Genomic DNA, 72089 nt, shown 5'->3' on the forward strand with positions numbered 1-72089 from the left:
AATGCACAAGGGCTACTAATGATTGTTTGTAGGGCTGCCCAACGCATAAAAACCCAACTTTTCTTGTTCTTTACTTTTTACATGTGTGAAATATACTAGTTATTTGTTTTTAGGCACATTAAAACTTACGATTGAGATCTTTTGGTGATAGGACAGTATGCTCTTCACCCTTGTGGTGAATCAGAAATCTTGACTTACCATTTGGTTTTGAGAGAAAGATGCAACTGAATCTTCTTGGCATGTTTGGGAGAAAATGATTGGAATAGGAGAGTATGCTCTTCACCCTTGTGGTGAATCAGAAATCTTGACTTCCAAAAGTTGATCCACTCTTTGTGTAGTTTAGAATCTTTTAGAGGGCCTGCTCTCGGACAACCTGAGAGGAACGACCCAAGTGGGGACAAGTCGATTACTTAACTCTTCCAACCCACTATAAACTCAAGGCTATCAAGGTCACAAAACTTTTATAGACGTAGTGTTTGTCTTTGCCTAGTGTGATCACTTATGGGATTTCAACCATAGGGAGATCACTAGGCAAGAAAGCTTAAGGTACTCTTGTGGTTGCGAGATCGATTACTCATCGCAAAGTGAGGTGTCCCATAATTGGGAGCAAGAGGAACATTATGAACGCAAGTCCTATCTAAACACCTTAAGTTAGTAACTACCTTTTTTAGCTGCTCAACTTCCTGGTGCAAGGATCGGTCCTAGTGGACTACCCAGATCACCCCAAGATTTTACACTCACCATATGTGTTCCCTTGGTTGTGCTTATGGAACTTCCATGAAAAAGCCAATATCTCTTGTGGGCAACGTCTTAGTGTGAGGTGAAGGAGCATCAAGCGTGGGCCAAGTTGTTGAGTAATGAACCATGACTTCTACGTATATATTGCTTGATGTGTTCTCAAATGTGGTATACCTGTGAAAATATTTTGAACATACACATGATGATAATTCTAGGGATTTCTTTTGAGACCTCATATATGCTTGTATCATGCAAGGTTTCTTTGTCCCTTGCTTGATTTTTTGAAAACTACTCCATGTGTCACTATCTTGCTTGGAAAGAAATTGCTTTTGAACATCAAACTTGCTATGTTATCAATTATTGTCAAACTTTGTCAACCAAGTCAAAACATCAAATGCAAACATTTTCTTGTGTTGCTTGCTAAGGGGAGTCTCATCATTTCATTTTTATTTTCTATGTCTCTAGTTCTTGAACATGCTTAAAGTGACTCTTTGGTCTTGGTGCTCTTGGTCTTTCTATCTTCATGGTCTATGTCCACTTGCTAGTTATCTTTTTGCTGAAATGGTTGCCTTGATTTCTTGACTACACTCTTGGGTTGGAGAGTTGTTCACTTGTCACCCTGCTTGCTCTATCTATTTGGCTATTTGGTCATCTTGCATAGCTATTGACTTGAGTCATTCATGTCGTAATTTTCTTGGACATATTTTTTGACAATTCACTTTCATCTCTCTCTACTATCTTGGCAAGTGAACACTCTACCTCCTATAGTTTCAACATCAAGTTATCTTCTAGGCTCTTTTATGCTTGGCTTTGCATCTAAAACTATAGAATTAAAAGCTTGTGCTACCAAACCTCAACCAAATTTGGATGATTATGATATCCTCCATGTCACTAAAGAGTTTCAAGATCTATATGTGCAATACAAAGAACTCAAAGAGATAAATGATCTTTCTTACCTTCATCTTTCTAAGTGCATGACAAAAATGAAGTCTAAACTTGAGAAAAGGTTAGAGGAGAAGATTACATCATTACATGAATCTTCCTTAAGGTCTTTACATGCATGTGAGTCACCTTCTTTAAGGTTATCCTCTTCTTCTAGGTCTACATGCTCTACTTCAAGACATCAAATGTCTTCATCTTCTAGATCTAAAGACCTCTTTAGAGAACAAGCAAGTGATACCTCCTCTAAGCCTACGCCAAAATTTCATGATGGACCTATCTTTGACCAAGATAATGCTGAAGACATGGATGCATACCATTCACTTGAAAAACAAAAAAAGGACACTAGACACACTTCTAATAGAACTTTTGCTCCCTTGGAAGATTCTTATGATGACACTTTGCAAAAACTTCTTGGCAATAAGATCATGATGTTACCAAAGTCTAGCTCATATCAAAACCCATTCTTGGATATCTATTGTGCTTATCATCAACATAATGAGCATAGTACTTCAGATTTCATTGAGCTAAAACATAAAATCCAAGATCTTATTGATAATGGAATTATTGATGCCTCTAATGATTCAAGTGATGAGGATACTTTTCTTGAGCAATATTACATTAATGAACCCATGTCTAGTAGCAGCTCTATTACATCTTCCACTTCTTCCAACACTCGTGCATCTCCCAACACTTCAAATCTTTCCAACATGCCTCCATCAAATAAAGAACCGAATGCTTTCCACATTGACTATGTGTATTGTCAAGGGCCATCTCTAAAAGAAACTCAAGCTAACCTTCACTTGGCTGCAAACCTTTTTCATGCTACTAATCCTAAACATCCTCAACCTTCATGCACTACTATGCCTAATCCAAGCACTACTCCATTCACTCTTCATTCTCCCTTGTCCTTAGAAGTGGCTCCTTGTCAAGAGGACTCTCAAAAAGAAAAAGCTATAAATGTCAAGAAAGATCAAGATCAAGCACCCTTTCATCTCTTTCAAGATTTTTCCCCTCCATATCCTATATCTTGTCCACCTCCTAAGTATGATGAAGATAGCACTTCCGTTATCTCCCTTGAGCTTACTGAAAATTATGAGAAAAGTTCTCTTCCTATGCTATCCAAAGCTACTTGTCAAGATCAAAGCATCCCCTTGTGTTCTACTTCTCCATATCCACTTCAAAATTTTACTCAAGCTTCAAGTGCTGCTATTAAAAATGTTTCTCCTATCAAAGCTACTCATAAGTCTATTGATGGCTTTGACCACATTGCTCACTCTAAAGATGTTGATATCCCTTTTCACTATCCATTTGCATCTCCTAAGTCTATCTTTGGTCCTTATCCATCAAAGATAAAGCCTTCAAACCTTCCATCTATATTGGGACCTTATGTTCTGTCATCTCCTACATTTTCCACTCCTAGCTCTCTCGTCATACCTCAAGATCAAAAAAGACGCTCATCCTTGATGAATTATCACCCATCTATCCACCTAAACCATTCATATCAGCTTTATTCATCCAAAAATCCCAAGTCCTTTGGAAGTGAGAATAAACATAAGAATCCATTGAAAAATGAAGATCACTATGTCCCATCTAATAGACATGTGAAAGCTAAGGAAGGACAAAAATGCAAGAGACTCAAAAGGTCCACTACTCAAAGAGCTAAACCAAAGAAAATATGGGTTCCTAAATCCATCATTATACAAATGCACTCTCAACCACCCAAAGAACAAGGAAAATCTAAAGCTACATAGATTCCCAAGTCTCTTTTAAAAGACTTGAATATTGAAAATACTTCAAAGTTGACATTCAATCTTCCAAAAGCTTCTATTCCATCTTCTTCCAAAAATCTTTTTAAAAATATTCCAAATCCTTCCACTCCACTTTTTTCCAAATCTCTTCTACCACCTCATACATCTAAATCTCAAGCTATTTCATCCATGATTCCTCCATTGTTCCAATACCCTTCAAAGTGTGTGTCAATGTTGATCTTGTCCAATATTTCAACTACCCTCATGAAATCCTCTAAAGCTTACACTTACTTTCTATACATGAACTCTTATCCTCAATATATTCTTCCTACTACCATTTCTCTTTCATCACCCTATCAATATCTTTGAGCATGCCTTTCTATGGTCTTGGCTTATCATGACTTATCTTTTCTATAGGAGCACTATCTACATTCAAACAGCTTGAGCTCTTTCTAAAAATTCAAAAAAGAAAAAGAAAAAGAAAAAAAAGCGAAAAGAAAAAGAACAAAGAAAATGTGCCTTGGTGAAAACCACTTCTTGTGGCACCTTGGTAGCAAAAGTAAAGAGAAATAAATGCGTCCTATGGTGAAAACTAAATCTTGTGGTACCTTGGATAAATACAATGATAAAAACCTGGCAAACAAGCATCATGCATAATTATTCCATCATCTATCTATCCCCTCTTCTCTCTTTGATCTTCACAATGTTAAGCTATCTTTTCATATTGGCTATCTTATCCATGAGATTCTCTATTTGTGCTTTCTCATTCCCTCATAGCATCCATCTTGAGCTTTATTTTTATTGCTCTATCCCATCACTATCCTATCTAGTTGACCCCTTGGTCTTGATCATAATAAATGAAACATGGTTCTCATAGGTCTCTTGACATGGCTACTCTTTTGGACTACACACTTCATGCTATCTCACTTGTTGGCTTCACCACTAATCCTACATGCTATCTTTCTCATTACTTCCATTGCTTATCCAAAATATGCTTCATATGACGATTTCACCTCTTTCCCTAGCTTGGGTACTCTTGAGGAGTTAGTTCTTTAGGATCACTTTCACTTGCTTCAGATTCCTTTCTTATGCATCTTTTCTTATCCATTGGCTTGTTTCTCCATCGTATCCTCAACCTTCCTAGACATTAGGATAAAATGATGTGATCTTTCTTGAGAACTAGTGATCTCTAAATTATTCTAAAAGATCCAAAAAATCATATATGAGAGAACTTGTTCTTAGAGATAATCCAAAAAATTAGCAACATCGAGAGCAAAAAGGGAAATGTGAACCTAACTGGTTGGGTCCTTACATTATCACAGCAGCATTTGGGTCTAGTGCTTATCAATTGTCAGTACTCCTTAAGGGGAAGAGCTTGTAGAACCTATCAACATCCTACACTTGAAAAAGTTCTATGCTTAAAGGCTTGTTGCTCAGCTATCTTGTATATATCTATGATGCTGAAAAATCCTAAAAATCAAAAAATGTCCTGAAAAAATGATCATCTTAGTGAAAACCTAGCACAAAAAAAAAAAAAATGCAAAAATATAAAAAAATTGTCAAAAGTCCTAAAAAAATCTATCAAGTGGTGAAAATCTAGAAACAAGGCACTACTTGAAACCTTTGCACCTATGTCTATCAGTCTCAATCACCTACTTTGCTACACATTTCTTAGCTCAGAATTATTTCTTGTCCTCATCTTGGGGGCATAGCTACTTAGCCTATTGAGGTATTCTTGTGCATTAGGGTTTCTTTGACAACTCACAAAACAATGTTTCTCAACTTTTCTCCCAACTTGATATCAAGTGTTTTAAAACACTTTTCAGATAGTTTACCTATGGTCTTTGATGTTGCGATATTTCTCATTATCAGAATCAAGTCTTAAAGAAATGGCCAAGTGACTCACACACACACACCTAAACATTTAAATGACTAAGCTATGTTGATCTTTATCTACTTTGTGTGTTGTTTATGATGATTTATTTGCCACGTGTTCCCTCCCTAATAGTCTTTCGAGGATGTCATTGACTAGAAGATTGGGGGCATGGGACATATTTTCTTGATTTCTTCTTGTGGGTATACTTTGTTTGTCTATAGTGTTGTAAGCATTTATGCTTGTCCTATTCAACATTTTGACTTACAAATGTATCATCCTTGACTATTTTGCAAGACTGCACTTAGGGTTTATCCTAGCACTTTTGCCTTGATACAAGTGTAATCTTGCTAAATTAAACTTAGGGAATCTAATCACGTAGTTATCTTGACTTGCATGTCTCTGATGCTTAGATTGGATTTCCACATACCTATATGATATCGATCATATTCATATCCTCATAGTTATACTAGTGATGGTTGTATGATCTCATGATGTCCCTAACAGATGCTCAATGATGAAATTAAGAGTCTAAATGTTATGTGCTTCTTGTTGGTAAACCACTCTGCATATTAGCTTGCATTTTAGGTTCATTTTCTAGCTTAATCTTCTATTCTTGCATATGGGGAGAGCTCTCTCTTCATCTTTTTGTGGACATATCGGGTAACTCCTTTCATATATTTCTTTACTTTCTTCTTGTTCATGTCTTTTCACCTTCTTAATCTTTTGCTTCATCTCTTTTCTGTCCTGTCATCATATTATATAACATTTTGACCTCTTACATAATTTTGATGTCTTGGATTCATTTTCGGGATCAAAATCAAAATTTGAGTTCATCTTGGTAGTCAAAATCAGATTTTAAAATTCTACCTCTTTGGTCTAATCTCTGAATCATCACTAGGGCATCTTCATTTCTTCATGTCTTCATCATTTCTATGCTTTATATCTACTCAAATTCAACCTTTTCATGTCTAAAATCATCTTTCTACTAGATTTGACCTAATTTTTATGCTATATCCTTCAAGGTCAACTCTAGTCAAATTGGGGTATTTTATCAGTTTCTTATAGTCATTCTTGGGTTCTAATCATCTATCTGTCATCTTGGACATTGCTATATTCTAATTTTCTCATGTCTAGCCAGTTTCTGCATCCCCTTACCTCATTTCAATTTTGATCCCAAGGGGCCAGAAATACTCTATCACTGATTGCTACAACTATCTATTTCTTAGGAGCATTTGTTTGACCTTATCACTTGCTCTCGATCTATTCACTTTGCTAGGTGTTAGAATTCTTTTTGAATCCTAACATCATCTTCCTAGTGTTCAGTACTACCACTATCAGGATATGCATTTAGGACTTGTTATCTATTTTTGCATTTCATTCTTTGGAATTAGACATCTATATCTACCATTGCCTACTTGGCTTCAATTTTTTTTGACATAATGTGTTCCCAGATCGATCACGCATTAGTCAAAGAGGGGCAAATGTAATCACCTAAAAATGGTCATCTAGACTATTAGCCCCCTTCTCAGCATTTTGGCTAATTTAATTTAATCATTTACCTAGACCAAATTGCTAATAATCAATTTATTTTATTATAACCTATAGTTTGACCATGCCATCCTAACTTCATTATTTGATTAAAAGAACATGTCCCCTTTTAATTAAATAAAAGATCCCATTCTTATAACCCACTTAAAGTGTACACATAAAGTCCTTTTTCTATTTTGCAATTAAAAGAAAAGGCTTTGTGACTTTTGTCTTATATGACAAGTCAACTTATATTCTATTGGTTGACTTGTGTGTGCACATGGATCACTCCTCTTTTCAAATTCCACCGTTGATCATCCACCATCTTCATCTTGATCTCCACCATCTGTACAACTTTAAAAGAGAGAGAGCTTTCCCCCTCAAAGGATCCATCCATCATTTGAATATTGTTATGTTGCAGGTTTTCTAACAGGTTTCTTTGGAGCTTTGTGGAGAACTTCTCTTTCTTGTCTACATTCTCCCATCCATGGCATTCTAGCTTAGCTTACCATTCATTTTTACATGTAGCTTAAATCATATAGTCTAATAGTTGGATTGTAACACTCTCATCCATGCTTAGAATAGCTACATTTTGCATTATCATCTTAGCTTAGTTTCCATACTTGCATTGCATTCTTGAGGAACTCCTTGAGACATTTGCATTCTTGCATCTTGTCTTTGGAACCTCCCATTGCATGGTTTACTAGCAAGAAGAGTATTCCTAAAGCTCAGCTGAGAGCCCTTGAATTTGAAATACACTCTCTTGCACTCCATGGATAGGGAGCTCTACGCTGGCATCCAAGCATTCCAAACTCATGGAATCATTAGGATAGAAGAGTTTAGAGTGTGACACATTTCTAGTGTACAAGAATTAGGGTTATAGAACAAAGGTTATATATAGGATTAGGGTTAGGGGTGGAATTAGAGATAGGATTATGATTAGGGTTATAGTTAAAGACAAAGTTAGGACTAGGGTTAGGGTTAGGGTTAGAATTAAAGGGTTAGAGTTAAGGTTTGAGTTTGAGTTAGAATTAGAGTTAGAGTTAGGCTAGAGTTAGGGTTAGACACAGAGTTAAGATTAGGTTTAGGGTTAGGGTTAGACTTTTTAAATTATTATTTTATGTTTCTAATTTTATACTAATATTTTTCTAAATTTATTTCCTAATGTTAAATTAATATTTTTCTAATATTCTATAATAATGTTTTTAAAATATTCTCTATTATTTTTCTAATATTCTAGACTAATATTTTTAAATATTTTCTAATTTTTTTTAAATATTTTCTATTGTTTTTCTAATTATTTCTGATTTCTTTCTAATATTTTTCTAATAACACTAATATTTTTTCTAAATTTATTTTGTAATGTTATACTAATATTTTTCTAATATTCTAGATTAATTTTTTTAATATTTTCTAATATTTTCTAATATTCTAGACTAATGTTTTTTTAAATATTTTCTTATTTTTTTCTAATATTTTCTAATTTTTTTTCTAATAACATAATATTTTTCTAAATTTTTTTCATAATGTTTTACTAATATTTTTCTAATATTCTAGATTTTAAATTTTTAAAATATTTTAAAATATTTTCTAATATTCTAGACTAATTTAAAAAAATATTTTCTAATGTCCCTTTAATAATTTTTAGTATTTTCTCTAATTTTTTCTAATGTATTTTCTAATATTTATCTAATAAAACTAATATTTTTCTAAATTTGTTTCCTAATGTTATACTAATATTTTTCTAATATTCTAGACTAATGTTTTTTAATTTTTTCTAATATTTTCTAATATTTTTCTAATAACAGTAATATATAGTTAATCAATTTTAGAAACTATAAATGAAAATTAATATAATTAACTAACATTAATAAGCAATGAAATACATTAAAAATACCATATTTTATTATATTTATATATTTTTTAAAATGTTGAAGGCAATACAAAAAATGGATTTCAGAGCAAAATTAAAAAATGTGAAATATGCAAATTATGTGATTAAAAACAAGTATCAAGGCAAATATCCTCATTCTTCCATGAATCTAGTGGTATTAGTGGCTTCTCCAAACCCTAGTTCTCTAGTACAACATATTCAACCAGTGCATCACCCAAGGCAGTCCCCACGAGGCTCTTGCAGTGAAGTTAATTAGTTTAGAAGTCATAGTGTCATCCCTCCCCATGCAATATCTGTCAGCCTGTTGATGTATGTTTTGGGGTGAAGACATTGAACCCTTTTGTGGTCCTAAATGGGACCAGTGTTATGGAGCACACTCATAATCCACTGGAGAGTTTTTGACATCTTCGCAATAAAAATCCAAACGCATCCATTCAAGTGATCACGAAGAAACCTATTGAGAGACCCAGGATTTAACTAGCGATAAATGTCAACAATAGAAATAGGGCCAAAGTGGTTACAAATTTAGCTCCTAAGGAAAGTAAGCCTTTGGTTACTACCCAATCTATTAAAAGAGTTGATTCTACCAAATTAGGTTACATATATATTCAGAAAGTCTTTTGCCCTAATATACTCTCCATTGCAAGCTTAGATAAACAAATTTTCTTCTTTAATCACACTAAACATGCAAACCATAGTAGATTATCCCTATATTTCCTAGTAGATGAGATCTTCTACTAATCATGTTTATGAATCCCCTCAATACTTGTGAAGAGTAGACTCGAAAGCTAGAAAACTCTAATCCCAAGTCACCACATAACCCCTCCCTCACATATTATTCCCCTCATCATAGAAATTCTATTCCCAACTCCTCTATCCATTCACATAGTCAAATCTTCTCTATGCCTCGTACCATTAATAACAATTCTGAGGAACAAATCTTGATTATCAGCAATCAAGACAACGAAGATTGATGGAAGGATGCCAAAAGGTATTCACCTTTTGGAATGGGCCAAAATGACAAATGTGCAACCTCATTAACTAGTTAAAGGAATGTTGTAGGAATAAGGTAAGTATTTCTTGTCACTCTAATAGGTTGATATATATTCATTGCAAGGATGAATTTGTTAAAAAATATTTCCTCTTTGTCTCTGATTGTTACTTTAAAGGCTATGTTGTTAAACTTTTTGAATAGACTTTAGATTGTAAGGAAGAACTTTTAAACTTCACTATTCCAACCTAGATTTTCATGCAATCTCTCCCTCCTAAACTTATGAATGTAGAGTTTCTTAGGAAAATTAGTTTTTCAATTGGTAATTTGATAGGAATAGATGCTTCTTATAAATATTGCAATATTATTAAATTTTTGATCAATCTCAAGGATAAAAATCTAGAACTTAAATCTATTAAGGTAATATCAAACAATTCTATCTACAAGTTGAATTATTATAGATTTGAAGGCAAAATCTCCAAAATATTCAAATTAAATGATGGAAGAAAGATATCATTTAAAAATCTAGAACCTACTTCTAATCTTAAAAATACCTTCCCTATGATGAACATTAGAAACAAATGAGAAAACTATGGGAAGATCATTAATGAGAAAATGCTTCTAGAGTCTACTCAGGTTATAGTGGGAAAAATAGTTTCAGAATTTGAGAAGAGTGTATTTAGGAAAGAAAAAACTATAGCTTGGACCTCAACTAAAGGAATTAGAAACTTGATTTCACTTATCTCTAAGGATGGTCAGAAGAAGGAAATTCAAACACTACAAGCTAATAAAGAAAATGTATCCCAAAGCAAAGGAAAGGAAAAGATGTTAGTGACAGATATCAATAAAGAAACTATTGACTTGGTAGATATGATACATAAAGGCTCCAACCCTCAGATTGATCTAGTCCCCACCTATGAATACTAGAGCTACAAATAAACCAACATAAGTGAAAAAGAAATAACAATCAATAATGTAATTGAGTTAAGGATTCTAAGGATATTCAATAGTAATAGAAGACTAAAAAAGAAACAAAATAAAACATAGAAATACAAGAATTCCAAAGCACTAAGGGGGGACAAGAAATATTTCAGAAAAGGAATTCATGCCTCAAGACAAAAAGCTTCTAGTTAATACCACTAACACGATTGAAGATATTGAGAACAAATGTCTTATCTTTGATAAATCTTCAGAGCAAAGAAATGCTAAATCCATAGAAGGAATTATGGTTACTCCACTGCAAAAATTGGAAGATCCTTTGAAGGAGATCATAGGCACCAAAAAAGAGGCAATTAATCTTTTTCCCAAATTTTGGCAGACTCCAACCACAATACAGAGATCGCTCATTTATAATAGCAGTGAACATGATACATGGGAGAAGGATCATTTTAAGTTAAAAAAGAATTATAAGTCAATATTTTTAGGACTTCTTGAGTATTGACTCATCAAAAAATGAAGATCTAGAAATGTCTACAGTAGATGAGGTAGAAAATGAGGATTTGGAATGATTAACTGATGAATCAATCCAAGTGTTTAACATTCAATATTGACACCAATAGTGAATTATAGAAAGAGGAGCTAATCCAATGAGTTCTTAAATTAGGCAGAGATAACTACACCATAGAAGATTTAAGAAGGGATATGTTAATCATTGAGGATGAATATTAGAGGAGAAAAGCCTTACAAGCTTCCAAACAAGAACTATAACAAGTCAAGAAGAGGGTACAAATTTGGGTAGACCATGTAATATACTAGATGTTATAGATAATATACATATAAATGGTCAAATTATCCTTGCCAAAAAGATAATGAAATAGTTGAGAAAGAAGGTGAACAATTTGAAAGTGCTCTAAACACACAAAAGAACATAAAGCAATTGGATATTCTAATGAATTAAGAAGGGTTAAATACTCCTAAATATGGCAGATTGAAATCTAAAAGATGAAGGAAATCCCTTAAAGAACTCAAAGTTCAGATGGGTAGGTAAAAGAACAACAAAAGATAAGTCAATTACTTAACCTAGGGATTGGGAAGATTCTTTCCAAGGTAGTATGAGGATTACTACTTGGAATGCTAGGGGTTTAAATGCTCCTAGCAAGAAATGCTTACTAAAGCACAACTTAAAAGAATTTGATTATGAAATTATTATGTTACAAGAAAAAAAATTAAATAAGGATGAAGGAATTAAGCATTTTACATATCTTACAGAAATTATGTAGTTGGAATAGTATTTTACATGAATCTAGAGGAGCCTATGGGGGATTAGGAATGATTTGGAATTCTAGAAAAGTAACACTAAATTATGTTCTAAATTCAAATAACTATTGGATGAGCAGCAAAATTAAAAGCATAAATACTAACCTATAGCTAATCTTAATAAACATCTATGGTCCGATTCATAATATAGATAAAAAAAAATTCTATGGGATGAAATTGGTGTATTTATAAAAAATCACAGCAAGGAAAGCATTCTTATAGGTGAAGATTTTAATACCATCTTAAATATAGATGAAAATTTAGAGGCATCCAACAAATTTCCCAAGCATCTATAGACTTTAAAAAATGGAATAACATTAACAACCTATGCAATATTCATATTAAGAATGGTAAATACACATGGAATAATAGAAGAAAAGATGAACCTTTGAAACCTATCAAAAATCCATTTAAATGTGAAAAAATGTGATTTTTAGACAAAATTTTTATGGAGTTCATTAGAGAATGGTGGAATCAAGGCAATTTCAAAGGTTCCAAAATGTATATATTTGTGTCCAAGATAAAAATGATTAAAGAAAATATACTTAAATGGAATAGAGAAGAATTCAATAATATATTTAAAGAAAAAATTGATAACGAAGAAAGCCTTAAAAAAAAAAACACTAAAGTAATTAAAAAAGCTATGAACAATGAGAATTTCTTTCTAGAAAAAGAATTACTAGCTAGTTAGGAAAATATTCTAGCAAAAGAAGAAGTCTTTTGGAGGAAAAAATCTAGAGAAAAATGCCTAGAAGAAGGAGATCATAACATTAAAAAAATTTCATAACAGCACTTTGTACCAAAGAGCTAATAGAAAAATTATTAAATCAAAAATGCATCAAGCTCTATAACTCAAAATCCTAGCAGTATAACAAAGATTTTTATAGAGCATTTCAATAATTTATTGAATAATCTAGATAGTTCTAATTTGATAGCCCAAGAAAAATTATTAGAAGTCATACCTAAGGTGGTGACTATAGAAGATAATAAAGCATTAAATACAGCCATATCTCTAGAAGAAGTTAGATCTATGCTATTCAGCATGAATCCTAATAGTTCTTTAGGGTCAGATGGATTCCAAGATTTTTTCTACCAAAAATGTTTGGAGATTATAAGATTTGATCTTTGGAAAGCCATTGAAGCTTCAAGGAATGGTGTGTCACTACTATTAGAAATTAATAATATCTTTCTCACCTTTATACCCAAAAAGATGACCCTAAAAATCCAAGGGATTTAGACAGATAGCTCTTTGCAATACAATATATTTAAATTAATTTCCAAAATTCTAGCAAACCGAATGAAACCAATTCTCCCTAAGCTTATATCTGAAGAACAAACAAGTTTTGTACTTGGAAGATTGATCTAGATGGAATATTCATTATTCAAGAAATGTTATACACAACCAATAAGAATAAAATGGCAATCACATGTTTATGAAACTAGATATTCACAAAGCATATGACATGGTTGATTGGAGGTTTCTATGCAAAATCATAGAAGCATTTAGATTCTCACACCAATGGATTAATCTTATCTTTCAATGCATTTCAACATCTAAAACTTCAGTTTTGATTAATGGAATGCCTGAAGGTTTCTTTGACACCTCAAGAGGTATAAGACAAGGAGATCCCCTATCCCTTTTTTATACATTAGAATGGTAGAAGCCTTCAGTCAAGCTATTTCCAAAGCTCATATTGACAACACAATCACTAGAATTACTGTAACTAAGAATGTTCCTAATATGACCCACCAATAATATGTAGATGACACCATTCTACCTGGAGAAAGTACTATAAAAGAGACCCTAAACCTCAAATCAATCATTCAACTATATATGGAAGCTTCAAGTCAAAGAGTGAATAATGAAAAATCAATTTTTTTTTCATTAACACCAAACTAGAAATAGAAAAATAGATTTGTAATATTATAGGATATAAAAGAGGAACATTCCCTTGTAAATAATTACGGATAGATTTAGAAAAAGGTAGTAAAAGTAAGAAAGGTTGGTAGAGTATCCTTAAGAAAATGGATAATAAGATTGGAGGGTGGAAAGATAGATGGCTCACAAAACTTAATAAAGATACAAAAATCAAAGTAGTCTTATCTGCCCTCCCAACCTACCCCCTATCCTATTTACCTCTATCTAAAAATATTAACAAAAAGCTAGAGGCTAAACTCAGAAGCTTCTTTTGGAACAACTCTGAAGAACATAAAAAATTGTCTCTTATAAAATGGGAAAACTTATGTAAACCAAAGGAATTAGAAGGTCTAGGTTTCAAAAACTTAATTTGGTAAAATGAAGCATTAGGGGCCAAGCTGACCTAGTTTCTATTCATAGAAAAAGATAAAAAATGGGAAAAAATTATGTATAAAAAATGCTTGAAGTCAACTGATCTTTACTCCTTGTTTAGAATGAGAACCCTTCCTAAAGGCTTAGAAAGATGGAATTTTATAGTTAGTAGTCAATGCCTGATTAGTAATAACCTTACCTAGGATATTGGTAATGGTGATGAAGCTCTCTTCTAGGAGGACTCTTGGAATGGTCATCCCCCATTAGACAATATGGGTATCCCTGCTAGCCTTAAAGACTAGTTAGTCAAACTCTGGGGGTGTAAGGTCTGTAATTATAAAACTAGGAAAGATATTAATGGTAATATAAGTTGGGAATGAAAAGATTTGGATAATATTGATGTGTAACTAGCAGTAAAAAAGGTTTATGAAAAATCATCCATAAGAGGAAATAAAACCAATTAATGAGAAATGGAAAACACATTTGGGCAACATCAAATGATGGCAGGTATACCATTAAAAATGGGTATAGAGTAATCTATCACTCTCATAAGTGGGAAGAAGTTAATGCTCCACTTAAATTTTTTTGGAACCCTTCTTGTCTATCGAAGGAAAGCTTCTTTTTATGGACTGCCCCCCAGAATAGGATTCTTACTATGGATAGACTTAGAAAAATGGGCATCGAGGGTCCCTCTAGATGTGTGCTTTGTAAGCATAACATTGAAGATATGGATAATATTTTATTTAGCTATCCTTTTACACAATACTACTGGGAATGGCTTTGACAAATGCTAGGTTGGTCTGCTTCCTTCCTAGATTCCCTAGATAACCTTCTTAAGGGATGACTAACTAATCATTGTAAAGGTATATGCATGGCAAAATCTAGAATATTTTTCCATCCATCCTTGTATAGGAAGTATGGAAAGAAAGAAATAGAAGAATATTTCATGATCAGGATATGCCTATATTTGAGCTTATTAATAAAATCGAGGCCTGTATTGTTGAAACCTTAAACACACACCCTAGGAAAGTTCCAAAAGAAGAAGGATCTTTTTTGGAATGGGATGGTCTTATGAAAAAGAGCTAGAAATGCCTTATTAATCCCTCACTTATGTACAAAAAAAAAAAAAAAAAAGAGGTGAGGGATGGTTGTAGTTGGACTCCTCCCTCGAGTGGCTAGACCAAATTAAATTTTGATGGTGCCTTGAGAGGAAATCCTAGTAAGGCTAGTATAGGATGCATCATTAACAATGATTCTGGCAAATGGATAGTGAAAAGGGCTAAATATATTAGATCCACCACTAATAACCTTGCTAAATTAGAAGCCCTCCAAGTAGGCCTCCAAATTTTCTTAAAGCTAAGTATCTCCAAACTTCTAATTGAAGGAGATTTACATATCATCCTAAATGTCATTAGAAAAAGGGAAACACCAGATTGGGTTCTAAACTCTAAACTAGAAGAAGTTCTAAATCACTTGGACCTCTTCGAAGATATTTAGATTCTACATATTTTTTGGGAAGGTAATAAAGTGACAGATCAATTAGCAAATTTGGATGCTAATGGCAAAAATATCCTAATATACAATCATAAGTAACTTATCCATAAATTGGAAAGTCTCAGTCTAAACTAAAATTGGATAATATAACTTTTATTTTAGTAGTTTAATTAGATTTGACTGGTAAAATTAGTGAATAAGAGGATTAATAGAGTTAACTTTTAGCGGCACCATAACTTTTAGATATCTATGTACATATATGCTTAAACATTTTTTATATATGAGTATGTTTACATATATATGTATGTTCTTAGTTGTATCCATGTGTGTGTGTGTTTATAGATCTATTCATATATATATGGTTTTGGCTATATATATATATATATATTAGCTCACATATATATTACCAGACACTTTTTCACATATGTTCATTGAATTCTGTTCTAGATTTATAAATATTGTTATGCATTTTGGTATATATATAATTATATGAATATAGGTATATAGATTGTTATATATATGTGTGTGTGTGTGTGTGTGTGTGTGTGTTTATAGATCTATTCATAGATATATGGTTTTGGCTATATTCATATATATATATATATATATATATATATATATATATATATACATATATATATATATATATATATATATATATATATATATATATATATATATATATGTATATGTATATATATATATATATATATATATATGTATATATATATATATATGTATATATTAGCTCACATATATATTACTAGACACTTTTTCACATATGTTCATTGAATTCTCTTCTAGATTTATAAATATTGTTATGCATTTTGGTATGTATATAATTATATGAATATAGGTATGTAGATTGTTATATATATATATATATATATATATATATATATATGTATGTATGTATGTGTTCTAATATAAACTTGTATATGTGTGTATATATTGGTATATATTTATAAATATATTTAGATTTATGTAGACATGGATATATATGTGTATTTATATTTATACATATATATGAATGTTTAGATAGCTATACATTTATATCTTCGTCCTTTTCATTTCAACCGTTCTCTCTTTAGATTGTTAGTATCTTTTTGGTTAGTAGAGAATGAATAAGGTAAGTTGCATTGCATCATAATCAAGGTGTGAGGCAGTTTAGAAGTTGATCTGCTAGCTAACATAGGCGTTGATGGTAATGATACCCACTAACTATCCCTGTAACTAACTTTTTTACATGGAGTTAAAATCATTACATTTATCCCGAACTATATCTACTGACCTATCACTTGACATTAAACTTTGGTGCTCTTCCTTTCTAACTTTGAAAAATCCAGCAAGAAAAATAATTCTTTCAAATTCCATCCGAACTTCCAATCAGATAACCCTAAGGAGGTTTCTAAGATCATTATGGTTTTTAGAATTGGTGGAGGGATAAGTGTCTATCTAGTTTTCTTGTGTGTAGTTTTACTGGATATTGATCCTCTCGGTTAGTGTTCCCTCTATATCTTCTTGTTCTCAAGCCTATTTTTTCTTTCAATTGTTCTTGGTCTACTAGGTTCCTGTTTACATATGTTTGGGGTTTTTTTGTTACTTGTTGCTCTATCACTTGCTAATAGGTTATGGTTATATCTTTTCTTGACAATAATGTTGTGACTAATCTGATAAATTTACTAATCTAATGATATTTGTGGATTATATATTGAAATGGCTTACTAGGGTGAGAATGTTGGTCTTAATTGTTTATGATTATGGAGTCCCTAACCATGCTCAGTTATGAAGTTTTTATTCATCTCTTTCTCTACTTATTAGATGGTTGTATTACTTTCTTGTTTTTTTATTTATCTGATATGGTTTTTCAATTCATATTGATTCCACAAATACTAATCTTATGATTGAGTGTGCTCTTGGAAACTTTGCAAGAACCCTTGCTACTCCATCAAAATGAGAATTATTTGCTAGAATCTTTCTAAGAAGTCAAACCTTTGAAATATTTGACAATTTTACTAATCTTTGTCTTAATCTCCTAATGTTATTTGCTTTGTATCTCTCTTGGTACCTTTTATTGCATCTTTGTTTAGATGTATATTGCATCTTTTCCCTCCCATTACCTTTCTCCTTTACTAATATCTTGGCTAGAAGCTTTTATTCCTCTAGTTTTTTGTGTGCTTTGGTTTCTTTTTCTTTTGATGCAAGGTGATGCGCATCCAAACATGTCAATGTGGCTGATATCTATCCTACAACATCTGCCATATCCTCATCCAAAAAGCTTATAAAGATCATCTGATGAAGTTGTAAATATAAAATGCTAAATCATAATAATGACGATGATATCAAGTCCTTGCTGAAGTTAAGATGTAATTAACAAATGGGGGTATGCCCCTTTGCAAATTATATAATATAGGACTATGTCCCAGACAAGACTAGAGGTTTTCTTCCCCATTCTTTCCTACCAATGCCCATTTGAATAGAGGATCTGTAAAATATTCTTTCATTAATAAAATATATTCTAATGCTTTGTTCATTTATCAGTCAAAAAAAATTTTAAAATACTAAATTAACATTAAAATATTTTTTGAAAACTTAAAAAACATTCAAATAATCACATATAAACATTCCCAAAATAGTGCAATGACCAAAATCTAGAGGAAAAAGATACAACTTGCTCAGCACTCTGACACATTCACTCCAACATCCAAAATGATTTTACTATCATAAAAATGAAAGGTAAAATGCAACTCGGCGGCTTTTAAGAATAAATCATAAATTAAGTACATTCATGTGAACATAAAAAGTATATATGTTTTCATGAACATTACCTTTTTTATTTAAAAGGGTTCATGTGAACATATTTCTAATGTTTGCATGAACAAGTGCAAAAATAAAAAATGTAAATGTGCATTGGTTTCCAAATTTTTTCATCCCACAAAAGTGGCACCCACTATTGTGGGATCACCCTACTTTCATTCCCTTCTCTATGAGATTTGTAATCAATTGAAACTTTCCAATGTCTTTGAATGCATTATTCAACAAATGCACACAATGAGATGTCCAAAATAAATGCTTGTACTTTTTTTACACTAGCATACTTGTTTCTTTACAAGCAAGGGCAACATCAATAACAACTTGGACCACATGTGTAGCCCCCACCTCTTTAATGCCCTCGCATAGCTGGGTATGTAAAAGTTATGCATTCTTTTCTTTCCTTGAATGTTCTATGCCTTCAAAAACTAAGGCCCTTTGCATGTTACCATGATATTATTATGTAGTAGACAATTTCTAGCATCTATCCACCCATCCATCACAATACTGTAGCCCTTTATAGTCTACACTCTCTTCATTGGTCTAGTTTGTTTGTCTAATCAAGAAATTTCTTTATCAAGCAAAGTAGTGCAAAGCTTTTCATATCTAGGTGGTTTATACCCTACTAATGCATTATGGATAGATTAGACCATCTCAATGTAAAAAGGGTAGTGAGCAACATTAAATTTTATTCCATTTGCATAAAAGAATCCTGCAATTGTTGCATCAACAACATCTCGACAATATCATATCATTCCATTTCATTTGTACAAGGATCAACACCTACCCCAGATATGTGAAGGAAATGAGCCTTCACTCTCATGTAACAACCTTTCCATCCTAAAGGATAAAGCTTGTATTTGACCTTGACTGATCTACCTAAACCTTTTGGGCCTACAACACAATCAACAAACTTTCACAAAGGATACAACCCTTGCTTTCCTCCACCTAACATTCTACATAGAAAAAAAAAAAAAAACATTAGACAGTGTAAAGCTAGTGTCAGGTAATAAACTCAATAGTGAGGATTTACTATAGAAAAGAAAAAAGAATTTAAATAGCTTTATATTGCATGATTTTAGAACTTTTGAGCTTTCATGTGTTTTTTATTTTCCAAATTTTTTTTGCTTTGGACAAGACATATGTTCTAGATATGCCCCACTCTTTTAGATGAATGGTCAGATAATTTATAGTTATTGTTGCGACATATTTTAAGTGGTGGTTTTTATTAAGAGGCAAGACAAAGTTCTAGATTTTTTCAAATCCATGGCAACTCCTTTCAAAACTATCTTTAAAAGTAGACCAATGATTAAAGAGCCTAGAATACATTACAAATAGGAACTTTTTTTAATGCAACATGCAATCAATAAAGAGACCTATGCCATGATGAACCACAATTACTATTTATCTAACCCATATGGGATCAAAGTGGAAAAGAAGGAAATGCACACACCATGCAATAGATGGTTTGTTAATGGGAAGCATATCATTGACTAACAAGTAACTCACAATCCACACTAGCATTTTAAAATTTATCAAATACTATTTCTTACTATAACATTTTAATTTTAATGTAGTTTTATAAGTTTTTGTTATTTATTATTCATCTAAATTTTTATTAATATTTAATATTTAATAAATTATTAAATTATAACAAATATCAATTATTATTAAAGTTTAAATTAGTTCATTTATTATTTTAGTTTTAATTTTTAATTGTTGAATTTCTAAAGTTTTAAAATTTTAATATATTCTATATATAATAGACATATCTAGAGAATCTATTAAAACATTAAAAATTTAAATTAATAATAAAGTAGTTCATAAATTAATAAATATAAGTATAAAGTTAAATTGTAAAACATTAAACTATAACTATTTACATAAAATGAATATAGAATAAATTTATAAATTATTAAAATAGTAAATGATAAGTATAAAGATATAATTTTATAAATTCTAAAATGATAAATCATAAACACACCACTATCATGTTAGATTTAATATATTAATAATTTAAACATTATAACTATAAAGTCAAGAGAAATATAGCACAATAAAAATGAAGACCTCAAGATTATTGTTGAAATTAATAATTAAGCATATCCCACTCACTAGAAGCTTCAACTCCCACATTTGTAAGCATTGACCTACTGAAAGCACCAACCCCCATTGTTGTCTTCATGAGCACCAACCCACGACACACACTATTATTCCACCTTGAAAATGTTGCTTGCTTCAACTGATGATGGAAATCCTTAGCACATAATTCTTTTTCTTATTCAATATAAACACACTCCCTTGATATAAACACAATCTAAACCATCTTAATATTTTTAAACTAATGTATTCTGACATATATATAAATCAGAATTTTAATTTGAGTATATATTATTCTTTTTAAGCTTCTTTTATTTCTCTTGTATCACCTTTGATCTATATGATATATATATCATATTCTAAAAATTTGAATATAATATTTGTTTATTTTCACTTCATTATTTTTGTTCTTCTTTCATCTGCACACTTTTTTTTTTTTTTTTGTTACTCCTCATAATTCATCTCTACAATCTGCTACTCTTACACTTTCATACTTTATATTCTTTAATTATTTCATGTTTCTCATAATCCATCTCTACAATCTGCTATTCTTACACTTTCATACTTTATATTCTTTAGTTATTTCATGTTTCTCAACATTCAGCTCTATACCAAGCTTGATTCATTATAAGTATTGCAAGTCTCTTCATTACCATGAAAAGTCTCATAATGTTGTGTCTCTTCAATATGAGAAGTCACCGTAACTTTTTGATGTAATCAGCTTTAATGTTATGAATGTCTTTTTATACATTGCTTCATTTATCATTTTATAAAACATTATCATATTATTAGCATTCGTGTTCTAATGATAATATTGGGCTCTTTTAATAATTCATGGCATCTCCATAAGTCATACCATCTTGTCATAAATAACAAAGCATATCTTATATGATCCATATATTATCCCTCTCTTCCTATTCTTGTCAATCTTCCATTGATCATGTTACTGCCAAAAACCCATATTGTCTTTATTAGCATTCCAACTTGTTGACTTCAAGAATTTTTTGTTTTGCTTCACTACCATATAAATTATTTTTTGTTGATTTATGTCTTATTATTCTATTCGCCTTCTTCACAAATTACCATTGATACGAATCGTTTATATAATTGTCTGTTTCTTTGATCATGGTAACTTTGCCTTTTAGTCATTGTGATCAATTTAATAGATGTTGATTGTATAAATAATTTCCTTCTTTTATACCATGATGTCTATCACTACTTTTAATGGAGTCACTGATCATCCATACACTCTTACTCATTACAAAACATTTCTCCATGGTCTCCTTATACTCTTATTGATGCTTAAATAGTGTCATTCATATGCAAACGCTTTTATTAACTTTCATTAGTGTTTTGAAGTTCTGATTTATCACTTGATTCATAAACTGGTTTAAAAAGTGACGGGGCTTCTATATTGCTGTTTATGTATTTCACACAATAACTGCATATATTTTATCATCATCTTTGTCTTGATCTGAAGTGTTTTTTTTTAAATAATCAATCATTAGGTTATATGGTTCTCATAGTGATTTTTGTTCATCATTGGGTGGTATTGATATTGCTATTGCAGATCTCAAACTTCTTTTGGTTCATAACTGCAAGTTGATAGAATCCATAATTACAGTCTTATTACATTATTTGTTGCCCATTCTCAATATCTTTATGATATATTTTTCTGAATTTTTTTATCACTTCCTTCCAAACATGTCTTAAATTTTGCAAGTTCATTGGTGCATATGATTACTATTCATTGCCTATATTCGTAAAGTGATTACTTATCACAATAACCAGCTATTTAAATAATATTTCAGGTGTCATATATTGTCATATTGCTTCTCTTCTTTCTTGACAATTATATATTATATCTCTTTGTATATAGTTACATGTGATGACCATTGTAAATATCTATCATATTTGAATCAACTTCAAATGTAATGGCTTTATTATGTAACTTCAACAATTTGGGTATTCTATTTCATAAATTACATATTAAAGATGTCTCTGATCTTAATTTTTCAACTTGTCCACGTAATTAAGTCTTTTCCAAATGCCATGCTTTGCTTTACTCATTTTCATTTAATGAACCTTATATCCATAACTCTTCCAAGCATGTCTTTGGCTTTTTGACCCTTTGAAATTGATGTTGCTTATAGTTTTGTTTATGCTTATAGAATCATTTAACATCAATGAAAATACTTCCATCAACCTCCCCCTTTTTCATTAATGGCAATAACAAATCTTCTAAATCTCATCCTTTTAACTTCTCTCCCCCTTTGACATCAATGGCAAAAGGATGATATTTCACATGTCTCCTCTCTAACTAGGAGGTCTATGAATTGCAAGTTGCACATGCAATAATTTTGTCTTCTCCATTAGTAATCTTCTTTCTCCATGCTCTTGTAGTTCTTCCCTTATGATTAGTTTGCCTCAAATTTTGTAAGGCTTCATTCTCTTCTTTGTCTATGTCAAGTTTCTTTCTCCATAGAAAAATAGGTCTTTTTGGTTTGATATTTATATAGATTTCTCTTGTATCCTTTGTGTGATTTGATGTACCCATATTTGTAGTGTCATACTAAGTGCCTATATTGATTTCTACTTCTCCATCCATAAAAGCTTTCATTTTTTGTTCTAGATTATCTTCCTAAGCTTTTCATTTTATTTGTAAGCATAATGAAGTTCTTCCATGGTATCAACATGCTCTTCCTTGCTGCAAGCTTCTTCTTCATCTTTTGTAGATGTAGTGGATCCTTTCATGAGCTTTCCATCATGTGGGACTTCTTTACCATTTGACTTGTTGTCTTCCTTTCCATCATTCAAAAGGTCATCTTGATTCATCACATCGTCACTTTCCATTGCCACGTGTTTTCCAATCATCACTTCATTACATACATTTGCCTCCATATAATCATATGTATTTGATTCTAAAATGTTGATGCAATCATTATTATATATAGAGTCGACTCCTTTTCAAGGGTTTCAATGTCAATCACTTAATCTCTAATAGATCGTACATTGGTAATATTGATCTTCTTCGAATTCCCTTTTCTCTTATTTCCTTTCTTTTTTCCCATGTGTTCTCAATAGACCTTCAAGGAGTTAATCTTTATAGAAGGAATCCACTCTGATACCAATTGAAGAGCATATGATTCTACTGAGAGGGGGGGTAGAGATTTAGTCTAATAACAACTTTGCTAATTCTAAAACTTTTTATCCAAACAATAGCTTTAATAACTTTAATTGCTGAAATCAATAATTATGCATATCCAAATCACTAGAAGTTTCAACTCCCACACTTCTCAAGAATTGACTTACTAGAAGCACTAAACCCCACTGTTGTCTTTGTGAGCACCAACCCACTGCACACAAATTGTTCTTCCACCTTGAAAATGTTTCTTTTTTCAACTAATGATGGATATCCTTCACACACAATTACTTTTTTTATATAATATACACCCACTCCCTTCTTTTCTTTTAAACCACCTTAATATTTTCTTTTTACCAACATATTTTGACATATATTATCTTAACAATAGGTTTGATAATTTTAATTATTGAAATCAATAATTATACATATCCAACTCACTAGAAGCTTCAACTCCCACACTTCACAAGCACCGACCTACTGGAAGAACCAACCCCCACTATTGTCTTCTTGAGCACCAACCTACTGCACACAAATTATTCTTCCACTCTAAAAATATTTCTTTCTTGAACTGATGTTGGATATCCTTCGAACACAATTGTTTTTTTTTTAATGTACTATACACCCAGTCCCTTCTTTTCTTTTAAACCATCTTAATATTTTCTTTTAACAAACCAATGTATTCTAACATATATATAAAGCATAATTATAATTTGAGTATATATTTTTATTTTTTAACTTCTTTTATTTCTCTTGCATCACCTTTCTTCTTTATAAATATATATTAGATTTCTAGAAATTTGAATATAATATTTCTTTGTTTTCACTTTATTCCTTTTCTTCTTCTTTCATCCACACACTCTTTTTTTTACTTCTCATAATCCATATCTCTACAATCTTCTATGCTCCTACACTTTCATACTTTATATTCTTTAGTTATTTCATACTTCTCAGCACTCAACTCTCTACCAAAATTGATTGATTATATAAGTATTGCAACTCTCTTCATTACCATGAAAAGTCTCATAATGTTGCATCTCTTCAATATGAGGAGCCAGTGTAACTTTTAGATATAATTAGCTTTACAATATTTTTTTTGTCTTTTATGTTGGTCCATTTATCCTCTTATGAAATATTATCATATTATTATCATTCATGTTTTAATGATGTTATTGATCTCTTTTAATAATTAACAAAATCTCCATAAGTCATACCATCTTGTCATAAATACCAATGCATGTTTGCATATAGTAGCAAATAATGGTACAACCTCAACCCATTTGGTGAAATATTATGTCATTGTGATAATGAACTTATGATCACTGGATGAAATTGTATGAATTTTCCCTACCAAGTCAAAGACCCATTACTAAAATGACCAATATGTAAACGAAGGTATAAGCTCACGTCCAGAAGCATGAATCAAATTACCATGGAGTTGACATTTTTTTATAGGATTTAGCATAGAGAACAACATTAACTTGCATGGTAGGGAAATAATAACTTGCCCTAAACAATATCTGAGCAAATGCAAGGTCATTGGAGTGTGCTCTATAAATGTTGTCATGGACTTTAGCTAGCGCCTTTTCAGACTCTTTTAGCTATAGAAATGTTAGGAACCTGTGTGTTCCTTCTGTTTATTTTGTTAGAGTAGTGTTGTTGGACGCATATGCTTTGTAAGTCGTCCCGTGAGTATATTTTATTATCCCACATGCATAGGTAGTATTACTTTTCTAGATCGTACCCAGTATATAAGAATAGGTTGAGGCCCTTGATGGGCACAGACGAATTTATTGTATTGAGCTTGCTCAAAGGAGGTTACCCCCTCGAAGTGGCCTGCGATCAGTAGATTCATTCTGAGTTCTGCTATCACTTTGTATTCTGTTATTTCGAGCATTCTCACGATATTGCTATAAGGAGGTTCTTCACATCTGGTATCAGAGCTCTCTCTTGGGCTCGCTGGGTGGAAATTACATCAAATTTTTTTTTTCTGTCGTGGCCTTCAGGTTCCTCTCACTTCTAATATCTCTTGTTATTGCAATAACTCTTTTCAGTTGTTCTGTCTGTGAGTGAATTTTTCTAAGTCGACTGTTCAAAAAAAAAAAAAAAAAAGAGTAAAAATTTTTCTGTTTTTTAGTCGTAGCTTCCTTGTTTGCTTTCTGTTTCTGCTCATACTTCCGCAGAACGTCTGCAATATCATTTCGCATACTTCCTTCCTTGGCGACCCAACCCCAAATTTTACATATCAAAGCCCTAAATCCCTCATTTATCTAATTTTAGGGTTTGCCCTATCTTTTTCACCTCTCATCCAATCGCCACCAAACTGAGCCACAAGATTCAATTCCTCATTTTGCTCCCTTATCCCTCTTGGACTGTTCGCCTCATTTCGCCTCCCTACCCTTGAAACCCTCATTTTTCTTTTTCCCTTGTCCCCAGATAATCTCCCACCACCCGTCGAACACCCATTTCCTATATGAGTTTTACCCAAATCCAAGTTTGCCGTAACTAAAAAAGTTTTTGTTTCTCATCTTCTACCCATTCCAAAAAAAAAAAAAAAAAAAAAAAAAAAAAAAAAAAAAAAAAAAAGAAACCTTGTTTTATGGTTGTTACGCGTACAGGAGCAAAAATCATGGAAGAGGAAATTGCATCCCTCAAAACCAAGCTTCAAGATCTGGATGACAAAATTCTGGGTCTTAACTTTCAGCAGTCAGCCATGAGCCGAAACCATTCAGGAGATACTGGGTCCTCTTCTGGCAATTTCCGTGGACCAAAGCTTGATTTTCCACGCTTCGATGGTTCTGATCCGACGGGATGGATCTATAGGGAAGAGCAGTATTTCAGCTTGCATAATACTTTGGATAACCACAAAGTCTCCCTTGCATCTTTTCATTTGGAACATGAAGCTCTTCAATGGTTCCGTTGGTACATCAAGGCTAATGTAGGCCCAACGTGGAGCGAATTGTGCACCCTCATTTTGGAGCGCTTTGGCCCTAGTTCCTTTGATGATTTCACAGGAGCACTAACTAAACTGCGTCAAATAGGCACTGTAAGAGAATACCAGACAGAGTTTGAAAAATTAGCTAATTACACAGAGGGCTTGTCTGATGAATTCTTCCGTAGTTGTTTTGTCAGTGGTCTGAAGGATGCACTTTGCTCAGAAGTCAAAATGTTTCGACCTACTACAATGATGGAAGCCCTTGGGTTGGCTAAGTTAGCGGAAGACAAGATTAGTGCTCTACAACGCTCCAGATCTAATTTTGTTCCATTCAGAAATACAGGTTCTCACAACCCTCCAGTCATACCAGCTCCCAGAACTACTCCGATCAAGCACTTGTCTGAAACAGAGATGCGAGTCAGGCGAGACAAAGGGCTTTGTTATAATTGTGATGAGAAATGGTCTCGGGGCCATAGATGTGTTCAGCAAAAGCTCTATCTCTTGGATGTGGATTCTCCACCGGAACTGGAAGAATATGTAGATGCTCAGGAAACAGTGGATGATGAGGTTGAGCCTCACCAGCCTGAACCTCCTTCACCAGAAGCTCCACCAGAGATATCTGTCCATGCTTTGGCAGGAGTCACTACTCCACAAACCATGCGGGTCCAGGGTTTCTTCAAGAAGATCCCTCTTACTATACTCATTGATTCTGGTAGCACTCATAACTTCATTGATCCACGAATAGCCAAACAGGCTGATTGCTTTATCCATCCCTGCTCTAGCTTTGAAGTCATGATTGCCAATGGGGGCACTTTACCTTGTAAAGGGAAATGTCGCAATGTGCGTCTCTCTATTGGAGATTATAACATGCGCTCTGACATGTTTGCCTTACCTTTAGGTGGCTGTGATGTGGTTTTGGGTGCCCAATGGTTACGCACTCTTGGCCCCATTCTCTGGGATTTTGCTGAACTTTGGATGCAGTTTTTAGCCGAGAGGCACCAACACACTTTGAAAGGCTTACAACTAGGGTCTCTCAGCATCATCAGTTCACACCGTATGGAAAAACTTCTTAAGAAGAATTCACATGGTGTCATCGCTCAGCTCCATTCCATTCAGATGCAGCCATCAGCAGTCTCTAGCACTCCTGCCGATCTCCAACACATTTTGGACAAGTATTCTGGTATATTTGCTGAACCTGTGGGATTACCTCCTTCTCATCCAGAGGACCACCGTATTCAGCTCCTTCCTGGCAGTGTTCCGCCCAACATCAGGCCCTACCGCTACCCATTTCATCAGAAGACCGAAATTGAGATACTTGTCCGTGACTTACTGAAGCAAGGAATTATTCGCCCTAGTACCAGTTCCTTTTCTTCTCTAGTTCTGCTTGTTCGCAAAAAAGATGGGTCATGGCGACTCTGCATTGATTTCCGAGCACTTAATCATCTCACTATAAAGGACAAGTTTCCCATTCCAGTTGTTGATGAACTTCTTGATGAACTTCATGGGGCTCATTTTTTCTCCAAGTTAGATCTTCGTTCTGGGTATCATCAAATTCGGGTTAATGAGGAGGATATACCTAAAACTGCCTTCCGCACACATGATGGTCACTATGAATTTTTAGTCATGCCCTTTGGCCTCACGAATGCTCCTTCAACATTTCAGGCAGTGATGAATAACATATTTTGACCATACCTCCGGAAATTCATTCTGGTCTTCTTTGATGATATCCTCATATATAGCAAAACTTGGGCTGAGCATCTCCATCATCTGGAGCTTGTCTTGCAACTTCTCTCTGATCATCAACTCTGTGCAAAACTATCTAAATGTGTGTTTGGCCAGGAGGAAGTGGAGTATCTCGGGCATATTGTTGCACACCATGGAGTGCGGGTGGATCCTACAAAAATAGATGCCATGAAAACTTGGCCGCATCCTAAAACTCTCAAGAGCCTTCAGGGTTTTTTGGGGTTGACTGGCTACTACCGCAAGTTTGTCAAAGATTACGGGAAAATTGCAGCACCATTGACAGCTCTGTTAAAAAAGGATGCCTTCTCCTGGACCCCTGTTGCTGAGATTGCATTTGAACAACTGAAACAGGCTATGTGCAGTACACCTGTTCTCGCGATGCCAGATTTTTCCAAACCCTTCACTATTGAGAGTGATGCTTGCGGCAATGGATTGGGTGTTGTTCTCCTGCAAGATGACCATCCTATTGCATTCACTAGCAAAGCCCTCTCTGGTAAGAATCTAGCCCTCTCTACTTATGAAAAAGAAATGATGGCTATTTTGCATGCTGTACAGAAGTGGCGACCATACCTCTTAGGGAGTCATTTTTGCATCAGAACCGATCACCAAAGTCTGAAATACTTCCTGGAACAACGGGTATCCTCTCCTACACAACAGAAATGGGTCAGCAAACTCATGGGGTATGATTATGAGATCACCTACAAGAAGGGTAAGGAGAATATTGTGGCAGATGCTCTTTCTCGCACATTTGATAATCAAACTTCCCTCTCCGCTATTTCTATGCCCATTCCCAATTGGTTAGCGTCTGTTCAGCAGGGCTATGACAGTGACTCTTCTTTATCTCAAATCATTCACCAGCTAGCCAATAATCCTTCTGCTATACCACATTACTCTTGGGATGGTGCTTCTCTTCGATACAAGGGTCAGCTAGTGCTTCCTCAGAACCCAGCTCTACATCAGGCTATTTTTTATGAACTCCATGCTTCTCCTTCAGCAGGGCACTCAGGCTTCCTCAAAACTTATGAGCGAGCAAGGAGAAACTTCTTTTGGAAAGGGATGAAACAGATGATTCAACAGATGGTGGCTGAATGTGATACTTGCCAACGCCACAAGGATGAAACGACCCTCCTTCCTGGCTTGCTCGAACCATTGCCCATCCCTACACGGATTTGGACTGATATTTCTATGGATTTCATTGAAGGGCTTCCTAAATCCGGTGGCAAGATAGTGATCTTGGTTGTGGTTGATCGTCTCTCGAAATATAGTCATTTTTGTGCCCTCAGCCACCCCTATATTGCCTCCTCTGTTGCACAAATCTTCATGGACCAGATATTTCGTCTTCATGGACTCCCTTCTTCCATTGTCTCTGATCGTGATGCAACTTTTACCAGTCATTTTTGGACTGAACTGTTTCAGAAAACTAGCACCAAACTGAAGATGAGTTCGGGCTATCACCCACAAACTGATGGTCAAACTGAAATTGTCAATAAATGCTTGGAAACTTATCTTCGTTACTTCACTTCTGAACAGCAACATCAGTGGGCCAAGTGGCTCCCTTTAGCTGAATGGTGGTACAATACCTCTTACCACACTGCCTCTAAAATGACTCCATATGAAGCAGTCTATGGTCAGGCACCTCCAGTGCTCCTTCCCTACACTCCCAACAGCTCACCAGTCCAGGCAGTTGACATAGTTCTCTGCAGCAGGGATCAGATTCTTCGTACCTTACAGGATAATCTTCACATGGCCCGTAATCGGATGAAACAGCAAGCAGATCAACACCGTTCTGAGCGCTCATTTCAAGTTGGGGATATGGTTTTTCTTCGTCTACAGCCATACAAACAATCCTCCCTAAAGCTGAAAGGGCGTCATAAGCTGGCCCCAAAATTTTATGGGCCTTATAAGGTTCTGCAGAAGATTGGTTCAGTTGCTTATAAACTGGAACTTCCTCCTTCTTCCTGCATTCATCCAGTCTTTCATGTTTCTTGTCTAAAGAAAGTTCTGGGTACCACTGTCAGAGCACAAACTACTCTCCCTGAAATGGATACGGAAGGATCCATTATCCTGGAGCCGGTGGCAATCATTGACCACCACACTCGCCAGCTTCGCTCTCGCTCCATCTCTGAGGTCTTGATTCAGTGGCATGGCATGCAACCAGAGGATGCTACCTGGGAACCCCTTCTTCAGATTCAACAACAATTTCCACACCTTAAGCTTTGAGGACAAAGCTTTTTTCTAAGGGAGAGGGGATGTTAGGAACCTGTGTGTTCCTTTTGTTTATTTTGTTAGAGTAGTGTTGTTGGACACATATGCTTTGTAAGTCGTCCCGTGAGTATATTTTATTATCCCACATGCATAGGTAGTATTACTTTTCTAGATCGTACCCAGTATATAAGAATAGGTTGAGGCCCTTGATGGGCACGGACGAATTTATTGTATTGAGCTTGCTCAAAGGAGGTTACCCCCTCGAAGTGGCCTGCGATCAGTAGATTCATTCTGAGTTCTGCTATCACTTTGTATTCTGTTATTTCGAGCATTCTCACGATATTGCTATAAGGAGGTTCTTCACAAGAAACCTAAGCAATATTCCATCTAGACCCTTCCTATACAAGTCACTAGAGACCAAGGTGTAAAGTGAAGCATGGCAAAGGAGTTGATGTTTTTGGTTGTGCATGAGGTTTTCAGGAATAACTTGATCACACAAGTATGAGAAAATGGGAGCATAGAGGGAGGAATCATGACCAACAATAGTGCAAGTCACATGGTTATTAGAGGAATTTTAAGCAGGATGACATAATTCTTCCACTAGGAACTCAAGTCATGATTCATGCTCTTGTAATTAGAAATTGATGGTAGTGTGGCCATAGCATTCACAACCTTATTTTTTCAACTCTAGGAATTTGGTGGAATGTCACAAAAGTGAAATAGTTCCTCAGAGCATCAATCAATTTCTTGTAAGGTACCAACTTGTCATCATTGGTTTGGTATTCATTATTGACTTGGTTTATAACAAGTTGGGAATCTCTATAGATGTGTAACTCTATGATTCTTCATTCTAAAGTCATCTTTATATCTTTTGTTATAGTCTCATACTCTTCAATGTTGTTCATGCAATGAAATAGGAGTTTATAAGAATTTGGTATTATGTGGCCATGAGGTGTGACAAACAACATGATTGCCCTAGCCCTGTTCTACATATGAGAACCATCAATGAACATTTTCAAAATTCTATCATTAATGTACATGATTGAAGGATTTGAAAGCTCAATTTGCATGGGTGTTGTGTCTTCTAATGGAAAGTCAACCAATTGATCTGCTATGGCCTATCCCTTGACAGCTTTGCATTCAATGTACTGAATGTCAAATTTTGAAAGAATCATCATCCATTTAGTTAGACGGCCGATAAGCGTAACTTTACTTAATAAGTATTTTAAGGGATCAATTTTAGCAATCATGTGAACTATGTGGGCCAACATGTAATGTCAAATCTTTTGTGAGGAAAATATCACTACTAGGTAAGCCTTCTCAATGGTGTTGTAGTTCATCTAATAGGCCACCAAAGTATGACTGATGTAGAATATAGAACATTCTTTTCTGGTCTCATCACTTTGTGCTAATAGTTCTCGTAGGGAGTAATCCATAGTTGAAATGTATAAGATCAAAGGTTTTCTTAGAATGGGTGGCATCAATACTATAGGTTTAGCCAAATATCCCTTGATTTTGATCCAGGCTTTGTTGACCATCCTCATTCCATATGCAGGTGGAACCTTTACCCAAGTTTTTGTTGAAGGATTGAGCCTTATCAATCAATTGAGAAATGAATCTTCCAATTGATTACAAACATCCCTAAAGACTTTTGAGTTGACTGATATTCCTATGAGGAGGCATGTCCATGGTAGCTTGCACTTTTTCAAGGTCAACCTCAATGCCTTTTTTTTATATGATGTAGCCTAGCAATTTTCTTGATGTGACACTGAAGGCACACTTTTTGGGGTTTAGCCTAAGTTGAAATTGTTTCATATGGTCCAATATCAAGCTTAGGTCAGCAAGATGTGTGTCTCATTTTTTAGATTTAGCCAGTGTGTCATCAACATAATCTTCCATGTTTATATGCATCATATCATGGAAGATAGTGGCCATAGCTCTTTGGTAGGTAGCAACACATTCTTGAGCCCAAAGGTCATGACATTCCAATAGAATGAAATCCATTTTTTCTTGATCAATAGGAGCAATTCTAATTTGGTTATACCTAAAGAAACCATCCATTAAGGAGTACATTTCATAACCTGCCTTCATATCCACTATCATATCTATATTAGGTAGCAAAAAGTCATTCTTAAGACATGCATTGTTTAAATCTCTGAAATTAGTGCAGACTCGAATGGACTTATCACGTTTAGATATCAGTATAATATTAGAAATCCACTCTGCATAATCAATTTCTCTGATAAAGTTTGCAATTAGGAGTTTTTCCAATTTTACTTTGACTAATAGGGCCCCATGAGAGTGCATCTTTGTCAACTTTTGTTTACTAGGTTTGACACCAAGAGAGATAGATAGATGATTCATAATCTAATGATGCATCTCCTTCATCAAATACCTCTTGACAATGAATTGATCCATCAACTTGCTCAACATGGTGAATTAAGAAAAAAATTGGACTATTTATTTCAACATATTTCTAATATTCTAGATCTAACAAGGTTGAGATCTCCTCTATACTAAGAGAATCCTCTTCCTCATATTTACACTCACTAATATTTAGTATCACACAAGTACCACCATTAGACTCCTCAAACTGTCCACAAATTTCTTCTTCATTCAAGTTTGAAACATCATTTGACTCATATGTTGCTTCACTCTTGCATTCATTCTCTTCTATAGTCAATTCATTCTCCATAAGTTTGAGAAAGATAAGAAACTAATGATCATACCAGAGACCTAGTTATCACATTCTTAAGAAGATCAGAGGATGGAGGTCTAAATTTTGAAGATATTTCTTGATATGCATTAAACATCCTCATAAATGATTGTATTGCAGACTCATCTTCTTTCTTTTCTAAGTTAAAAAATGCATCCAAAGGAGATATATAACTTCGACTTTCATCAACTTCTAATATTTGAAAGAGAAGCTTCAAATTAGGCTCATATGGCTAGATTCCAACACTACTACATTTCCCCTTGTTCCTCTACCAAAATTTTTGACCAAAGGCCATATTGGCCTATGATTTCATCTTTTTTTTGTTTTTATCCCTGTGTTGGTCTAAATTTTGACAAACTCAATTTTTATGCTTGAGACTTGGTTGAAATTTTGACCAAATTATGTTTTCCCAAGTTGATCCAAATTTTGACCAACTTGGGTTCATAACAAAAAAAGAAAAAAAGTTATGTTATTTTTTGTGTCAGCCGGAGGAGGTTTTGTCTGCATCATCGCAAGAGTTTTTTGAGGTAAATATTTTTGTGGTTTTTGTAGTGATGCTTGGAAGTTGATTTGGTGGTTATTTAGTGCTAGCTCTTTTCTTTTGTTGATTAAATAGGTAATTTTGATGGTTTTCTTCTAGAATCAGCTAAACATGATTCATCTTTCTATTTTAAATCTTGTAATAGTATGTCTTGTTAATTATGGGTTTAAGGGTCTACGATTTCCCTTCCTTGTAAGTAAATAGCTTACAAAGTCTTTTTTTTTTTAATAATTGAGAGATATATATGGATTTTAAATCCATAAACAACCCTAACTCATTCTCTCTATCATAACTCCTCACTCAAACTAGAAAGAGGATAATGCGATTGAATACAGAGTATAAACTAACAATATCATGCTTGAATAGGTCATGTGTTTTCCTTTGGTTTCAACCCTTCAACTTAACATGTGACCCATTTTGGGTAACAAATGTCAATGTGGATTTTTGCTTGAATTTCCTTCACCATGTACTTAGTCCTCATAAATGGGGAAGGATGTGTTACATTGTCTTAAACTTTGATTCTTGCTTCTTTTTTGCCTTCCAGCCATTATTCACAATCTTGGTTACTTCCAATATGGTAGAGAGAGGGATTTTAGTCACCAAAAATATGTTGTTCTCTAAATTTATTTAGATATATCGACCTGTCATAAAAATTTAAGGTAGTTCTCTGGATCTCATTTCATCATTTAAGAACAAGTGAGCAATTCCATTCATTCTCCATAGAATGCTATGTGTAATCAAATATCCTTATTATTGATTGGTTTTTTGCTTTTGTTTTGGTCATCTTTGAAATGTTGTGGTGTAGATGTTTATATCTATTGATAGAGGAATAATCTCAAACCCAAGTTTGATTCAAACTTTCCTAATTTTGCAAACTAAAGAAAACCTTAAACACTTCTTTATCTCTTGCTAGTAGATTTTTGTTAATTAGAGAACCCAATAGAAATCTAGTAGTAGACATGAACCTCTCAACTATTTTTAATATTACTAGAATAGAGGTACTAAAGATAAAGTGTTGAAATGTAGAGTAATGAAAAATTAATAACTACTTCATGGAACCTTTGTGTTTAATATTGTGACTGGGTGTCTTCTTTCAAGATAATTGGTATGTTTCTTGTCAAATTTATAGAAATAAAATTATCATAATATAGTAAACCATTATAATAGTTATAATTTATTTACCTGAGCATCCATTATATCTCCATGATTTGAAATTGGTGGCAAAATTTCAATTGCCTTTACTAAATGCTTTACTTTTCCCCCACCACACATTGGAATATTATCCAGTGTTTCCACTTGCAAGGGCCTTCAAAGGGCTGGGGAAACCCCTTTCCAAGGAGATGATAGTAAGTTTGCACTACTATATTCCTCAACACCCTCCATTATCTTCTCATCCATGCTTCTATTTTTTTGCCTAAAAGTCCTAACTTTCTCATCGTTCCCATTTGAGTCCATCTAAGGAGATACTAAAATAATTGCATTGCTATTACAATCCTCTAAAATGTTGTTTTTATCCATTTTAGGGTCCTCCAAATGATGCATTTTTTAGTTAAGATTTCCATTTGTGGGGTCTGAAATCCCACTTATATCATTATTCCTAATGGAAAATTTGTTTTCCTCATCATCCGACATCCCAAGAGTGTATCATTGGAAAATATATTGCTCTTACACAATTTAGAAAATTTTGAACCAATAATATTCTCATTCATGGTGCCAATTTCAAGCTCAATACTCTCATCTTTCTAACTATTCCCACACATTTTAGAGAAACCATCTTTGCTATCTTCAATAGATGATATACCACATGCATGTTCTTAAACTCCAATCTGAATTTACACACTGGTTTCTCCAACTTTGGTTGAAGGTTATTTTTGTTTTCAAAATATTATCTACTATTATTTCCAATTGTCATCATTCTTGCAACATTGGAAAAAGATTCAAATCTCTCCAAATCTATTCATGCATCAGGAAATAATTTTTTAATTTAATTCATTACTATTTCACATCCTATTTAGTTGCTTGGACATCTCAACACCTTGAAATGTTCTATTTGTATGAGATGACTTCATTTGATTTGTTTCAAATGCATTAATATAGTTGGTCTATTGTTTGAGGTACCATGGCTCTTTGTTCATCCTTCTGTGATAATCCCAAAAGAGACTAATTATGAGTCTTATCATATCAGTATCCTAGTACAACTCAAGTGGCTCAAACTTTGGCTTATATTTATGGAATCATACATGAACTAGACACACTATTGAAAAGATCAACATGGATAACATTAGTGATCATGTTGTTGAATTATTTTATTCTAATGTTAGTCATGACACTATATGTTGTATCAAACATTGATTGTCCCCACATACATTCAACTAGACTCCTCAACCCTATTGAGAAAATAGGATCTATGTAGAGTATATGTCTGAATTCAACTTTTAGAATAACAATGAGATGGAATACTTTGCAAACCATTCAATGATATTTTCTAGCAACTACAAAATTGTTAATTCAATGACTTACATAAATTCTAATTTTTTACTTGAATATAAATCTTATATATATATATATATATATATATATATATATATATATATATATATGTTGTAGGAGAGTAGGCAAGTGCAGATTGAAGGTATGTGGTGTTGATGTGTTTCCAAGCAATCTATTATCCTCAATGATTACATATGGGAGGAAATCATAACACTTGATTGTCCTCAGTGATAACAAAAATAGCACTTGCCTATGCCTTTACAAAATGGTATGTGCTTTTGGCCAAGGTTTTCCTTAGTAAAATATTTCAAGTGTATAATATGATGTAATAGTAAATGCATATTTCTTGTTGAAATCTGGTGTAAGTGCTCTAGGGTGTTCTTGCACAAGTACTTAAGAAAGCCTTCTAACTTTCCCTAGTGATCCTTAATTTCCTTTAGGTTCCAGATAGGCTTAGATTATTAACTAAGTCCCACTCTTACTCTTCTACAAGATTCTTGCTCCTTGTGCTTCACCTTGAATGACAAACACCTTTAGATTTGTTCAACTCTTCCTTGTATACTAAGAAGACTCTAAGTGCCAACCTCAATCAACCCATGAACTTCATTGCAGGGGTTCTTATATCTCCATCAACATTGATTTTCTTACATTTGAATCCATTTTGAGGGATCTCCAAGACCTTTCCAATTGGGTTCAAGTTCTTTCCTTGTAAAGTCCTAAAATGACCTACTATTAATTAGGCCTAATTAGAGACCTTTTTTCTCTTTTTGCCAAATAAGTTGAAAAACTATCACCACATCCAAATACCCTTTTGGATTTTATGAGAGATTTTTGTGGTTATTTAGATCATTTTGTTTTAAGAAATGATGTTGAATATTGGTATAGTAGATAGTAAGGTTATATAATGAGAATGATCATTGAAATAAATTAAGGAAGTAAGTGAATGTACTATAAAACACCCAAGGTTCACACATGTTTTGGAACATTTCAACATTATTTATACTATGAGATTACTATCTAATGCCTTTCTCATGAAATAATGTGCTAAGAGTTTTTCATCAGTGGATTGAAGCTTGCATTGCAAAAGGAACTTGTGCATCATCTTTACTATGTTTGTAACCAAAGTTCAAGCACCTCCATTATTGTCTTCACTTCCCAATCTATGCATCAAGAATACAAGAGAAGCCAAATTATTATTTTTAATTGCCTACCAATTAGTCATCTACCAATTCTAATTGGGAGTTGCAACAAGATCATGTGTTGACTACTTATGTGGTTGCATGGGGAGATGTTGGGTTGAATTTATAAAATGCATTCAAAGTGTGGAGATCTACTGAACAAAGATGAATACAGATGAATTCTATTGCAAATCAACAGTGAGATCAATGGGCATTTTTCCAAGATGAGGGGTGTTTTTAAAAATTATTTCTAAAATATTGTATTGACTGATTGAATGGGTGTATGGGATATGCATGTTGTGACTAATAAAAGAAGGAATTGCATGCACCATGGAGATCCACAAATAGTGATGACCCTTCATGTGAAATTGTTGTCTATGTGTTTAGGACACATTTACAACTTAAATCACTTCTTCTTGTTAGAAGGGGGGGGGGGGGGGGGTGGTGAATCAATTTTTCAAGGTCTAAATGTCCTATTTAAACTTTTCATCAAGTAAAGTGTGCCCATCAAACTTATTCATTCATCCAAGCTTTAACTTTCCTATTCAGCAAGTTACTGTAAATGAACATGCAAACATAACACATGAAAAGATCAACACATAACACAGTGATTTACGTGGAAAGCCAATTTAAAAAAAACCATTAGTAACATGCTACTCAATTCTCACTCTTTTGAAGTGATGCCCTGTGAAAGGCTTTCCCTATTAAAGTCTACAAAATACTATTAAATGTGACCTAGTTAATGGATTTAACCACCTTGTTAGAAGTGGGCTTGGTTAGAGGACTTTAGAACATTCACTTGGAAAAAAGATTTAAAATGGGCTATTAGACCAACCTAAGTCCATAGGATTTTCTTTTACCCTAATTGATACAATTGCTAGAGAGTAACAATAAGGGGTTTGACCTGATTACAACATACTATTGGAGTTGATGAAATCCAACTTCGAAGATGCCCAAGATCACCTGCATGCAAAAACCTGTCAAATAGAAGTCAAGGAAGGAAGAGCATGAAGCTAGGGAAAAAACCCTAAAAAGACATGAAAGAGAAAGAATATGAAAACAAAAGAGAAAATATATTTACAATATGCTAAAATAGATGATGAAATACATGTGGGAGCCCAAATATAAAGAGCTCCAGGAATCTCCTAGAACAAGCTAGAAGATGCTAGGAGATAAGTGTGACAATTAACCATACATCCACATAAGGTGGAAAGTCTTCAAACAATGTGAGAGGATATGTATGACTTAGGAGAGAACAAACTCCCGTATTGTCAAAAACTTATAACAAACTCCTAGACTACAACTAATAAATAAATGCATTTACCTAAGTAAGCTTAAGTAAATAGAATAAATAATTAGTAAATTAATTATTTACTTTAACACCCCCCCTTAAGTGCAACTTAGGGAAATGCCTTAAGCTCATAAAACTAAGATGAAATGGAGAATGGGTTATGACAATGAGGCCACTTTAGGTACCCATGTCCAATGCAGAAGATGCAACCTCTATAAATGGGGAAAGAGAGAAAACCACATGCGAAAAACCCTCCCCCAAAAAGAGGTAAGAACCTATTGAAGAACTAAAGAAGCTTCCAACTAGGGGAATGTCCCCTAAAATAAGAACAAGTAGTGATCATGAAGAGCATCAGTGAAGCATGAAGAAATCGCAAATCTACCAACAAAAGAAAACTGGTGATCTAAGGAACCTCCATGGAAGAAGAAGGCACAAATTGAGTGTGTATATATGGTAGATGATCCATCTCACCAAAATACATAGGTAGCTAGCCATTGCAATCGCCTTGTGTATAGGATCAACCACTAAATACATAGTTCACACTATCAAACCATCAAACCATAGATGCATTAGAACAATAGCATAACCCCCCCTTAATGCAAATGGGCTGAGATGATAGGCAACTGAAAAGATGGGCCAAAGTCTCCTGCAAACGAACCAAGAATGATGAGAGAGGAAGAGGTACAAACACCTATAAAGACATGATCACACTAACTCTGCATGGGCTAATGTCATAGAAGGGACACTCACTTAACAAAGGGAGAATGCCTAAAATAGCAAACAACTATCCCCCCCATGGTGCTTTATGAAAATAGTGCATGTACAACTAACTCAAAACAATGTTCATGACCCCCAGAATGCAAGAGTGGCACTTTATCTTAGTGCGATACATAAAAGTGCTTCAAAATGATAGCTACAATGATCAAAACTAAAAATAAGCTACAACAAAATAAAGTACAGCCTAAAACAAAAGAAACCATGCCAAAAAAATGATCCTCGGGCCTAAAACACTCAAGATATCCACCATATAGAAAACATAATAAAAATATGATAGAAAGAGCATGGGCCAAAAATTAGGAAAAAAGACCACATTTCTGAAAAGGTGACAAAACTAGCTTTCCAAAAATATAAAGTTTTCAAAAAACTGACATGAGATGCAAAAGATATGCATGCCGGAGTCAAAAATAGAACTTTGGACTTTAAATAAAAAAATGAGCAACAAAAGGCATTGAAACCTAAAAATACCTAAACCAATGTCTCTGTCTTAGAACCAGCTTTCTGATGCTTCTTTTGGATCAAAAAAATACTCTATATGCCCAAGTTATGGCAAAAAAACTAAAGGTAGGTCAAAATGATCTTGGAGAGGTGCAAGGGCTAAGATGTAGCACTGACATCATGCTGACATCAGCATTTCAAGATAAAAAATTGGACATTGCCTCAAAAAAGGTTCCACATGGTAACCATGTGGCAAAGTAGATGATGTGGCAGGGGCCACGTGGCAAAGTGCCGCATGGCAGTCTTGCCATGTGTCACATGTTGTGTGGCTGCAGATATCCACACGAATAGCTGTGTGAGCAGTTGATTGAACAAGTGAAGCTCTAGGTGGAAGAACTAGGTGTAGTGGTTGTAGGGGCGGTGAAAGATGGTGGAGGCGGCAAGAAAGATGGGGGCATCACCTAGCTAGGTGGCTCGTTGGTGGTGGCCGAGCTGCGATGGCAATGCCACAGCAAGCTTCCCGCTGGTGGGGCCACGGTGGTAGCCATTGGGTGGCACAGTGGTGGCTGCCTAGTGGTGTGCCCTAATTTTTTTAAAAAAAAAAATTCTCATTGAAAATGTTCGTACAACCATACGGAAAGCCTTGAAATAATTTTTTTTTTGGCTCCTGGAGCCCTGTCTCTAGAATTGACAAATTTTATATGGATCCTAGCTGAAAAATGCCTTTTGGATCTAATGGCAATATCTGTTTGGGCTGAATGTGCTTTGAAAATTCATTGTTTCCCTAATTTGAAGAAAAATGCACAAAAAAACTAGGGTTTGTTACTCCAAATCATGGCTTCAAAAATCTTCAACGAAGCAGCAATAGGGAGGCTCTACTACCATGTTGGAGTTGATGAAATCCAACTCCAAAGATGCCCAAGATCACTTGCAAGTGAAAACCTATCAAAGAGAGGCCAAGGAAGGAAGAGCGTGTAGCTAGGGGAAAAAACCTAAATGGAGATGAGAGAGAAAGAATATGCAAACACAAGAGAAAATGTATTTACAATATGCTAAAAGTGATGATGAAATACAATGAGGGAGCCTGAATATAAAGATCTCTAGGAATATCCTAGAACAAGCTAGAAGATGCTAGGAGATAAGTGTGACAACTAAGCATACATCCACATAAGGTGGAAAGTCCTCGAACAATGTGAGAGGATAAGTATGACTTAGGAGAGAACAAACTCCTATATTGTCAACAACTTATAACAAACTCCTAGACTACAACTAATAAATAAATGCATTTACCTAAGTAATCTTAAGTAAATAGAATAAATAATTAGTAAATTAATTATTTACTCTAATACATACAACTTAGCTTCCAAATTTTAGATCACTTCTTAGCTCATAACATTGCCTGGCTTTCAATCTTTGCAACTCTTGATAGCTTGCCCTCCTTTCAAGCTTACTCTCCCTGAGTCTCCATGCTTAATGTACCAGTGCAATCCTCTCTTTCTAACCACTTGTTGAAGTAGAGTCTCTATACTCTATTCTTCCTTCTCCTAGATGTCTTCTCCTTGACACCCTTCAATCACTTTGCAACTTGGCACACCAGAAGCTCTTGCTTCTTGGCCTATGAATCCTTAAATTTTTTGTAATTTCTTTTCCCACTTGATTCTTCTCTCCTTGAATTTCAATTTGTATGGATTAGGTAGGATTCATTGAATCTAACCCATATTTTGTTTCTTCTAGATACATCATGAAGAATCCTCTTGAATTCGCTCAAAAATGGTTTACATAGAGTTCTGTGCCACTAGCTCATCATCCTTATCCTCCAACTAGTTAACAAAATTCAAAGCGATAACTTTGCTAGCTCAGATTTGGCAAATCTTTGACATTTTCAATAATGCAGCAACTCGACACTAATGAAATTCTGATGCTTGGCACATACTATGTTACTCAGCATTATTTGTGTTTTACTAATGCTTGGCACCTAGTATAAATTCACTTGGCTCCTTCTATATCACTTAGAACACTAGATTTTACATTTTATCGGCTCCACCTGAGAATTTTCTCAACTTAAACTAGCTTGCTCAACACTTACTGATGAGCTTATTTTAAGCTTTGCAGTCAACCTTGTTCCATCTTATACTTCTAGTGTTTCTTAGTGTGGCCAACCTCTGTATCTTTGAGTATGTTATCTGTGTCTTAGTTGATCCTTGCACTTCATTACAAAATCATAACTCAACCTTTCCCTTAGGTGCTTTTATTACATCTCGTTGATTAAATCCTCTTCATCAATCAATTAAGTGATAGTACTTGGATCTTATAAGCAATTTTCATTCTTACAAATAGTAGGTTTGACATCAATGGAAAAACAATGATTGTAAACATTCTTTTAACAAAAATTTCCCTCTTTGATAGTAAACCTTTTCAATCAGATTTCCAATAATCTCCCTATTCAACATTGATAGAAAACCAAACTGATCAACCATCAAAACAAACTATTCAACCAAATTATCAAAATATTAACTAAGTTAGAATAGTAACTCAAATGCCAAAAAACAATTGGATTGGATTACACAATTTGTTCCTCTCTTATTCTACTATTTTGATTGCTTTACTTCCACTTCTCCCTCTTATCTATTGTATCCTTTTTCTTTCTTTTCTACCCTTCTTACATTTTCTCCCTTTGTATGCATTGCTCATCTTCTGCTATTCAACTTCTCTTATAGTTGTTGATCATTTCTACTATTTCTCCCTCAATCTTTATTCTTTTTCATTATTCTCCCTCAATTGTTGATCATTTGTTGATCAGTTTCCTACTACTTCTCCCTGTTTGACAATAATGTCAAAGACATATTAACATCTTAGCATCTTTAACATGTAAGTTTAGTATTTGTAGGTTCTTTCAATTTCTCCCTCAATCACCTTGCTTGTGATTGATTTGGAACTTCATTACTTCAATTACTTTAGGCATGAATCCTAAAGTAAATATCCTCTACATCAGTGTGTAATATTTCAACAATCAGCTCATTTGATGCAAGGGAGTCTTGCTTTTAATTCAAGTAGCTTTGGCTAGGGGTATCACCCCTAACTTACCTCTAAGATACTCAAAAGCATCTTTACGTAATAATTTTGTGAAAATGTCAGCAATCTGTTCTTTTGAGCTAACATATTCCATTTTCACTTGTTTGTCTTCCACCAATTCTCTTACATAGTGATACTTGATTGCAATATGCTTGGTTTTGGCATGCATTATAGGATTATTTGATATGTTGATAGCACTTGTATTATTCACAATAAAGTATCATAGACTCATTTACCTCTTCCTTCATACATTGCAGTAGATGTTTGATCCATACAATATTAGTGCAATTGACAGCAGCTTCAACATATTCAGCTTCTGTTGTGGACTATAAGGTACAACTTTGCTTTTTGTTGGTCCATGTAATCAATATTCTTCCCAAGAAAAGTGCTCTTCCACTGGTGCTTTTTCTATCATCAATGTTACCTCCCCAATCTACATCAGTGTAGGCTCTTAGCTCAAACTTTGCACTCCTTTTGTAGTACAAACAAAAGTCATTAGTTCCTTTTAGATACCTCAATATTCTCTTTACTACTATTAGATGATTTTCCCTTGGATTTTCAAAAAAATCTTGCCACTATTCCAACAACTAATGCAATATCTCGTCTACTATGTACAACATATTGCAACTTTCCAATCATTAATCTATACATTGTTTGATTCACTTTAGCTGATTCATCATTCTTTGATAACTTATGTCCTATCACGATTGGTGTGCTAACTAGTTTAAGTCTTCTAATCCAAATTTCTTGAGTATATCCTTGATGTATTTTGATTGGGTCACAAATATGCCATGCTTCAATTGATGTACTTGCAATCCAATAAAGAATTTGATTTCTCCAAACACTGACATTTCAAACTCATGTTTCATTTGATCAGCAAAATCTTTGCATACAATATCATTTCCTCCAAATATTTTATCATCAACAAAGATTTCAAATATCAAAATGTCTTTACATTTTTTAGCCTTGATATATAGGTTGTTGTTTTCATCTGTTCTCTCAAATCCTATCTTCACAAGATATTTGTGTAGTCACTCAAACCATGCTCTAGGTACTTTTTTCAAACCATAAAGTACCTTATGTAGTTTGCAAACCATGTCCTTGTTGTTGTCATCAATAAATCCCTTTGGTTGTTCTATTCCAATATACCATTCAGAAAAGTAGACTTTACATCCATTTGGTAGACCTTGAAACTTTTGTAAGTAGCATATGCAAGCAATGTTCTTACTCCTTCCATTCTTACTATAGGGGCAAATGTTTCTCCATAATCCAATCCTTCTTCTTGTGCATGGCCTTTGCAAACTAGTTTGGCTTTGTTTCTAGTTATCTCACCATTCTCATCAAGTTTTTTCCTAAACACCCATTTGGTACCAATTACATTCTTATCAGCTAGTCTAGGAACTAGGGTCCAAGTTTTGTTCTTCTCAATTTGGTCTATCTCTTCTTCCATAACTTTATACCAATCATCATTTTTAAGTGCATCTTTCACTATTTTGGGCTCAACCTTTCTCAACAAGCATGATTCATTCCTTAATCTATTTCTTGTCATTGGTCTGGCATCCTTTTCACGAATGATTTGATCTATAGGGTGATATCTTCTTACATACTTGGCTAATCTTGGTTCTGTCCTTCTTTCCATGTTTGATCCTTCAGCTTTAGAGCCATTTTGTACATCACCATCTAGTATTTCATTATCTCTTTCATGTATACTATTTTCATAATCAAAATGTGCATTTTCTTCATTCTGCAACTCAGCTTCAAAATGTAGCTCGACATTCACTAATTTTGACTCGGCTGATACTAAAATTTGTTGTCGATTCCCAATTTGATTAGCAACATTATCTTCAATAGTCATTTCTTCATATAAGTATACAAAAGATCTATAATCTTTTAGTTTCTTAGACTTATCAACTTTCATCAAAATTTACATTTTCACTCTCCACAATCTTGTTAGTGTTAGTATTCAAACACTTATATGCTTTTCTTCTAGTGGAATATCCAAGGAATATGCCTTCATCACTTTTTGCATCAAACTTTCCATTTTTAATGTCTTTAAGAATATAGCATTTACAACCAAATATTTTGAAATGCTTTACATTAGGTGAGTGACCATATCATAATTTAAAAGGTATTGCATTTGTTCCTTTCTTGACGTGAACTCTATTCAGGGTGTAAACAATAGTACTTACAACTTCTCTCTAGTATTTTAGAGCAATATTTTTCTCCATCATCAAGGTTCTGGCACAGTCTATTACTAATCTATTCCTCCTTTCAGCAATGTAATTCTATGGTGGAGTTCTTGGTGCTAATGTTTGCCTTTTGATACCTTTTTCATTGCAGAATACCTCAAATTCCTTTGATGTAAACTCTCCTCCTCTATCTGACCTTAGGCATTTTAGAATCTTTCCTATTTCCTTCTCAACTCTAGCTAAATACCACTTGAACATTTGAAATGCATTAGATTTTTGCTTCAGAAACATGACAGTCATCATCCTAGAATAGTCATCTACAAATAGCCTTATATATTTGTCTCCTAGGTAGCTTTGCACTTCTATTGGTCCACATAAATCAATATGGACTAGCTCTAGTACTTCTTTGGAAGTGTATGTTTTGCTTTTAAAGCTTGACTTAGTCATCTTTCCTAGTTAACATTGTTTGCACATTGTGTTTTCAGGTTTCTTTAATTTGGGCAAACCGCTAACTTTCTTCTTTTTTTTAATGCTAATCAGATTGTCAAAGTTAACATGACACAATATTTTATGCCATAACCACACATCATCAAGTCTAACAACAAGACAAGTTGCATCTTCCATATCTAGGTAAAACAAATTACTCTTAGTTTATTCACCTTTTCCTATCAGACTTCCATCAGTGTCATAGATTTTGGTAGTTTTGTTTCCAAATTCTACTTTGCAACCTACATTGCCTAACTGTGATACACTCAACAAATTCTAGTTCAATCCTTCAACATAGTATGCATTATCACATGAAATTTTCTCTATAAGTTTAATTGAACCTTTTCCTTTGATTTGACATAGAGCATCATTACCAAATCTAACACTATTTCCATCATACTAAGTAAAGATAATAAACTTACTTTTATCTGCTATCATGTGATGTGAGCATCCATTGTCTATAATCCACTTGTCATTCTTGTTCACATAGGTGATTAGTGTTGTTGCTTCAGATTCATCTTCATCTGATTCATCCTTCATGGCCACATAGACTACTTAATCATCATTCTCATTAGAATCTTCTTCAACAATGTAGCATCTTTTGTCGTTGTCCTTATAATCTCTGCTATCATATTCTCTTTTGTTCTTGTACTTGTTTCCTTCTTTGTAGTTCTTCTTCTATGTACATCTTGCAGAAATATGACCTATTTCATTACAATTAAAACAAATGATATGCAACTTACCTTTGAATTTACTTTTGCCTCTATGGAATTTTCTAGCCAGTAGTGCTTCCAACTATTCCACATCTTCCTCATTTGTGTTGCTGTCACTAGATGCATGTTTTTCTTTTCTACTCTTCTTCTTTGATTTCACCTCCTCAGTGTCCTTCAATGTTAGCTTGGCCTTGAAAGTAGATTCAAGATTCTTAGGTCTATAGTTATCAAAGTTGGACAATTCAAATGTAGTAAGTCTCCCCACTATTCCTTCAAAGGTTAGTGTGTTCCCTTGTACACACCTTAGCTCTTGGATGGCTAAAAATCTAATAGCATAGATGGGGAGCAAGGTCCTTAATTATTTTCTATTGATAGTCTCTTCTTCCAATTGATCACCCAGACTTCTTATTGTACTTACCACTTCTTTCATTCTGGATCCATATTGAGCAGCATTCTCACCTTCATTTTCATGTCATCAAACTTTCCTTTGAGGCTTTCTCTCTTTGATCTCTGAACATTCTAATCTCTTTCATAGATATCTGACAAGGCTCTCCACAGCTTAAATGTAGTATCACAAACTTTGATGTCATCAAATTCAGCATAGCTAAGTGCGGAGGCAATCTCTAGCATTGCTTGATTATGCTCCTTCCTTTTGTTCAAATCATCTATAGAGAGGGCTCTAGTTGGGTCTACATGCTCTATTCCAATTGAGGTTTTTGCATAATCACCTATTGATCCAAGGTGCAATTTCATTAGACTCTACCATGCAACAAAGTTATCTTTGCTGAGCTTGGGAACTTCTCTCTTGGACATCTTGATCTTCCTACTTCTAGTACTTTGAAACTAAATCAGCAGATGGCTTTGATACCAATTGTTAGAAATGTTTTAGAATAATTAAGAGAGGGGGGTGAATTAGTTATTCAAGATCCAAATGTCCTATTCAAACTTTTCATCAAGTAAATTGTGCCCATCAAACTTATTCATTCATCCAAGCTTTAACTTTCCTATTCAGCAAGTTATTGTAAATCAACATGCAAACATAACACATGAAAATATCAACACATAAAACAATGATTTACATGGAAATCCAATTTGGGAAAAATCACCAATAACATGTTACTCAATTCTCACTCTTTTGAAGTGATGCCCTGTGAAAGGCTTGCCTAACTTGTTCAAGGCTACAACACACTATTAAATGTGACCTGGTTAAATGATTTAACCACCCTATTAGAAGTGGGCCTTGTTAGAAGACTTTAGAACATTCACTTAGAATGCAACCCTATTAAAGGATTTACAAATTGTTGTTAGACCAACCTAGTCCATAAGATTTTCTTTTATCCTAACTAAAACAATTCCTAGAGAGTAACAATAAGGGGTTTGATCTAATTACAACATACAACTTAGCTTGCAGATTTTAGATCACTTCTCAGCTCATAACATTGCCTAGCTTTTAGTCTTTTCAAATCTTGATAGATTACCCTCCTTTCAAGCTTAGTCTCCTTGAGTCTCCATGCACAATGTACCAGTGCAATCCTCTCTTTTTGACCACTTGTTAAAGTAGAGTCTTTGTACTCTATTTTTCCTTCTCCTAGATGTCTTCTCCTTGACACCCTTCAATCACCTCACAACTTGGCACACCAAAAGCTCTTGCTTCTTGGCCTATGAATCCTTCAATAGAAGTCTTGTAATTTTTTTCCCCACTTGATTCTTCCCTCGTTGAATTTCAATTCATATGGATTAGGTAGGATTCATTGAATCTAACCCATATTTTGTTTCTTCTAGAGACATCATGAAGAATCCTCTTGAATTTGCTCAAAAATGGTTTGCATAGAATTTTGTGCCACCAGTTTATCATCCTTGTCCTCCAATAGGTTCACAAAATTCAAGTTGACAACTTTGTCAGCTTAGATTTGGTGAATCTTTGATATTTCCAATAATGTAGCAACTCAACACTATTGAAATTCTGATGCTTGACACATATTGTGTTACTCGGTATCAACTATGTTTTACTGATACACCTACTATGAATTCACTCAGCGTCTGCTAAGTTTTTTGTTCACTCTAATCCTTCTATATCACTTAGCACTTGAACTTCACTTGGCACTTGAAATTCACTCGACACTTACTAGATTTTACATTTTCTTAAATCCAACTAAGAATTTGCTCAGCTTAAACTAGCTTACTTGGCACTTACTAATGAACTTAGTTTAAGCTTTGCAGTCAACATTGTTCCATCTTATATTTCTAGTGTTTCTTAGTGGCCAACCTTTGTATCTATGAGTATGTTATCAATACATCATTTAACCATTGTCTTAGTTGATCCTTGCACTTCATTACAAAATCATAACTCAACCTTTCTTTTAGGTGCTTTTGTTACATCTTGCTGATTAAATCCTCTTCATCAATCAACTTAGCGATAGTACTTGGATCTTATAATCAATTTTCATTCTTAAAAATAGTAGGTTTGACATCAATGACAAAATAATTATTGAAAAAATTCTTTTAACAATAATCTCCCTCTTTGATAGTAAACCTTTTCAATAAGATTTTGAACACTTCTACCTTCTAAGCCTAAACTTACTAAAACAACTAACAAAGACTAATTAGTGACCTTGGATCTAACACCAATTCACCTAGTCCACATAACAAGACCTCCTAAGGTCTAAAATAAACACACACTAACTAATCTAACTTGGCTAATGTATATTATAAAATGTATATACCTAGCATAAACCTAATACAATTTGTGCATTAGACATTCACAAACTTCAAAGCCACATTTGTGATAATTACATTCATAATTGTGATGTCCACCTTTCAAAATTCAACATAATATAAGAAAGACTTTTATTTTTTGGTCGAAGGGAAATCTAATCAAATTGATAGGTATGCACCCACAGTAATCTAAGTAGAGCACTCCACTATTACCTTAAGTAGACTAACTCAACTCAAGGATTTAACAAGTAACTTGGAATCAACTCAAGAAGTTAGTCCTACTCAAAGATCAAATGGAGTTCCCTAAATTTGTAAGTCATTCCATCAACCATACTCATGAGTTCACTATCACTTTTCTTTGTTCCAATCTCCCAAAGTATCAATACCCTCTTAGGAACTTAGTGCACCTAGTACCTCCAACACACCGAAACCCAAACCATACTTCTTACCTTGATCCCAATGCTATGGATCATCTTAAATGATATATTTACCATGGTATAATTTCCTATTCACTCCAATAAACACATCTTCAAGCCTTTCTCTTCTATAGAATTTCTAGGCCTGCCTAGTAGCACTTCCAACAATAAAATCAGTAGCTTTCTCCCAAAACTCCCAAACAACCCAGCAATGTTTTTACACTTTCAAATACCTTTTTTGAAGTTATTAAATTCCTAACATTATTGGTGAACACTTCTTTCACCCATTACCTCTTCAATTAGGTCTAATTAACCTTGCTCAAAGAAGGAATTCCTATATCCTTTGACTTCTAGGACTCCACAACGCAAAATAGTCTTATAACATGATTCAAGGTCACAAATTTTCAATTTAGAATGATCCCACCTACTCATCTACTTTCCCATTCACCAAACCCTCCCTTCTTGGGCTAGAAATCAAGGGTTTTAGAGAAATTGATCTTCCTAGAAACTCACAACCACACTAAGGTTCTAACACCTTAAAATGCATTTCAATAGTTCATTCCAATCATCATCTACCTTATCCATTCATCTGATCACTCCTAGCCATGACTAGTGCTCTTCAAATGCATTCTTCACTAGTTTTTACTAGGCTTTTCCTTATTCTCCATCAACTGGCATCCTTCCCTACAATCAACATTAGATATAATACATACAATCCAACATTGGTATCTCCCACCAAACCATAGTTAGCATAGTGGTGGGAGTTCCTTACATTTTATGGAGGTTTCAAAACTTAATTTGTTGACTGTACCCTTAACCAGTCACTGTCTACACCACACTAGTCACTCCTTGATGTTCTTAGTGACAAAACAATACAAAAGACGACTTAACCAAAAAAAATCAAATATAAATAGATGTTATCACATTATTTAAACAAGAATCACATTCTATATGCTATTACCAAGTCATTTTTGCTAGGACTATTCCATAGGATGGTGAATTATAAGTATGTAGGGAATTTTATTTCTATTGATTGTTTGTATTACAAACTTGACTCAGTACACAATAGCACCTCACTCTCCTTCCAATCACGTAGATCTCTCCAAAATAGACCTTGACTCTCCCAAAAGACCGACTACTACCTTTCAACTATTTGATAATAGTCACCAAACTAACTATATTAACCGAATAAAGTTAGAATTTGTTGTCAGGTTGAGTCAACTTGAAAACTCAACATCCAAGACCTATACTAAAGAATTTAAAAAGTTTCTAATGACAACCTTTAAAACCAAACTTTACTTATAATTCATACTAACCCCTATTAGCACTAATTAAGCCCTTTCTTGGATTATATTGCCAATATAGGCAATTTACAATATTATGCACTTCAAATGCTTTTGACATCATTTAAAACCATTATTATTCATTTCCATCAACCCCTAACCTAGGATCAATGCATAACTCTACCTAGTGACCTCTAGTTACTTTTCAAACTTAATAATGTCATTAAGGCTTTTACAATCAAATTTTGATTACAATAAGATTAACTCATATATGACCATGAACATTCTCTTTACATGTTTTAATAACCTTTGAAGGCCATTTGGATTCCACTCCTCCCAAGGGTCCATCAATGATCCTAGTTCTGTCCATGGCTGACCTTGGTGCATCTACACCATACCCAACTATGAAATTGTTCCAAGTCCTCTTGGAATGCTTTGAAAAAAAAACTTTGCCAACTAAATCTTCATGTCTTCTCATGTCCCATACACATGTGTACTTTGTCACTTAATACTCCATGCTTACTTGTCTTTTGGAATGCCTTGTGACTATTCCTTTTGGTTTGCTATTCTTATCCATGCTTGCATCTTGATGTCCATATTTATGTTTTATTGTGTGTGTGTTTATTTTAGACCTTAGGAGGTCTTTCTATGTGGATATTATAAAATATATATACCTAGCACAAACCCAATATAGTTCGTTCATTAGACATTCAAAAACTTCAAAGACACATTTGTGATAATTGCATTCACAATTGTGATGTCCAACTTTCAAAATTCAACATAATATAAGAAAGAGTTATTTTTTGGTCAAAGGACAATCTAATAAAATTGATAGATATGCACCCACAACATCTCTATTGAAGATTTAGGTACTTGAAAATCATAGTTTGTTAGTTTGTCAATTTGTTCTATGAAAATTGCACTTACAATTTTTTCAAACTGGCTTTATTTGTTTGATGACAAATCTTATAGGAATAATGGCTAATATATGTAACCTTATATTTGTGGGAAGTTGGACAAGGTGGGGGTGTACTAACTCTAGACTTATTTGTTCATCACTTCTTCTTCAGCCTATAGTCACTATATTCCAAGTTCTCAATACTTTTCATTGTTTTAAAAATGAAATATTCTATTTAAGATTCCTTATAAGTTTAAGGTAGAGGAACACACTTCGAAAGACATACTATAGCAATAGTGATAAGGGTAAATAAAAATAGGGTTAGGGATGAGAAGATTTCCATTCTCTAAATGAAATATTGTGCTATATTCCTCCATGTTTTATTCTTCTTTGACAAATTTTTGAGCATTTGGAGGTTCTTTTGTTGAGCAACATCCCTTTTTTCCATTCTACTTTATTATTTCTAGTCTAGTGATGCCAATGAGCATAACTATTATAAAAAGATAACATGCTAGAAATGAAAATGTCAAGATGCATATTTATTAATTATTGATTGCATTCATGTAAGCCACTCTCTTGTCAACAAAAAATTCCCCAAACTAGAATCCATTCTCTCTATCCTATTGAGCCAATATATAGAAGTGGACTTAATTGTTGTGTCATAGGAGACGAAAAAGCTTGAATGTTATGAATGCCTTCAATACAGAACAAAAAATATTGGCACTTCCAAAAATCAAGTATAAATCTACACAAAAAATCCAATTGCCAGAATGAATTAATCATATGAACTACTGAAATAAACACTCACAACTATGATATGTGCATACTCTACACTATATACAAACTTTCCCTATTAAATGACCCCAACTCATGACAAACAAGAAGTATTGGAAAGTCTCACTGAAAGTTGTTGAATTTATGTCAATGAAACTTGTTGATATTATAATATGGGTGAATTTGAGAAAAGTGGCCAAATTTTTCTTTCAAAACCATATGTGTAGATATAAACATTAAGTACAATAAGTCCAATATTTTTGCAAATATATTTTCCTATGAAGAAAGACCACACTTGAAAATATGAACCCAGAACAAAATAACGAGACAATGGCTACATTGTGGTCTCAATTCTAAAGAAAAGATAAAAATAATAATTGTCCTTGCAAAAAGTGTAAGGTCTTAAAGAATCAAAGAATTCTAATGACAACAACCTAGAGTCATTGTAAGAAACGTGGTCACATTGAAGGGGGCCATGATTTTTGTCGATTTCTAAATATGGATTTCCTACTAGAGGAACATGGAGGTCTGAATATCCAATCTGAGGATAACACTCCCATGGAAGAAGATGATAATGTGCCAAAGGACATGATTAAAGAAGATGGTATTGGAGTAGCTAATGAAGATTCTCATGATGATGGTAGTATTGCATTTGATAATGATGATGAAGATGGTCTTGATATACCAATACTTGAGAAGGCACATGAGCTCCTATATGAAGGCTCCCAAACAACTCTTCTCTCTATTATGGTGTTGTTGGTGAACTTGAAGGTTATGAATGGTTTATTCAATGTAGAAATATCACATATGCTAATTTTTTTCATCTTCAATGTTAGCATACCATTACTATTCATTATATTAACAATTTATATTCATTGTTGTAGGTTGATAAGTGAGTTTTTGTTACCACCATCAAATATTTTTCCTCATTCGTACTGAGAATTATCTACCATTATGAATTAAATTGGAATGAACTATGAGACAATACATGCATGCCCCAATTATCACATTCTATATCATAAACAACATGAAGTTGCAACAGAATGCCCTAATTGTCATATTAGTAGATATTGGTCAGATCAAATAACAAAAAAGGTTCCCCACAAGGTTCTTTGGTACATTCCCATTATTCTATGTCTTCAATGATTATTCAAGTGCACTAGCTTGGCACAATTTATGGATTCCATGCATGCAATAGAAGTCATGATAACATTATACGAATGCCTGTAGATGGTTCTATGTAATTTGTAGTTCATAGAGCATTGTAAGTAGACAATTTTTCATTCATTATAATAAGGGTGAATTTGATGAGCGACATGGCCAAATTTTTCTTTCAAAACCTTATGTGTAGATATAGACATTAAGTACATGTCCAATTTTTTTTAGATATTCACATTAATTAGACCAAATTTTATGGCTAACTTAAGATAAATGATTTTGACACTAGCCTTAGGGACATGACTCTTGATTAAGGAGCCAAAAAATGAACCAAATCAAGCACTAGGAAAAAAGATGTACCTCGACCCCTGATCAAGAGCTTACTAAGATGAAGGAGGCCACAAGCAAGTTGACTGAGCTCGAGATCATCGCTACTAAAATATTGAGAGACATTGTTTGAGCACCCTAGCCTTTTGGGGGCTACCCTAGTTTTTTGGCATCTCTCCCTGGCTTTTCCCTATTTATTTATTTTTTAGGGAGTTGTTTGTTCTTTTTGTTTGGGCTCTCTGTAGCCTTTTTCATTGCACTATTTGACTATACTTTTTTTGTTTGGGTTTAAGTGCCCTTTTAAAGCCTATTTTCCTTAATCAAAAACTTAAGATAAATAATTTGCATATGCAGGCTATTCAACACCTTTGACTAGGATCTTATATAGTCACATGGATCAATAGGTATATGTCAATAGATCCTATAGATACAATTTTTTATTTGCATATCTTCTCTTTATCATCAGCATCAACTTTTGTCCTAGTATGTCTCTCCTTTTATGGATTGTAGGTATCACCATATAGGTATCTATCTAATCTATCTTCCTCGAGTGAGGAAAATGTGGGAATAGAAGAGAAAAATGAGACATCTAGTAGGTCTAAAATAGGGAGATCAACTAGAGGTCAAAAGACTAGAAGAAAATTCAACAAACAAATGCATTTTTCTTGCTAAGGGGGGTCATTTTCTTATGATAATGAGAGCAAAGGTGATAGAAAGGTTCCCTTGAGGTACACACATCTTCAGATTGAATGGGTACCCAAGCAGCTACCTCCAATTAACACTAATTTTTCTATTAATGAAAGGATATATCACATAGCTCCATCTTCATTACATGGTTTGGGCCTATTTTCCATGGATGGCATAAATGTTTGTTACAATAAAGTTGTTAAATTGATATAGTATGTAGGACCTTGTTACAATTACAAAAATTGGATGTTTATTGTGCAATATAAAAATAGTATGTGTAGGTATGCATTGTCACCAAATTATATATAGTGCAAAGAAAATTATCAAAGTAAAACCTTCGCTATGTATATTGATGGAAGGCCCAAAGCAATAGGGAATATTACAAGGTCTATAAATAGTTCTTGACCTGTGTCAACTAATAAGTTGGTGAACTATATATTTGAGGCATGTGAGGAAAATTATGGTTTTGTATGTGCGATAAAATTAATAAGTGCAAGGGAAGAGCTTCTAATAGATTACAATTTGAATCATGTAGATACAAAAAAATTCCCTATCATGGGACTGGTAAGTATAAGATTTAAACCAATTGCCTCCAATTAATATTGAATCTAATATACAATCTAATTTATCATTAATAATGTTTTTTGGTAAGTCCATTGCTTTCATTTCATTGCTAATTGCTAAGAATTACTAATCTTTTTCACAGGGCAACATGGATAGACCACCACCCACAGGCGGGGATGCACCATCTCACACACCTTCAACCATGGTAAACCTTAATTATTATAATTATTCAAATTATATAGAAACAAATGTTGTATTATTATGTTCTTTTCTTTGCTGCTTTGGAGTTATTTTGATGGAATTTAACTAATATTGATGTCACAAATGATAGGGAAAAGCTAAAATGATAGAAAATCAAATGCAATCTAAAATGTGTACATAATTTCTAAATGACATCACCCTTAGTGCTAACCCTATGTTTATGGCCCAAAAAAGCATACAAAGATATAGTGATGAAATTGTTAACATTATCATCAAGGGTGACACAAGCAAGGAGAAAGAGGCACTGTAAGAACAATTGGCCCATAGAGTCAAATATTTAAGGTAAGAAATAATTAATCTCAAGAAATAATAGAAGTTCAATAGATGTTTATATTTTATAGCATCTTATGGATCATGATATAAAATATTATGTGTTTTTCTATAGCAATATGTGACACTGCATAGTGAACATGGTGAGGGTTGTAGCATACAACCTTCATGTAAGGAACACTTTCTCTTTACAACATTATTGAAAGTTATAGTATTATTACATTGTTGAGTTTATTTAAGGCAATTATTCAGTCTTGAAATAGGACATCTAATGTTGAAAGTGAAACTGGTACAACATTGTTTATTTTCATCAACATTAGAACACTTTAATTTTTGGATGCTTCTATTTAGTATCCAATTTGATCTTTATCCATTGAAAATGTCTTTGCTAACAATATTGTATACTTTAGCTCATGATGAAGTGTGGACACCTCCTTTAGTCATCACTCTAATATTGTTGATTGTATTGTTGGAAACAAGGAGCATGCAAACAGCCTTGTCTATGCCAAGTACAACTGATAAAGCCTTATTTTGCTATATTTTTTAATGTGTCAATCATGGATTGTTATTTTTGTTAGGTGGATTTTATACTCATGTACCTATTTTATGCACTAAGAGATAGACCTTTAGTTGATAGGAAAGATTAGTACTACTCAAGCTGATCCATTTCTTGGAGTAGTCCATGTGACTAGTACTAGTTCATTTGTGGGGACATTGTTGTTGAACAAGAAAACTATGTTTCCATTAAAATTATGAAAGCTTCCAAGTGCTTTAAAATTGTTATTATTTATAGTGTGATTGTAGTTTTCTTATACATAACTCATTTTGCACTGATAATCTCATGATTTTTTTATAGGAAATAATGTTTTCTTTGATGATCTTTTTGATATGACATTGAGGCTATTTGGACCCACCATACATAAAAGGTATGTAGTTTCATATCATTGCTAAAATATTTTTCTTTTCTTCCATTTATTGTATTATAATAAATTTATTGATCTAACATTTTTTTTTTTTTTAAAAGGTGGAATGACCAAGGTCCTCAATTAAAAAATCAGCTCATTACATCTTTTGAGGACCTTTTTGGAAAAAAACTCTTTTGACACTGTCCTACTTCTGAAAAGAGCATCAAGACATATAAAGACTATGAGGGAAAAAAATAGAAGGGGTCTAAAGGAGAACCCAAAGTAAAACCATCCTCCTGTGATTCCATCGATGGACTAGAATAAAATAATAGAAGATGCAAAAGAGAAAAGGGTACGTGATACTAAAAGAAATGAACCAAAGTAGGTAAAAATAAGGTATGTCATGATAGTATTAAGTAGAATGTAATCATGCACTAATTAGTGATCTTTGTAAATATATAATCTAACATTTTTCAAACTTTTCATAGACTATAGGACACATATTAGTGGCTACAAAAGTCAAACTAGAAAAGGTTGGTCAACACAAACTTGACTTTGGTGGCTATATAAATCTTCAGTATTGACTTGTAAGTAGTATGAATTTAATATAATTATTTTTATATAATGTTGCAAAAAAATTTGTTTAATCAAACCATACATGAAAAATTGATGATATTAAGCAATAAATATAGGGCACATAATTCAATGTAGAGCTCACGGATGAAGATAAAAAAATTACCTTGAAGGAAGGCTATAAATTTGTGGTTGCACGCCTATGCCAAGAATCTAAAAGCCATACCCAATAATCTAGTGCACCAAATGAGACACAAGTAGATTGGTCAAATGAAAAGTAAATCAAATTAAATAGTTGAGAAATTTATTTTTTGGCGTTAGTTTTGAACATAAATTGACTATATAACAATGTGCATAACATTTCACTACAACTTTCATATCCCATCATAGAACCTATGCGTGATGAAGGTCATGATGTGTATCATAGTGGTGGAGGTATTAATTTGCTATTGGAAATTAATTAGATAATTATAAATACAATTTAACATCTTCAATTGCACTTTGATATCTAACTTTTTTTTGAATATTTTAGAGCATGTTGAATATCATGGTGAAGGACGCTACTTTTTCTTATAACAGAGTCCCCTTTAGTGCAGTAGCCTCTTGCTCCTAAAAATAGGAGGAGGAATCATAATTTGATATTACATGTGCCACAAGAGGAGGAGAATGAGGAAGATATTGATGCTCCTATTAACCTTTTTCTTAAGAGAACTAAGAAAAACAAAAAGAAGAAATGATTTTTTAAAAATGCTCTTTAATAAACCTTGTTTGATAAAATTTGTTGGATAATGAAAGAACATTGTTTTAAGTAATTATTTATGAAAGTTGCATATTAATATTGATTTTTATTTAATTTTAATTAATGTTGTACTTGTGTTAATGAAGTCTTGATTAGTATTGTGTATTAATGAATTTTATATCATATTAATGAATATTATGTGATTGTATTGATTGAATGTTATAATTCATAAATGGATAAATGAATGAATGAAGTATGTAATCAAATGATAATGGGTAATTTAGATTAATGTTAGGGGGAGGGGGGTTGAGGTCAAATGAGATTACATCTTCACTTGGTTGGCCTTGTTAAGTAGAGAATATTAAAGTATTCTCAAAACCAAGTGAAACTCAAACTAACATACCAAGGATATCTTCCTAACTAGCTAATAGTTTCTTTTGTTTGAGATATATTTTTGTGTACATTCCTTTATTAGTCACTACCCTTTTAGGCTCCTCAATTTCCTAAACTATTCTTTCTTTTTCTTCAAAACTATTACCAAACTAGTAATTTATTCTTGACCATCTTTAGCTTAGTTACCAATCAATATAATATATTTTGATCTTGATACCTCTACTTCCTTCAACTACTATTCTATTGTATTCATTAGGTTTTCATCCTTGACCCATATTTTTTCAAACTTGAAAGGACATTGTTTTGGGAGTGAATCCTCAATGATATTAAGCTGAATTAAAAAGTGGTTTGAACTAGAATGAGGGAGGATATGGGCTAAGATAGTATATTGAAATCAAATTTTTATTGAGATTCTTTGGTGATTCTCCACTATTTTTCTCTAGGATTCATTATAGCATTGAATTCACCACCCATGATACAAATCTACTTGTCACATATAAAGTGCATCAATCTCTGTGATCCTGCTCACTGCTTCTACTGATATCCTTTTTGCATAATCACCTTCAATGAATTTGATGATTAAAAATATGAAGTTTTCATTCACCACCTAGTATTCCATACTCTACTCTAAGACTTTCTTCTTCACCACTTATGGATAGACCACACAGGGCCAAGCATTAGCATCCTGCATGCTCCCCCTTTTGTAAAGTCCTAGGTAGTTTGTGGTCCTCACTGCTAGTAAGTACACCATGTATGATGTCATATAGAATCTTAGATTGGCTCTCACATTTATGAGTTACTACTCATGCAGATTATCACTAAGGATAGTAGCTCAATCTATTGGTATCTTTGCCATCTTGATGGTTTCTATAAACTGGACCATCTAGGTTTGAAGGTGTCTTGCTGCTTGTAGTCACATGACTCTACTAAAAAAGAATTGCATATCCAATGCCATCTTTCATATATCCTCTTGTCATGTCTAGTTTTTTGACTTTGTGCCCCATTAGTGTTCTATCTATCAGGAAAGATTATTGAATTGTCTCTCTAGCTTCCTTTTCATTCTCTCAATACCATCTCTCTACTTAGTCATAGGTTATCTTTAAATATTGATCGGCTCTAGGAAGATGGAATAACTTCTTGATTTTTTTTGGTCAGAGATCCAGGACTATTTCTCCTATAACACTCTTAACAACCTTCTCTTTGGTCACGTAGTTTCTTGTAAGAGCCATTATAAGTTCTAAAGACTAGATAGATGTAGGATGTGATGTGGTGTTAACTAGGCCAGACCAGATAAGTGTTGGCACCATTATAGATCATTCTTTTGGTTTTTTACAGATGGTAAGGAATACATTCCAATCTATATGGCCAAGTTCAGTATCTTTGATCTCAGCATGCCCATCTTAAAATTGGGATTTCCTGGTGCACCTTGGTATGTAGATATAATAAGTTTTGGATCTATATTTTCTACCATTGAAGAGAATGATGATGCCATCTTATCTACATAAGAAATGAGAGGTTAGTTTGGAAAGCTAAGATTTGACCTAAAACAAACCCTAATTGACCCCAAACAAATCAAAACCTATTCAAAATTAAATAGAGTGCCATCAAAACTAGTTAATCCCTGCCAAATGTAATGAAATGCAGTTTAATGTACCTAGTGCACCCTTATAGGTGCACTAATGCACTAATTTGGCCCCTAATTGGCCTTTTGTGTGTAGTTGCACACTTGGACACCTAGGTAAGGTGTGCACATGCATAGTCTCAAGTGCATCTACAGAGGAGACTTAGTTTTTGGAAGGAACCAAGGTGTGCACATGCACACCATAAGGAGGTGAGCATGTGTGCACCATGGTATGCTTAGGGTTAGTCATTAGTTGTGTTTTAGAAGGTGCACACATGCACACCTTGAGGAGGTGTGTATGTGTGCACCTTCTTCATGTCTTAGGTTACATTTTTTTAGTTAGGATTCTTTTATTAGGAAGCATGCGTTAGAGGGTGTAGAGGTATGGTGAAAGTCTGAGTGTAGAAAAAAGTTAAATGAAGGAGGTTAACTCGTAACTTAGAGTGTTCTATGTTCAGGATGGGTGCACTCGCATGATTTGCATGGTAGGGGTCTCTTCTGATAACATGGCTTTCCCATGCAGTGACTCCCACCTTTGTGAGGTGACGGGGAAAGGACACACCACAACATTCTTCATCTCACCCATTAGGTTCTTAGGATTGGGCTACAAGGTATTATATAGACCCCAAGCCCCTAGTGCACACCCTTTGGAGGTGCACACATATGCACCAGAGTGCACATGTGCAAGTATGTATTGGCACATCTTTGGAAGGAGATGAGTGCCCACTTGTGCACACAATGCACACATGCATATGTGTGTTAGTGCTCTAGTGCACACTTAAGCACCTAAAACCTTTAAAGCTTCATTTTTCTCCAGATTTAGGCTCTCTAAATTCCCAATAAGAGACTATTTCTTGACCCAAACTTCTGGGGGAGTCCAAAAATGACCAAAACTCCAGACTAGGAGTCTAGCAGACAACAAAAATTTACTAGGGGATCCCCACTTCTAGGAGAAATGGGGCATGCATGTGGGACCACAATAAGTAGCCCCAACTAAAAGGGAAGAAATAACAAGGTATTTCTTCATCAGTAAGTATTCTTCTAGCATGTATCAAATGAAAACTAAATTTTGAACACTTCAAGCAGCTTTGATAGTCAAAACCTCATAATCTTGTATCTTCTAGCTCAATGTGTGCTCAATGTATTCATTTCCTTTGACATCTGGAGGTATAATCTATTATGATTTGTTAGCAAAAATCGAAGACAATATTTTACTCCACCAATCCCTTCATTAGGAATCCTTATAAAACCTATGTATCAATCACTATCTAACTAGATGAGAGAATCTATTATGAGGGCTCTTGACAAGTTATCAAAATTTCATTTTAGGTCCTTAGTAATCTCTTTTGATTTTGCTTCACAAAGCTTGTATATTTCCATTTGATTTTTCCATGTAGTGATTTGTATAGATAGTGGATAGCCAATTTGGAGTACATGTCCCTATCATTTGATTACCTTTTCAAATCTTTTGGAATCTTTATTTCTTAACACCATCTTATTCTATTTTTTCTTTCTTCTAAACCTTGACCATGCATTGACTATATGGACAAGGCATTGGTGTCATTTTTGAGATTCTTTCTTTAGTTTGATAACCCTTGTGTTTCTTAAATTATGAACCTTTAGAAATTTTCATGCTAAACATTGATCTTAGTAGCTCTTTTTAAGAAGACCCTTTGTCTGATTTGGTAAGTTTAGATAAGCCCTTGCTACTATCCACCTAGTTTCAAAAACCACCAAGATAGTTAATTCTTAAATTTGCAAAGTGTTGAGAGTTATTGGTATGCAATTCTAATTTCAAGACTAAAAGTTCTTTACAACTATAGGTAACATCCATTTTCAACTAGTATAAGAAACACAATCATCCAAAATGCTTTGACAAAGAAATACCTCTTCCAAAAAGTTGAAACCAAAAGGAGTAAGCTATTGGATGCATCTAGAAAGGTTATCAACTACATCTAACCCCTAAATTGGCAAGAAAAGATTAACACAACTTTTAAAACAAACACACAACTAAAATAAAACACACAACCTGAAAGAAAATACACTTATAGAAACAAACACACTCGTATAATTTTTTATTTTATTTTGAAATGTTTTATGCTTTGAGGCCTCAAAGTAATGTTTCAAGAACTATCCATTGACTAGAAATGGGACCTATTCCCCTTGCAGAGAAGTCAACTTGAAAGTATTTTCTCCCAAAATCTCCACAATTTGATCATGGCCAATCCATAAGTTTTGAAACTTAGTGTGACTACCCGACTTTTCTTTTTCCTTGTCCCATAGGAGAACAAGGTAGCTCACTTTTTGAACTATCATTTGATGACATCCTAATGTTTTTCCATATTTTCTAAAGTAGTTGTCCTTTTCTCATCTGATTCCAAGAGATTCATCAATCTAATATGAACTCTATCATTATCCTTAGCATACCCTTAGATGGATTTCAAAATGGGAATGTTAAGATTAAGTGGGAATACTAGCTCTTATTCATATATGAGTAGATATGGGGATGTTACCAAAGTTTTTTTTATCCTAACTCAGTCCATCCACAATGCATATTTTAGTTGAGTGTGCCAGCCTTTTGGATTTTCCTTCAACAAGCACTTTATCACTATGATCAAGTTCTTATAGCTAGATGTATCTCTCTGTTATCCTTGGTCTAACAAATTTGGCAAGAGAATACATGTTGGAATGTGTCCTTGAGTATTGTAGGCCAAAAATAACCTAATCTCAAAATCATATAGGCAATAGCCTCTACTGATCCATTTCTCGTGCCATACTTATCATGAAATTGTTCCAAAACCTCTTTCTCTTCTTCATGTCCCAAACACTTCAAATAAAGTTTCTGACATAGTTTCTTTTATAAAGTTTTATATCTTGAAGCATATAGGATTCACATTTCATCTTGAGTCCTCTACATTGGGAACTACTTATCTAGTTAGGGTATTGATTCTAATAGTAAACAATATCTTGATACCACACATTTGTAATTATTCCTTAATCAATATCCACTTTAGACATTATGATCTTTTGTTGATTGTTAGTGTTGATTTTGTCATCAAATCTGATTTCATCATCATTACTGATCTAATTATCAACTATCATCTTGGTTAATCCTTGTCCTCTCACCAACTTCATTAGTTGAATCTCCAAATTGAAATCTTGTAATATAACCATCCATTTTCCTCATCTCTCACCTAATTCATTTTGCATCAGTAATGATTTAACTATAGGATCTAACACAATTTCATATACCTTGCTCCTAAGTATGTAATGACAAAATTTCTTGACCGCCTTTATCAAAGTAAAAGACTATTTGTTGAGATTAGAATAGTTCAACTCAACATTCTTTAGAAGACAAATAATGAATGTGATGGGCCTTTCATCTTCTTTGTCTTTCTTTTGAGTGAAAATTCTAGTGCATGAGTTCTTTGAAGCAAAATAGTAGATTTTGAATGGCAAATCATAATCTGAACTCACAAGTACTAGAGTCTTGGAGATAGCAACTTTGATGTCCTTGAAGAATTTCTTAATTTCTAGAACCCATTCAGTTTTTTCTTCCTTTTTTAGCAATTCATTAAGGGGGTGTACCATCACAACAAACCTACTAATAAACTTGTGCACAAAATTGATCTTCCCAAAGAAAGACTTGAGTTCTTTGAAACTATGTGGAGGTGATAACTTTAGAAAGGTCCCAATTCTCCTAGAATCAATAGAGATTCCTACTTTAGAAATAATGTGACCTAGAATCTTTCCTTTTGTGACATTGAATAAACACATTTTATAATTTAGCAATATGCCATATCTTTGGCATCAATTGAACATTTGTCTTAAAGTAGCAATGTAAGTGCTTCAATCTTTTGAAAAGATAGTTAAGTCATCCATGTAGATAACTATACACTTGTTTTTTAGCCCCTTAAATGCTTCATCCATCTCTCTTTGGAATGTAGCTCCTATTTTGATCAATCCAAAGGACATTCTTCTATATTAAAAGTTCCCCATTTTGTTGTGAAAGTAATCTCCAACTTATCTTCTTCATCTACCATTACCTGATTGTATCTTGAATATCCATCTAGAAAAGATGTCATTTTGGATCCATTCATAATTTGTAATACTTCATCAAGTGAGGGAAGTGGATAATTGTATTTTTGGGATGCCTAGTTTAAGTTATGAAAATCCACACAAAGGAAAATTTCTCCAATCTTTTTCGTTACTAGAACTAATATCTAGTAAATTTGGACCCAATTTTTTACCAATTTTGGTCAAAATTTTGACCAAGTTTCATTGCTATTTTTCTCATCAAAATTTTGACCAAATTAAAGGTTGGTCAAAATTTTGATGAATGTATTCATCAATATTTTGACCAACCTGCAATTTGATCAAAATTTTGACGAGAAAAATAGTGACGAACCTTGGGACCAAAATTGGTCAAAAACTAGGTCCAAATTTACTAGTTAGCAACCCATGTAGAATGTCAAATTGGAAAGATAATTTTAGCATCAAAAAACTTCTAGAGTTCCTTCATTATTAATTGTTCAATAATGGGATTGATGGGTCTCTTCCTTTGACGAAAAGGCTTGGCATCTAGTTTCAATGGAATGTCAGGAGTGATGATTTCAAGATCATATATCTTGAGTTCTTCATAAATCCAAGCTATGAAATATTTGTATTTTGTAAGCAATTAAAACACACTTTCTCATTCCTGAGGGTTACATACCTTCCCAATTCTTACCATCTTAAGATCTTCTTCTATACCTAGATTATAAGAATCACATTCTTTAATTCCCTTTTCTTTAATAGTTCTTTTTCTATGTGTTGATTCATCTCAATCAACGATGTGTTCCAACTCAACCATCCCTTGAGCAATAGTATTATTGGTCTTCAAATTTATAATCTCATCTTCATTCTCTAGCTCATCATCTTCAAGTTTGTCATTGTGAGTATCATCAATCTCTTGTCCTTTGAAAAGACCATTGCACACAATGAACTCAACAAGAATGTGTTGGTCATCTTGGAAGACTTAGAAGTTTGTAATGTTGTCCACAAACCAATTCAACTAAAAGCCTTTTTATTTTTGTCCATTCAATGGTTGGAGTGCACTTGTTGAAATAGCAAGGGCATCAAATACCATGTTCTTCTTCCTTGGAATGGACCTTATGTTTTGGGCCTCAAAATATTCCACCAAGTCCCACACTCTTTTTTGGTATGCAAGTAATCTTCTATCATTGCAAGAGTAAATTTATTTCACTTGCCTAATGACTAATTATGAGTCTCCTTCAATTATGAGAGCTTTGTCATCTTTCTCTAAGGTAAAGAGAAGTCTACAAATCAGCTTCATACTCTACAACATAGTTAGTACATCTAAATTGTAAATGATATGTTGCATACAACTCCTAACGTTCATTCAGAGTTGTCAAACATGAGTGTCTAGATTAGTTGTTCTTTGGGCTTTCTATACTTGTGTTTATTCATTTGAAGCTTTTCTTTCACTTACACTTTGAAGGATTGTTTCTTTAGGATCCATTGTAATCTCTCATGTGGTGGACTTGGCAAGTTGCCATTGTTTATCTTTGATATGGGGAGTGTCTGTTTCTCTTGTTGGTCTTGAATATCCAATTAATTCTATAATTTTATCAAATTTTGGGTTAGGATAAACAATCACCAAAGTCCAACCTTTACCTTTTACAAAACACCTTCTCCTTAGAACTTTAATTATTCCTAGTGGTGGAGAGGACAAAGCTCCACCATCTAAAGAGGTATCACTATATGATGTATTGAGATCTTCATTTTTGTCTTCATCTTTTCCCATAACTTTAGATGTGCGTGTGTGTGTGTGTGTGGAACTTGAATTTTCCATGGATTTTTCATTTGGAATTTGATCACATTTTTATTTATATTATCTGAGTCAATACCCAAGCAAATCCTTCTTGGCAATTTGAACTTTTGAACTCTAAATGACTAACTTTGTGCATCCTACAAAATCCTAGAAGGAGCAAAAAATTTGGGTTTGCTTCTTCTCATAAGAATTGTAAGTCAACCACTATGTTGTCTATGAGCTAAGTCACAATCTCTTCTTTTGGGATAGGGATCATGGGCCTTTCATTTTGATCATATAGTGTTTTGGTTGAGTTATGTCAAGATCCATATGTCTGTATTACAAGAAAAATGAGAAATTTGAATTCAGAACCTATACAGATGTTGATTGGATTAGAAATGCTGATGACAGAAAAAGTACTAGTGGTGGAGCATTTTTCTTGGAGAAGAGACTAGTTACATGGACTAGTAAGAAACAAAATTGCATATCTCAATCTACTATTGAAGCTGAATATGTTGCTACTACAGTGAATTGTACCAATATTGTATGGATCAAATAGCTACTCAAAGAAATGAAGGAAGAAATTATTGAACCTTTGATACTTTATTATGATAGCACCAATGCAATAAACATATATAAGAACCCTGTGATGCATACAAAGACAAAACATATAGCTATCAAGTATCATTACTTGAGAGAGCTAGTTCAAGACAAAGAAGTAAAGATGGAATATGTGAATACCAAAGAACATATAGCTAATATATTTACAAAAGCTTTATTTAAGGATGCTCATGAGTATCTAAGAGGTAAACTAGGGGTGATATCCCTATCCAAAGTTGTTTAAGAAGCATGAGAAGTGCCCTGCATCAACTAAGATGAATGACATATGTTACATACTAATGCAGTGGATCTTACTATAGGAGCTACCTAAAGTAATCAAATAGATGGAATATAAGATCAGTCACAAGTTAAGTGACAAAGGAAGAACTTGAAATTTTTAACATCTGAATGTTGCAATGACAAGTCTTTGGCATTGTTATCAAAGAGGGAGATATCCTGAACAATACCAAACAAAGTGAGAAAGAGGGAGAAATACTTCAAGAAAGAAAGAAATACAGATCTACTCAGAGGGAGATATACTCTTGAGGGAGAAATAAGTACAAATAGAGAGATAGATACCTGAATATCAAAAAGAGGGAGTGATTAGAGAAAGTCAAAAAGTCACAAGGAGAAGCCTTGCAAGATGAAGATGAAGGAATTCATAAAGAGTGAATTATTTGTTAATCAAAATAGAATTTTATAGCCTATACAAAAGATTGAAGCTTCTGATACAGGGAGAGATTTCAATAGGAGGTATTAGTTTTTTTATGGCATTGTTGTTAGTATTGGTTTTCCATCAATGCCAAAGAGGGAGATTGTTGAGAAAATATTGATGCAAGTATAAGAATGTGTTTCAATAATTTCTTTGTCACTAATGTCAAACCTTCTACCTACTAGTAAGACAATTTCTTAGTTGATTTGAGTGTTATCATTTGTTTGATTGATGAAGAGGATTTGATCAAATGTGATAACAAGAGCACCTAGAGGAAAGGTTGAGTTATGGTATGAAAAAGAAGTATAAAGATCAGTTAAGGTAGTGATTATATAGTATATTGTTTATCTACTTAAGTTTGCTAAGCTTGATCAAATACACAATAGGTGCCAAGCAATGTTAGTGCAAGCTAAGTAGAAAATCAATTCTAGCTTAGAAAAGTGAAGATTTAGTGTATTCCAAGTGAACATGGTGTAAGCCAAGTAAAGTTTATTTGGTGTTGAGCATTAGTAAATTTTAGTATATGCTGAGTGAACATCTACTAGATGTTGAGTAACACAATGTGTGTCGAGCATCAAAAGTTAGTTAATTCCAAGTGATAACATTATGAGTTAGATCATGAATTCAATGAATTTGAGATAACAAGGTTGATTTCTTGGATTGTGTGAACCATGTGGAAGATAAACTTGATGAGCTAGTGGCACATAATTCAAGGTAAACTATTTTGAGGAAAATTCAAGAAAGATTGAGAAGGAAGTTTCTAGAGAGAGCTAAACAAAAAAGTGGGAAGATTTAATGAATCTAACCTAACCATAGAATGGATGATTGTGATTAAGTGAAAAAATATCTAAATTCTCTTTATAAGGGTATATAAGGCATGAAGCAATAGTTGGCTAGTTGGCATGTACGAGAACCTAAGGAAGACAAGGAGTCTAGGTTATTGCTTTCTACAGAAGCCTAACTATAGAGTCTACAAGTGGCATGCAAAGCAAGAAGGATTAAGAGTATGAATTCTTGAAGGGTGAACAAGCTATCTAAGTTGAAGTGAATGAAGTCAAGAAAAATGGAGGACTAAAATAGAGATCTATAATCTACAAGTGAGTTGTAATATATTATTAGATCAAGCCTTACTATTTTAGATTAAGGTAAAAATAGGTTTTGAAGGGGACCCAAAACCCTTAACAAGAGATCAAAAGATAAACCATTAAGTTTCACCAGGTTTTACAAGGATTTGAAACCTACAATTTTAAAAGATTCAAAATCAAGTTTTACAAGAACCTAAAACCACAAGATAAAACCAAAAAATGAGACTAGGCTATACAAGGACTTGGAACCTACTCTAAAACAACAAAACCAGATAAAAAACTAGACAATTGACCAGAAACTAGCACAACTACCAAGATAGAGACCAAAAATCAGAGACACAGAAAAATTGCTATTGTAGTTCTTTGATCATTTGGACCACCTCTTTTCCAGCCTCTATGGTACTTTGGATGGTATTAATTGTAGATCCCATAGTGCCCTCAGTAGCTTTTTTCCTGGAGCTCTATCTAGTACATTTACTTGGACCACCTAGAGATATGATTTTTTTATTAGTTCTCTTCCCTAGGCTAGTAGCAGCAGCACAAATGCTGGAAGTTACCTACTCCATCTTATTACCACTTTCTTTGATCAATAAATAGAGCTTTTTTTCATATTCCTTTAGTTTTTCCAGTATATTACCAATCTAAAATTCTGTCTGGGTGGTCTTTGCATGATCAGTTTCTTGGTTATGCTCCATTATTGTGACTTTTTGTTTCAAGTTCATCAATTCATTATACACCCAAGAGTCGGATTGAAGGGAAGAGTCTACCTTGAGCTTTGTAGTATGTAGGAAAGAAAGCCTAGTATCTCTACAAGCATAATCATCCTATCCTCCACCAAAACTTCCTTACCCATAGACTCATTCTTCTCTTTCCTTATTTGTTTCTTCCTTCACATTTTTAGCATCCTTATTAAAGAGTTCCTCCTTTCCCTTCTCCATTCTTTCTTGTTCATCCCTCACTCCTAGGGATTGTTCACTCTTATTGGTATCCTCTCCACCAAAATTACTCAACCCAATATTTTTATCATTGCTTTCATCCATCTCCTCCTTACCAGATTCACCCTTGCCACTTAGGTAACCTTCCAAATTAGAGCTGAAATCTCCCACATCTGTTTTCTCCTCCTCATCCACATTTTTTCTTTATTATTAACTGAGTTATTAGACTTAATAATCTCTTCCACATTTTTATGAGGGGTTTCTTGCTTCAAATTCTGTCTTTTCCCACTAACCCCTTTCTCACCTTTACTCTTCCTAGAGTAGGTTTTAGTTACAGAGCCCTTCTTTTCCTCAAGAGGGGAAGACAAAATAGCCTTGTTCTTATAATAATTCTCAATCAGTAAAATTAACCCTTCATGAAGAATCAGGTGGGATTCTTTTTCTATGAGCTTGGAGACTATGAAGTAAAGAAAATCTAAAATAAAAAGGAAATGAGATTCTATCTTTGTGCCTAAAGTGGTTTAGAAACATGAAATAAAATTTATGAACATGTTTAGCTCTACCATCCAAGATAAAGTACTCACTAATGCATGAAAGCACATCCTGCTAGATAACCTTGATTTGGCCTAGTTTGTAAAAATCACCATTCTTCTCCAAGTTCTTTTCCTCCTCATCAATTTTCAAGAACTTCTTGAATGTTGCATTTGAAATACTCATTTCCTTACTAAATTATATGCCATCCTTTGGCAATCCCATCACCTCAGCTATAAAGTCTTCTGTCGAATGCACTATCTCTCCTTGTAGAGAAACCCTATCCTCCACCCAATTTTTGAAGAAAGCCATAGTGACATGAGGTTTACATCCATGAAGTTGCTCTAGATAATTGGTGACCTTCCCCTTTTGCAAAATTTTCCAAATAGAATTTTTGGCTTTCCAATCCTTGTAGTTATTAGGCTCCTATTTATGTAGTTCTTCACCCATTTCAAAAGACTTTATTATGCTAAGGAAATCCAGAGTTGGGTGAAGAAGAAGAAATAAAGAAAAAAACTAGAAACAAGGTATTCATAATAACAGCTAAGGCACTCATAAAAATAAATATGTGTGAAGCCAAGATTGAAGTCACTTTAATGTACTTTCTTGGGAATGTAACTCTGACTTCTGTATCTACACCTCCAAATTTCATTATATTTCTAATCTTGGCAAATCTTTCCCTTCATCACATGAACTCTATCATAATTAATAAGAGATTTCAAATTCATATCCCTACTTAAATCATCATGCCATGTCATCTTATACTTTCGTTGGACAACTTTGTTGGCAATCCAATCAGCCACTACATTACGTTCACAAAAATAATGGAAAATAAATACTTTCTTAAATTTATTCATTAATGATTTAATTTCTTTATACAATCTTCAATTGACCCTGTGACTAAACTTTTACCATTTAGCATATTAACAATGTTTAAGGAATCTCCTTCTAGCCAGAGGTACAACAATCCTCATAGTATAAAGAGCTATAGTGGCCTCAGATTTATGGCTATTAGATATACCAATAGGTATAGCAATACCATCTATTATATTTCCTGTATGATCTCTCAAAACTCCACCACAACCTACTTTACCTAGATTTCCATTAGCAGCACCATCAAAGTTCCCTTTAAGCCATTGCGTTGGTGGAGCCTTCCATCTAGTCTTTAGTCTAAGGTGATCTTTCTTCATATTAGAATTTGTAGAAAGCATCAAGTTGTCAATTTGAAAGTCTTTATTGTAGTTCCTCTCAGCCTTAAAATTTTCCTTTATTTCCCTAACAATGTTTTTTCCAAGCACCCAATTTGGCATTTCTTTATTTTGGAAGATTCTGTTATTTCTTTCTTTCCAAATACCCCACCAAAGATGTGGGAGGGTAATTTTCCATAGGAAAACAACATCAGTATCCTTAGAGGGATAGATCCAACTTTTAAAACATAGCTTTGCATTGTTTTGATGGACCTAAAAAATATTCCAATTTGAAAATAGAGCTCCAAACTTGTTGACTGAAAGTGCAATTCAAAAATAAGTGATCTATGTCTTCAAAACCTTCTTGACAAAGACCACACCTGTTAACCACATTTATGCCTCTCTTTTGTAGATTGTCCAGAGTTGGAATTTTATTTTGGAGTAGGATCTAGTAAAAGATATTTATTTTTGGTATAAGACCCTTAATCCATGCTTTTGTCCAAAATGGTTGATTACCTTTCTCTTTTGAATTGAAAACAGAGGAAACTTTGAACTGACCACTAGGATTAGCACTACATATCATCTTATCCTCCTGAAGGGAATGCAAGGAAAAGGTATTCAACATGATCTAGATATTGTGAAAAACTTGGTTTACATCAACAAGGTTGACCCAATTATTATTATGCCAGTAGTGTTCCACAAGAGTCTCAAACAATTGTTTGCATCTATCAATTTGATTTCTATCCTCAAAGTCCTCAATCAGGGGGTGATCCTTTATCCAAGTATCATCCCAAAATTTGACTTTTAACCCATTTCCAATTTTCCATGAGCAACCTTTACTTAGGGTATTCTTAGTTCCCTGAATAGCCCCCAAATAGCAGAAGGGGAAAGAACATCAGGAGAAGAAAAATATTCAAGTAAAGAATGAGCATAAAAGAGATATTTATGTTTCCATATTGTACTCCATTCCTTATCATCATGATATACTCTCCATCCTTTTTTAGCCAAAAGAGCTCTATTTATACTTCACACTAATTTGATTCCTAGATCACCTTCCTGA

Source organism: Cupressus sempervirens, chromosome 5 (genome assembly GCF_028749045.1).
Source record: "Cupressus sempervirens isolate cs-2001-9-10 chromosome 5, ASM2874904v1, whole genome shotgun sequence".
NCBI classification, from domain to species: Eukaryota; Viridiplantae; Streptophyta; class Pinopsida; order Cupressales; family Cupressaceae; genus Cupressus; species Cupressus sempervirens.